The sequence below is a fragment of the Nicotiana tomentosiformis genome, chromosome 1 (assembly GCF_000390325.3).
Source record: "Nicotiana tomentosiformis chromosome 1, ASM39032v3, whole genome shotgun sequence".
NCBI classification, from domain to species: domain Eukaryota; kingdom Viridiplantae; phylum Streptophyta; class Magnoliopsida; order Solanales; family Solanaceae; genus Nicotiana; species Nicotiana tomentosiformis.
The window spans coordinates 58,157,727-58,229,815 of NC_090812.1; the positions used below are offsets into that span (position 1 = coordinate 58,157,727).

The 72,089-nt window shown below is 38.6% G+C and overlaps 2 protein-coding genes across 2 annotated transcripts; both read left to right on the forward strand.

Annotated features, from left to right (window-relative positions):
* The first annotated feature begins 35,998 nt into the window (after positions 1-35,998).
* On the forward strand, positions 35,999-36,388 carry LOC138906606 (uncharacterized mitochondrial protein AtMg00810-like). Its single transcript, XM_070195769.1, has 2 exons — positions 35,999-36,219; positions 36,301-36,388. Exons 1-2 carry the CDS (start codon positions 35,999-36,001, stop codon positions 36,386-36,388), a joined length of 309 nt encoding a protein of 102 aa, XP_070051870.1.
* Positions 36,389-37,439: 1,051 nt separating this feature from the next.
* On the forward strand, positions 37,440-42,612 carry LOC138906607 (uncharacterized). The gene is made up of 4 exons (XM_070195770.1): positions 37,440-37,547; positions 37,653-37,908; positions 38,191-38,474; positions 42,379-42,612. The coding sequence occupies exons 1-4, from the start codon at positions 37,440-37,442 to the stop codon at positions 42,610-42,612; spliced, it is 882 nt and encodes a 293-aa protein (XP_070051871.1).
* The last annotated feature ends 29,477 nt before the right edge of the window (positions 42,613-72,089 follow it).

Here is a 72,089-nt window from a genome sequence, read left to right on the forward strand (position 1 = left end):
ACCCTCCCCGCTTCTATATAGGCAGGTATTTCTTTAGAACAGATTCATTCCAGAACAGAAAACCGAATTTAGAATCAGAATCGTGCTTGGAGCCTATCGCTAGAACGAACAATACACCAGCGACCAGACTTGCTACGCTAGTAGGGCTTGTGGGCAAAGAAAGAGATCTTATTCTATCCTTAAGGATAGGAAAATCTAACTCACCCTCAGGGGGGGATATCGGAATAAAGTACCTGCCCATGGATTCCACTATATATGTAAAGGGAGGTAGACTTGTTCAGTCCCTTTATAAGATAAGGATTCTTGTGTCTCTCTTTTAACTCCATAACAAAATCTATACATACTTGTCCTTGTTAACTCAGAGATTTGGATTGATTCATGAATTATCAGTGTAGATAGGCATGGATCTTGTATGAACTCAGAAGCCTAATAAGGGAGAGTCTGGGTCGACCAGAGGAAGAGTACTTCTAGGCTTTCCAGGAATTGGGATTTACTATTTAAAAGATGCTAAAAACTTACTTTCATTAGACCAGTCAATAAAGGTATGGTAGAGTAGTTGATCCCGACCCTTACTGGTAAAGAAGCTTCTTTAAGACACTGAGTTGCGTTAGCAAGAGTAGACTCAAAAGAAGAGCTAAAAGCTTGAGTTGAATCAGCTGAGAGTTCAAGCCCTTTTTCTTTAAAATAAGCTTCCACTTTTTGTTTCGTCAAATTTTATCATTCAAGCTCTCATCATAAAGCTGCAACAAGAATTATTCATGCGAGACTTAGAGCTCATTAAAAATGAACCTTGGCGTTGAAATTCTTTGAACTAAATCAGTTTTGTTCCTATCTCAAAGAAAATAATTTCTGACTTGCTTGCTTGCTTGATCACTGGAATCGAAGCCAACACAAGGATGGGAGGGAAAACGGAATACAATAGAGAATAAAAGCTACTCGATGGAAGCTTCAACATCTACTGGATCTGAAAGAGAAAGATAAATCTTTTTCATCTGTAACTACAAGATAGGACTTTATATCCGCCTATGATAGTGAGCCTCGAACCTTACACTATTATATTAGAATTTTATTCGACTAATTCAGATACAAATGTGGGACTAATTTGCAAAAAACCTTCCTCTGATATTGAGTCTTCAAGATCCATACAGGAAATGATAATCCCTACGGAAAGATAGTTGGCTTCCATCCTAGACACCGTCTTATTGGCCCATGGAAATGATCTAAACTGAGAGGATCAAACCTTTCTTCTTCCTACTAAAGAAGATGCCGAACCTCATTATTTAGCGGCTCTCCAAAGTTAGAGAGAAGGGTGGGGGCCTTTCTGACAGGCATGACAAAGCGCTTTCAATGGTGATGAAAGAAGGGGAAATGCCTGTACGGTTAATATATTCTTCTTGCTTACTCGCTCAGCTCTATATACTTATATATTAGTTATCTCATTTGCTTTCAGACTGCTACCCACTCAAACTATTACTATTAGTTAAACAACCCTTTCTTTGTGTTTAACCGCGGTTAAACATAACCAAAACAAAGGGAGGAAAGAGCTATAAGGAAGACAGATTCACTCGCTTTCGAGAACTAAGATTAACAGTTTATTGAACTCTTCTTTCATAGATTGGGAACATCATAAGCACCAGTATCCTATTGAGTTAGATGAGCTAGATGACTTTTATTAGATCCTAGCACAGCATATCTGAATTCACTATAGGGTTAAGAGTGACTTGCTTACACTGCTGAATAACCTTCACTTTAGCGAGCTGTAGGACAAACTACATTCAAGAGGAGAAATGGAACTTTGGATAAAAGGATCAGTGCCCGTAGCAGTCCTGGAGTTAGGTTATCATGGTCGTGATGAGCTCTACTAGAAATAAAATCTCTTCTATTCATAGATGAAGTCATATCTAATGGCCTTCGTTGCCCTTCAATTTCGTTCCCTAGTTCAATCCGGAACTCCAGATGTGTAAGTAGCGGCCAAGCGGCTCTGTCCTTTTCAAAGAGGTTATCCTTCTCTCTCCCTGCTTCTTAGTCTTATAGGATAGCTCACCATTCAAGTAAGTCACTTTACCCGACGGTTACTGTCTTCTTTTTAGCCTAATTGGTAGCAGTCCGTTTTTAGTACCACCTTTCCTTTTCTTCTCTTTCAGCAGCCTCGTAGGCCAACTGAAGACCGAATAAAGAAGTTCAAGCCCGCTTGAGATCTTTCCAAGACCTGGTCGATGGCTACTTCCAATTCAAGTTCCACTTATCTTAACACAACTCGGGCTAATTGACTCCCAGCCTAGCTAGAACTTGTGAAAGCAATCAAGACAAAGCAATACTTATTCCTTCAATGGTAAGAGCTGCAGATGAAATAGTAGTGGTTATGCCGACATCTACTCAAAGAAGAATATAATTAGAGTCAATACCGGTGTTATCCCCTTCCTCTACTACGCTTCCTTACTCAACAATCAAAGAAGCATTTTGGATTCCCCGATCCACTCTCGTACTAGTATGCTAACAACAGTTTAGGTAATACAGGGGCTAAGTGGTAATGTCCTATCTAAGAACCTACTTCCTTCTGATTTTTCTTCTCTTGGGGATTCATCTCTATCTTTTTCATAAAATGTAGTGGCCAAACCAGATAGTCTGTTTCCTCTCTTTTCTCGCTCCTCAAGAAACACGACTAGAAACTTCCTATTAGGAATGGATTCATTTTAGGTTGTGTTGTTACAGACTAGACTATTCTAACAAGGCAGGGGAGACGGATAACTAATCTAATACAGTACAGCTATGATCGGTAAATAGCGCAGATAAGATCAGATTGAATATGTGAAAGATATGGTTTTGGTTCTCTTCTGTCCCGTTCCTTAAATCAAAGAAGAATCCATGCCCAGGACTAGTGCCAGTGCATAGTCAAAGTCTTCCCTGTATGCCTAACATCCACTCCTTCTAGTCGAGTGCCTAGCAGTGCCTTTAACAATGAGAGAAGGCGATACCGAAGAGAATAACTCAAGGGCACTGGCTACTCCATCAACTCAATTTTGTTGCATAAGTGAGGATACAGTCATCATAGTCTGAACATTAAATCTTTCGTAGGCTCATCTCGTCGATTTGCATTCAAATCCTGGTCATTCATATATAGTCGGTGCTTTTAGTCATAGGCTATCGCCCATTCCTGATAGTCGCAGCTCTGACTGTTCCCTATTCCATTAAAGAATGAATGGGATGATATGAAAACAGTTGGGAAAAATTCATCTCTTTCCATCTCTATGTTCGCTAAACTTGCTTCCTTTCTTGATTTCATGAAGCCGACCTTAATAGACATCTCTTCCATTTTCGTAGATGGAAGATCCGGTGAATCAATTCAATTAGATACCGCTTACCTAGATGCGGTGCTTGTCCCTCGAAGCAAAGGTAAAGACCAAGACATTGGGGATTCTGAATCTTACCACACTTTCCTTAGGTCGAACGACTATTGATCCTGCCCCGATGAGAAAAGGGTTGAACTCATACTTGCCTTAACCTAATCTACTTGGATCCCGGATTTCATTCCATTTCCATTAAGGCATTCATTCCCTTCATGTAAAGGAAGAGTTCAACATAAGTCATTTCTCTGACACTGGCTGTTCTTTCTACCTAAACTTGCGACTTCTTTCATCAAAGATAGGTATGAGCTAGTTTTCTTGCTAAATCCGTCTCTGATCTTCTCTACTATTTTCGCTACTTTCTTGGGTGTAAGGTTCCTAATGTCCTAACTCAAAAAGTATATTTGTTCTTTCTTCCTGACCCTTCGGCCAAGCCGTTTTGTCTGTTCATTGGATTGATGTCCGATAGCTTTTCCTTCTCCCCAACTGCCGTCTGTCCCGCTACGCTAGTTCTACTGTGCTTTTCTTCCTTGGCTTAATAAAGAAGGCTAGTCACTTCCCTTATTCATAGGGGCAGCCCCTTTTCTATCGAGTAGTCACTCTTGGACTCTTTTTGTCCACAATGAAGTAGCTACTCAAGATATTAATATTTTAATTAACCATCAATGGATAAGGTCCAAGTTCATTATTTACCAATTTACCTGTAAGTTGTGTTGGAGAAGAAAGTGAATATATATTTAACCAATGACGGACTCTTTTCTACTGAGATAAAGGGAATAAGTGTTAGTTTTCGTAAATGGGCCTGAATGGGAAATGGAAGAGACACCTTTTGAATTGCACCTTTTCATCTCACTCTTTTAATTGTCTATAAATTTAGAGACTTAGCCTCATTTTTCAAATATGGAAAATCTGAAAACTTCTCCCATCTTTTCTACATTGTTGCATTATTTTTTAAATAAATAAAGTGTCAAGTGTGATTTGCTCCGTTTGTTGAGTTCGTTGAAGTTCTGTAATTTCGATTGCCAGTATTACAAAATAATTTTTTCGTTCTATCCTGGGAGGAAGTAATCCATAACCTTAGGCAATAGTGAGGGGATTAAATTCCTTAAGGATACACAATCAACTTGTGAGCTCGGAATTAATTTACGATTTGTTTATTGAACTAATGTTTCCTTTTCCTATGATTGTTTTATGAACTCAACAAAATGATGCCTTGATTAAACTTCCAAATAAACTGATTATAATAGAAATGCAAAGGATATTGTCATAAACTAAGTAAATAGTAACAGAAAGAAAGGAGATGAGGAGACAAAGCCACCGAGAGAAACATACGAGGGAGAGAGAGACCGGGGAAGTTTCTATAAAATTCAACCTATCGCACTATCATAGAATCGTGCTATTTAATTAACCAAACTCTATTTCGCATTTCAAGGTCCCAAATATAACTTTCCAGCCCATGTGATGGTTTCTTCAATCATTTTATTTTGTTTAGTGGCTTTTAATCAAACCCAACTTGCCTGCTACTTTCATTTGGTCCAAGCCCAATATCATTCGTGACAATACCCCCATTCTCAATGAGAACCTTGTCCTCAAGGTTCAAGGGTGGAATTCCAGTCAATAGGAAGTTAAATTTAGAGCATGAGGTGACAACCAATTGTTGGATATGATGTACATGCTGCTGCAAAAATGAAGAACTAGATGACTCATATGTTCCTAGTTTAGTAAGAGCATATAAGTCGTTGGGCTAGAAATATTTTTGACGCGAACACTACAATCTTCCCTTGAAGCAGTTGCATCATCAAAATGAATCCTCCAAATGTCAACGCATTAATAAAATTAATAGCAATACTATCACACTCATACATGGGAAACAAATTAACAATATCCTGCTAAGAGTATGTCACGACCCAAAATCCCACCACAAGAGTCGTGATGGCACCTAGTCTCTAAGACTAGGTAAGTCGATTTCCATTCTATTTTTTAAGCCATTTTAAAATAAAAATAAATAAGTAATCAAAACTAACAGCGGAACGAATAAAAATATACAACCTCCCAAGACTGGTAGTATTGAGTCACGAACTCTAACTGAATACATAGAATGATCACGAGGACCGAATATACAATATTGTTTGATTACAAGTTAACAGTACAATGAAATGAAAAGACTCCAAGGGACTGCGACGACCAAGCAGCTCTACCCTGAATCCTTATGATCCCGCTTTAACTCTGCTCAAGTCTGTTATCTTCAATATCTGGCTCTGCACAAAAATGTGCAGAAGTGTAGTATGAATACACTATGGTCGGTACCCAGTAAGTATCAAGACTAACCTCAGTAGAGTAGAGGCGATATACAGTCAAGAAACTCACTAGTCTAATAACCTGTACAATATAATATATAAAATAATGGAAAACAAATAACAATAGGGCAACATAAAATAACCAGTGGTATGCAAAACAGACAACAAGAATACCATTAATATCACTCAATAATTAATAAGTACAATTACACCCAATTAAATCAAGTCCTTCAAATAAATGTCTTTCACATATAATTCTTCCAAATAATTTTTTTTTCAAATATAATTTCCTCAGATAAATATCTTTCAAATACAATTCTTTCATATAATACTTTCTAAGTAAAAATCCTTCAAAATAAATATTTTTAATATATAATCTTTTCAATTAAGAAGTCACCTTGTGACACCTCAGGTCATAATCTTAAAATTACGGGTCTCCGCCCATTTTCATATCTTTCCATGGCACTTCGTGCCCAAAATTAAATTATTATATTTCCATGGCACCTTGTGCCCACTTTTCATATCACAGCTGCATGAACAGTTCACGTGCCAATAATATTATCATTAATCACAACATCTCGTGCTCACATTCCATATCACAACTGCACGTACAATTCACGTGCCAATATCACCATTATTTACTCATGGCACCTCGTACCCACATTTCATTTTATAATCCACCTGGCAATAGCCACAGGCTCTCAATTTCAACATAAATCATATTGTTATCAATTTACCAACAATAAGACAAAACACATAAGGTATAAAAATAAACACAAAAAAATCACAACATCATATGAAAATCACCAACACGACACTCCACATCATCACATTTCGTCCCTGACAATAGCCACTTGTATCGCTCCTATTGCCTCCATTATCACTCTTATAGCCACCCTTATCACTCCGCCCAGACAATATCAATAGCCACCCTTATCGTTCATATTGCCACCCTTATCGCTCCTATAGCCACCCTTATCGCTACGCCCAGACAATATTCCAACAAACACAACCACAGTGAAATGCCACCCTTATACCCACATAATATCAACGATAAAATGCCACCCTTATATCCTCAAAATAATAGTTAACACAACACAGCAATTTACACGGGAAATTATCACGGCAACATAACAAAATCAATTCATATCACAATTTGCCCAATGGTCACAACCAAATTCCAAAGCTACAACCAAGTTAATTAATTTCAGGACAATAGCCAAAGGCTCCACACAATGTGTACAACACCCAAAAATAATCAATAGAGATAGAAATTACTCAACAAAAAGCAAAGTCTTCATTAAATCCAAATTTTCAATAATTATATAAAACACCTCTTCGTAAGATCATTTAATTAACTATTTACAGAGGGAGAATCCATAATGAAATTAAATTCCAATAATTATCTAACCAACAAATTCACGGAATTACATAAATAATCAAGTAACAATCACATCAAATTGTCATATAACAACAGATTCAACAACAAGGATTTAGGCATGACAAATAGATTATTAAATAAATGCCAACAATTATCCAATTTACTACACAATATGCTCAAGACTATAACTCAATAAAATTTGCATATATAAGTCTGAGTACGTACTCGTCACCTCACGTACTAGGCTATTCACATATCACAAATGGCACATAAGACTCAATGCCTAAGGGGTAATTCCCCCACTCGAGGTTAAGTAAGACACTTACCTTTTTGAAGTTAGGCCGATATTCCAAAATAGACTTCTTGCTTGAATTGACCTCTAGACAGCTCAAATCTATCCAAATTAATTATATAACTTCACTAAAATTCATCGGAAACAATTCCGGATAATAATGCGTCGACTTAAAAATTTATTCCAAAAAGTCAACAAAAGTCAACGCGCGGCCCGTCCCTCGGAACCTGACATAATTTTCATGAAATTCGAACACCCATTATGATACGAGTTCAACCATAGCAATTTTATCGAATTCCAATAACAACTCTACCTCCAAATCTTAAATTTATATTTTTGGAAGATTTTACAAAAATCTTGATTTTTCCTCCATTAAATCTGAATTAAATGATGGATTCAAAAGCATAATCATGGAAATTAATCAAAACTGGATAAGAATAACTTACCCCAAACACCCACGCAATAATCTCTCCAAACATCGCCTTCTATCGAACTCCAATGTTGGGACTTTTAATTATGCCCGGATAGGCCTTCTTCGCATTCGCGACCAATGCTCCGCGTTCGCGAAGGCCAACTGTGTCTGCCACAACATTTCCTCTTCGCGTTTGCGATCTCCTTGTCTCGTTCGCGAAGGCCAACTGTTCTTGCCCCAACATTTCCTCCTCGCGTTCGCGATGACCAGCTGACCTGCTCCTTCGCGTTCGCATTCTACACTTCGCGTTCGCGAAGGCCTAACGACCTCAGGCCTAACTCTTCCTTACTTCTTCGCATTTGCATTGCCTTGGCCGCGTTCGCGAAGGCTTGCCCAGCTCCTTCTCGTTCTTCACATTCGTGTCCACTACTTCGCGTTCGCGAAGGCCAAACCAACAGCCCCTCAAATTCCTCTTCGCGTTTGCGTGGCTCTCTTCGCGTTCGCGAAGAAGGAAGTCAGATACCAGATACAGCAGTTCTGAAACAGTCCGAAATGATCCGAAACCACCCCAAAACACACCCGAGCCCCCCCGGGACTTCAACCAAATACACCAACAAGTCCTAAAATATCATACGAACTTAGTCGAATTCTCAAATCACCTCAAACAACATCGAAACAACGAATCGCACCCCAACCTAATATCTATGAACTTTAAACTTTCAAATTCTATATCTTGTCCCAAAACACATCAAATCAATCCGAAATGACTTCAAATTTTACACACAAGTCCTAATTGACATAACGAATCTGTTCAAATTTCCAGAATCAGATTTCGGACCCGATATCAAAAAGTCAACCCCCCTGTCAAACTTCCCAAAAATTCAACTTTCGGCATTTCAATCCTAATTCCACTACGGACCTCCAAATGAGTTTCTGGACACGCTCTTAAGTCCAAAATCACCCAACGGAGCTAACAGAACCGACAGAACTCTATTACAGAATTGTTTTCACATAATTCTGACTACGGTCAAAATTCTAAGACTTAAGCTTCCATTTTAGGGACTAAGTGTCTCAAATCACACCGGATCATCCGTAAATCAAACTCGACCACACTCGCGGTTCATAATATATATTGCGAAGCTGCTCGAGACCTTAAGTGTGATGACCCAAAATGTCATCTTTAAATTTAATAAGTAATTTTGTGTTCTAAGACCTCGAAAAGCACCATTTATCAATCCTTGACTTGCATGCGCAATCCAAAAACTTTTTCGGAAAATTTTCATGTGAAAAATAGATTAAAATGTGGAATAGAGCTTCAAAACTCAAGTGAATTGACTTTGGTCAAAACTTTTAGAAAACAGACCCAGATTAGTGTTTTGACAGTTCCGGTAGCTCGGTATCGTGATTTGGGACTTGAGCGAATGCCGGAATTTAATTCGGAGGTCCTTAGCTCAAGTTATGATCATTTAACAGAACTAGCAATTTAAAGGCTAAAGATTCCAAGTTTGACCACGGGATTGACTTTTTGATATTGGAGCTGGAATCCGGTTCTGGAAATTTGAACAGCTCTGTTATGTCATTTATGACTTGTGTGCCAAATTTGAAGTCATTCCGGATTCATTTCATATGTTTTGGCACGAGATTTGCAAATTGAAAAGTTTAAAACCCAAAGTTCGAATCGGGGTGTGAATTGTAATTCCAGCGTTGTTTGACGTGATACGAGACCCCGAGTAAGTCCATATTATGTTATTGGACTTGTTGGTATATTCGTACGGGGTCCCGAGTACCCCGAGAGTGATACGGATTAAAATCGGATCAAGAATTGGACTTAAGCAAAATCTGTATTTTTCCTTCTACTGTAATCGCATCTGCGGATGTTTCTCGCCGGTGCAAGCTTGCATAAGCGAGCCTTCAATCACTGATGCACCCGAGCGTGGCTGGGCAACAGTCCACAGGTGCGGAAACCTGCACGCACACGAGCGTCCGCAGAAGCGGACCAAATGATCGTAGAAGTGAATGCAGCGCAGGTGCGCATTTCTCCTCCGCAGGTATGAGGCCTCGCCTGGCAGCACCTTTGGCAGATGTGAGATTTTTCTCACAGGTGCGAGCCCAGGCACCGCAGGTGCGGAAATGCCTGGGCAGTGTATATATCAAAGAGTCCGACATTTTTACTCATTTTGGTCATTTTGAGCTCGGTTAAGGCAAATATTTTGTCGATTTTCACGGAAAACATTGGGGTAAGTGTTCTTATATCATGAATCCGTAAATATATGGAAGAAAAATCAGATTTTTCTAAAATCTTCCAAAAACGAAAATTTTTGATTTGAAGGTCAATTTGATATCGGAATTGGACAATTTTTGTATGGTTGAACTCGTATCGGAATGGGTGTTCGGATTTCGTGAGTGTTTCTGGGATTTGAGACGTGGGTCCCACTGCCGAATATTTTAATGAATTTCGGATTTTTATCCGGAAAATTTGTAAATTCATATGGGATTAATTCCTATGATTCGTATAGAGTATATTGAATTGTTTGTGAATAGATTTGAAGCTTTCGGAGACAAATTTAAAAGGAAAAGCTGTGGTTAAATAATTGATTGGAATTTGCAAAGCGAGGTAAGTGTCGTGGTTAACCTTGACTTGAGTGAATAGAAACCTTAAATTATTTGCTATGTGAACTGCATGTGAACGACGTATAGGTGAGGTGACGAGTGTCTATACGTTGTCAAATTAATTGTTTGCCTCATTACTTGAAAAATCATAAATTATTTTAAATCATAAATTAATTATTATAATAATTGTTTCTCTCCTATTCTTTGTCAAATATTAATTCTTGAATTCCTGCATTCATTGTTACATGCTATTTGAATTATGTGTTTTAATTGTTATTCGACATTTAGCATATTAAATATTAAACTACCTAATTTCTCTATGATTTTCATAATAAGTTGTTAATTGTCATTGTTTGGTTCATAAATAAATTATAATTATTGTGTTCCTTGATGCTTAATAATTTCTCATTGGACGTGGTATTCATTGGAGTAAGTTTTATTACATTTATGGGTTGTTTAAAATTATATTGGGGGAACGGGTTGCATGCCGCAACGGAAGTAAAAGTGTATGTGTGTGTGTGTATATATATATATATATATATATATATATATATATATATATATATATATATATATATATATATATATATATGGGGGATCCGATTGCACGCCGCAACAGACTTATTAAAAAGTCTATATATACTTGATTGAAATAATAAAATAGACTTATTTAATAGTCAATATTGGGGGATCGGATTGTACGCCGCAACAGACTTATTTAAAAGTCTATATATATACTTGATTGAAATAAATATATGACAGACTTGATTAAAAGGAATATATTGGGAGAACGGGTTGCACGCTGCAACAGAATTGAATATGAATATATTGTGAGAACGGGTTGCACGCTACAACAGAATTGGTTGAGATAATAATGGATTATGACTGCTGAGTTGGCTTCAATTATTATAAATGAATTACCTGATTTATTTCTATTATATTTTGTTATTAATATTGCGTACAGGCTAATGTAAGTGAACCGCCTTAGCTTCGTCACTATTTCGTCGAGGTTAGGCTCAGCACTTACCAGTACATGGGGTCGGTTGTACTGATAATGCACTCTGTACTTCTTATGCAGATTTCGGAGTTGGTCTCAGCGGCGTACCATCGACTTGCTCGGATTTCAGCTACCAGAGGAGACTTGAGGTATAACTGCATGGCGTCCGTAGTTCTGAAGTCCCCGTCTATTTTACTTTAGCTGAAATTTTATTTCCAGACAGCTTTATTTTATTCAGACCTTTATTTGTATTTATTTTAGAAGCTCGTGCACTTGTGACACCAATTTTGGGATGGTATTTAGACACCGTTGTTTTTACGGGTTATTTCTCTATATTTCAAACTTTGCTTCTGCATTTGTTTCTTGGATTATTAATAATTTAAAAATTGTTTAAAAATTGGTTAATATTATTCTAATGTTGGCTTGCCTAGCAAGTGAAATGTTAGGCGTCATCGCGGTCCGAAGGTGGGAATTTCGGGTCGTGACAGTTGGTATTAGAGCACTAGATTACATATGTCTTACGAGTCACGAGAAAGCTTAGCAGAGTCTGAAGGATCGGTACGGAGACGTCTGTATTTATCTCTCAGAGGCTATGAAGTTTAGGAACAATATCACTTCTTTCTTATTCTGTTGTGCGACTTTATTCTATCATCGATGATTGAATCATTCTAATTTTATTCTCTCGCAGATGGTGAGAACACGTAATACCTCTACCGATGGACAGGGACCAGAACCCCTGGTGGCAACTGTGGCCAGGGGTAGAAGTCGAGGTCAAGGTCAAGGTCGTGCTAGAGGCCGAGGCAGAGGCCGAGGTAGAGCTCAGTCCAGAGCTCGAGCAGCTGCACCTGTTATAGAACCTCAGGTGGATCTTCAGGAGGAAGTTCCAGTTCAGAATGTACCAGCTGGTCCAGTTCAGGTCCCGAAGGGATTCATAGCCACTCCAGTACTTCAGGACGCTCTAGTCTATTTGGTAAGTCTTATGGAGGGCGTGGCCCAGAATGGTACATTTCCAGTGGCACCAGCTGTCTCATAGGCTGGGGGAGGAGCACAAACTCCCACTACTCCCGCTCTGGAGCAGATGGCTCCCCAGAATCAGGCTCCAGCAGCCTCGCCAGTTGGGGTAGTTCAGCCAGTTATTGCGGCACAGATCGGTGATAGGCCTGCCATGTCTTTTGAGGACTTATTGAGACTCGATAAGTTCACTAAGCTCTTTCCAGTTCACTTCAGTTGTACACCTTCTGAGGACCCACAGGATTATCTTGAACGCTGCCATGAGGTGCTGCAAAACATGGGTATAGTTGAGACCAATGGGGTTGATTTTGTTGTATTTCAGATGACGGCTTCCGCCAAGAGGTGGTGGAGAGATTATACATTGACCCGACCAGTTGGATCGCCTGCACTTATATGGGAGCATTTCTCTTAGCTATTTCTGGAAAAGTTCCTCCCTGTCACACTAAGAGAGGAATTCCACAAGTGATTTGAGCGTCTACAGCAGGGTAGTATGGCTGTTACTCAGTATGAGTCCCGTTTTATGGATTTGGCTCATCATGCTCTCCTTTTACTACCTACGGAAGGAGAGAGAGTGAGGAGGTTTATTGAAGGACTCACTCACCCTATCAGACTTCAGATGGCCAAGGAGACCGGAAGTGAGATTTCTTTTCAGGCAGCTGCTAATGTCGCTAGGAGGATCGAGATGGTTCTTGCACAGGAGAGAGAGAAGAGGTCCGATAAGAGGCCTCGTCAGTTCTGTCGTTTCAATGGTGCCTCGTCTGGAGGCAGAGGTAATTTTGGTAGGGGTCATCCTCCCAGACCATTTCATTCAGCACTACATGCATCTCCCGGTGCTTCAAGGAGTCACGGCCCTATTATGCCTTACTTTGGGCAGCTAGTATTCAGTGCACACTCAACTCTTATCAGTGCACCACCACTCCAGAGTTACTATAGTGGTTATCCGGGCCATCTCGGTCAATTTCAGCTTCAGTAGCCACGGCATCAGGATAGGTGTTATGAGTGTGGGAACATTGGTCACGTCAGGAGGTATTGCCCTAGATTGACGAGTAACAGATCTTGGCAAGATTCTCGTGTCATCATACCGGCACCGGTTGCTTCACCGCCTGCTCAGCCAGCTAGAGGTAGGGGTCAGGAAGCTAGAGGTAGAGGTCGGGCCTTTAGAGGTGGAGGTCAGGCCGATAGTGGTGGAGCCCAACCCCGATTTTATGCTTTTCAAGCTAGGCCTGAGGCCGAGTCATCTGATGTTGTGATCATTGGTATTTTTCAGTTTGCCATAGACATGCTTCGGTTCTATTTGATCCAGGATCTACTTATTCCTATGTGTCCTCCTATTTTGCTTCATATTTGGTTATGCCTTGTGATTCTCTGAGTGCTTCTGTGTGTATCTACACCGGTGGGAGACTCTGTTGTAGTAGATCATGTCTATCGTTCGTGTGTGGTTACTATTGGTATTCTTGAGACTAGTGTGGATCTTTTACTTCTTGATATGGTAGATTTTGATGTCATCTTGGGTATGGATTGGCTGTCTCCTTATCATGTTGTATTGGATTGTGATGCCAAGACAGTGACCCTAGCCATGCCGGGTTTACCTCGGTTAGAGTGGAAAGGAACTCATGTTCATTCTGCCAGCAGGGTTATTTCTTATATGAAAGCTCGGCATATGGTAGAGAAAGGGTGTCTAACCTATTTAGCTTATATTCGCGATCCCAGTGCGGAAGTTCCTTCTATGGACTCAGTACCAGTTGTTTCTGACTTTCCAGAAGTATTTCCTCAATATTTTCTAGGGATGCCACCCGATAGAGATATTGACTTCTGTATTGATTTGGCTCCGAGCACTCACCCAATTTCTATTCCACCATACCGTATGGCCCCGCTAGAGTTGAAAGAATTGAAAGAGCACTTACAAGATTTGCTTGATCAGGGATTCATTAGACCCAGTGTCTCGCCCTGTGGTGCACCAGTATTATTTGTAAAGAAGAAAGATGGCTCTATGCGGATGTATATAGATTATCGGTAGTTGAACAAGGCCACTGTCAAAAATAAATATTCGCTGCCAAGAATTGATGACTTATTTGATCATCTTCAGGGTGCCAAGTTATTTTTGAAAATTGATTTGAGATATGGTTACCATCAGTTGAAGATTAAGGCATCTGATGTCCCTAAGACAGCTTTTCGGACTCGGTATGGGCATTACGAGTCCTAGTGATGTCATTTGGGTTGACAAATGCCCCGACAGCATTTATGGATTTGATGAATCGGGTGTTCAAGCCTTATTTGGATTCTTTTGTGGTTGTATTCATTGATGATATCTTGATTTACTCCAACAGTCGAGAGGAGCATGAGCAGCATCTTCGAAATGTGCTTCACACTTTGAAGAATAATCAGTTATATGCCAAGTTTTCAAAATGTGAGTTTTGGTTAGACTCAGTTGCCTTTTTGGGGCATGTGGTATCGGTAGAAGGCATAAAGGTGGATCCCAAGTAGAATGAGGCTGTACAGAATTGGCCTAGACCTACTTCAGTTACGGAGATCCGGAGTTTCCTGGGTTCAGCAAGTTATTATCGTCGGTTCGTGGAAGGGTTTTCATCTATAGCAAGCCCATTGACCAGATTGACCCAGAAAGGTGTCGCATTTAGATGGTCAGATGAGTGTGAGTTGAGATTTTAGAAGCTCAAGACCGCTTTGACTACAGCGCCAGTGTTGGTAATACCCACAGGTTCAGGATCGTATACGGTATATTGTGACACATCTCACATTGGTCTTGGTGCAGTATTAATGCAAGATGGCAAGGTAATTGCATATGTGTCGCGGCAGTTCAAAGTTCACGAGAAGAATTATCCTCTTCATGGCTTAGAATTGGCATCCATTGTTCATGCGCTGAAGATTTGGAGGCATTACCAATACGGTGTCTCGTGTGAGGTATTTACTGATCATTGTAGCCTTCAGTATCTATTCAAACAAAAGGATCTTAATTTGAGGCAGAGAAGATGGTTGGAGTTGTTGAAAGACTATGATATCACCATTTTGTATCACCCCGAAAAGGACAATGTGGTAGCCGATGCTTTGACTAGAAAGGCTGTGAGTATGGGCAGTCTTGAATATATTCCGGTTAGGGATAGGCCATTAGCTACAGATGTTCAGACTTTGGCTAATTAGTTCGTGAGGTTAGATATTTCAGAACCCAGTCGGGTTCTAGCTTGCATAGTCGCTCAATCTTCTTTATATGAGCGCATCAGAGAGAGGCAGTATGATGATCCTCATTTACTTATCCTTAAGGACACGGTGCGGCACGGTGATGCCAAACAGGTTACTGTAGGGGAAGATGGAGTTCTGCGAATGCAGGGCCATATTTGTGTGCCTAATGTGTATGGGCTTCGTGAATTAATTCTTGAAGAGGCACACAGTTCTAGGTATTCTATTCATCCAAGTACCGCTAAAATGTATCAAGATTTGCGGCAATATTATTGGTGGAGGAGAATGAAAAGGGATATAGTTGCATATGTAGCTCAGTGTCTGAATTGTCAGCAAGTTAAGTATGAGCATAAGAGACCTGGTGGTTTGCTTCAGAAGTTAGAAATTCCTAAGTGGAAGTGGGAGCGTATCACTATAGATTTTATTGTTGTGCTCCCAAGGACTCAAAGAAAATTTGACGCAGTTTGGGTTATTATGGACAGGTTGACCAAGTCAGCACAATTCATTCTAGTGGCAGTTACCTATTCTTCAGAGAGGTTAACTGAAATTTACATTCGTGAGATTGTCTGCCTTCACGGTGTGGTCGTGTCTATTATTTCAGATCATGGTACGCAGTTTACCTCACATTTCTGGAGGGCTGTACAGCGTGAGTTAGGCACGCGGGTGGAGTTGAGTACAATATTTCATCCACAGATAGACGGACAGTCAGAGCACACTATTCAGATATTGGAAGACATGCTCTACTCTTGCGTTATAGACTTTGGAGGTTCTTGGAATCATTTCTTGCCACTTGCGGAGTTTGCTTATAATAATAGCTACCAGTCGAGCATTTAGATAGCTCCATATGAGGCATTATACGGAAGGCGATGCCGATCGCCAGTTGGTTGGTTTGAACCGGGAGAGGCTCGGTTGTTAGGTACCGATTTGGTACAGGATGCCTTGGATAAGGTCAAGATTATTCAGGATCGACTTCGCACAGCTCAGTCTAGGCAAAAGAGTTATGCCGACCGTAAAGTTCGTGATATTGTATTCTTGGTTGGAGAAAGAAAATTTCTATGAGTTTCACCTATGAAAGGTGTAATGAGGTTCGGAAACAATGGCAAGTTGAGCCCTAGGTATATCGGACCCTTTGAAATTCTTGAAAGGGTGGGTGAAGTAGCCTACAAGCTTGCATTACCACCTAGTTTATCAGCGGTTCATCCGGTGTTCCATGTGTCTATTCTCCAGAAATATCATGGTGAACCGTCCCATGTGTTAGATTTCAGCTTAGTCCAATTGGACAAAGATTTGACTTACGAGGAGGAGCCAGTGGCTATTCTAGCCCGGCAGGTCCGACAGTTGAGGTCTAAGAGTTATCCTTTAGTTCGGGTACAATGGAGAGGTCAGCTGGTAGAGGCATCAACCTGAGAGTCCGAGTCGTACATGCGGATTAAATATCCACACTTATTCACCAGCTCAGGTATTTTGTTTCTAACTCCGTTCGAGGACGAACATTTATTTTAGAGGTGGAGAATGTGATGACCCAAAATGTCATCTTTAAATTTAATAAGTAATTCTGTGTTCTAAGACCTTGAAAAGCACCATTTATCATTCATCGACTTGCGTGCGCAGTCCAAAAAATTTTCCGAAAAGTTTTCATGTGAAAAATAGATTAAAATGTGGAATAGAGCTTTATAACTCAAGTGAGTTGACTTTGGTCAACATTTTTAGTAAACGGACCAAGATTATTGTTTTGACTGTTCCGGTAGATCCCTATCGTGATTTGGGACTTGGGCGTATGCCCGGAATTTAATCCGGAGGTCCCTAGCTCAAGTTATGACCATTTAACGGAACTAGCAATTTAAAGGCTAAAGATTCTAAGTTTGACCACGCGGTTGACTTTTTGATATCGAAGCCGGAATCTGATTGTAAAAATTTGAACAGCTCCGTTATGTCATTAATGACTTGTGTGCCAAATTTGAAGTCATTCCGGATTCATTTAATATGCTTGGCACGAGATCTGCAAATTGAAAAGTTTAAAACTCAATATTCGAATCGGGGTGTGAATTGTAATTCCAGCGTTGTTTGACGTGATACGAGACCCCGAGTAAGTCCGTATTATGTTATTGGACTTGTTGGTATATTCGTACAGGGTCTCGAGTACCCCGAGAGTGATACAGATTGAAATCGGATCAAGAATTGGACTTAAGGAAAATCTGTATTTTTCCTTCTACTGTAATCACATCTGCGGATTTTACTCGCAGGTGCGAGTTCGCATAAGCGAGCCTTCGATCACAGATGCGCCTGGGAGTGGCTGGGCAACAGTCCGTAGGTGCGGAAACCTACATACAGCCGCGCGTCCGCAGAAGCGGACCAAATGATCGCAGAAGCGAAGGCAGCGCAGGTGCGCATTTCTCCTCCGCAGGTGCGAGGCCTCGCCTGGCAGCACCTTTGGCAGATGCGAGATTTTTCTCGCAGGTGCGAGCCCAGGCACCGCAGGTGCGGAAATGCCTGGGCAGTGTATATATCGAAGAGTCCGACATTTTTACTCATTTTGGTCATTTTGAGCTCGGTTAAGGCGAATGTTTAGGCGATTTTCACGGAAAATATTGGGGTAAGTGTTCCTTATCCTATATTGATTATATTTCATGATTCCATACTCGTTTATATCATGAATTCGTTAATTTGTAGAAGAAAAATCAGATTTTTCTAAAATCTTCCAAAAACGAAAAATTTAGATTTGAAGGTCCATTTGATATCGGAATTGGACAATTTTTGTATGGTTCAACTTGTATCGGAACGGGTGTTCGGATTTCGCAATTTTTCTGGGATTTGAGATGTGGGTCCCACTGCCGAATATTTTAATGAATTTCAGAGTTTTATCTGGAACATTTGTAAATTCATATGGAATTAATTCCTATGATTCGTATAGAGTATATTGAATTGTTTGTGAATATATTTGAAACTTTCGGAGACAAATTTAAAAGGAAAAGATGTGGTTGAATAATTGATTGGAATTTGCAAACCGAGGTAAGTGTCGTGGTTAACCTTGACTTGAGAGAATAGAACCCTTAAATTATTTGTTATGTGAATTGCATGTGAACGACGTATAGGCGAATTGAATGTGAATATATTGTGAGAGCGGGTTGCACGCTGCAACAAAATTGGTTGAAATAATAATGGATTATGACTGGTGAGTTGGCTTAAATTATTATAAATGAATTACCTGATTTATTTCTATTACTTGTTGTTGTTATTAATATTGCGCACATGCAAATGTAAGTGAACCGCCTTAGCCTCGTTACTACTTCATCAATGTTAGGCTCAATATTTACCAGTACATGGGGTCGGTTGTACTGATACTACACTCTGCACTTCTTGTACAGATTTCGGAGTTGGTCCCAGCGGCGTAACATAGACTTTCTCGGATTTCAGCTACCAGAGAAGACTTGAGGTATAACTGCATGGCGTCCGCAGTTCTGAAGTCCCCGTCTATTTTACTTTAGTTGTGTGTTTATTTTCAAACAACTTTATTTTATTCAGACCCTTATTTGTATTTATTTTAGATGCTCATGCACTTGTGACACCAATTCTGGGATGGTACTTAGACACTGTTGTTTATATGGGTTATTTCACTATATTTTAAACTTTGGTTCCGCATTTGTTTCTTGGATTATTAATAATTTAAAAATTATTTAAAAATTGGTTACTATTATTCTAACGTTGGCTTGCCTAGCAAGTAAAATGTTAGGCGTCATCACGGTCTGAAGGTGGGAATTTCGGATTGTGACATTAAGCCACTGAACAGGGCGCTAATTCTTAAAACGACAAGTCGGGTCGTTACATTCTCCACCTCTTAAACAAACGTTCGTCCTTGAACGTGCTAAGAATTATTCTGCGGGTACCAAATTGATGATTTTACTTTTACACGTATACTCACGGTTGATCCCGCGTTACCTCATTTAAGATAAGACCAACAACACTATCTCATTTGAGATTATTGCTTTTATCCATATTTGTAAACTTTAAGGCCAATTTCTTACACTTCAAACTATTCAAAAGGCCTGATTTTCACAACAACGCACGGTATTAGCCTCAACTGGCTATAGCAACTCGTGCCTACGCACATATCAACTTTCTTGATAGCGTTGAAGTACTTCAAAAACATTTCTGGGGAGTTGCATTCTTCCCCGCTTAGGATCATTCGTCCTTAAACACATAACATAACTTATCTCTTCCTTTGCAAATCTCAATCCTCCAAATTTTACTAACTCCCAAATTTTTCAGACATTTCGGCAGAGTCTCCCCTGTAAACGAACCTATCCACCTGCCAGAGTAACACCAAAATAACTCCTAACAACACATCCACAACCCAACAAAATACCACAAGGTATATATCAATAATGCCAATTTCAGCATTACAAGCACTGTATTATCATTATGATATCAGGACATGAAGCACCTAATATGTATGCTCATCACTATATCTCAGATCTTAAAAGTTATTTATAATTAATTCCACCACCATCAATTAATCTCATATTAACCACCACCTCATTTCGAATTTTCACAACTCTGACAACAAAATATGAGGCGTGAAGACCTCATGTTTACTTACTCGGATTAATGAGTCACATTTAACGCCATTGGAGTAGAGACGAGGTACAGTCAAGACACTCACTAGTCTAATAACATGTGCAATATAATATACAAAATATAAGGAAACAAATAACAATAGGGCAACATGAAACAACCAGTGGTATGCACAGCAGACAACAAGAATACCATTAATATCACTCAATAATTAATAAGTACAATTACACCCAATTAAATCAAGTCCTTCAAATAAATGTCTTTCACATATAATTCTTCCAAATAATTCTTTTTTCAAATATAATTCTTTCAATAAATCTTTTCAAATATAATTTCCTCAAATAAATATCTTTCAAATACAATTCTTTCATATAATACGTTCTAAGTAAAAATCCTTCCAAATAAATATTTTGAATATATAATCTTTTCAATTAAGAAGTCACCATGTGACACCTCAGGTCATAATCTAAAAAATACAGGTCTCCGCCCATTTTCATATATTTCCATAGCACTTTGTGCCCATAATTAAATCATTATATTTTTCTGGCACCTCGTGCCCACTTTTTATATCACACCTGCACGGACAGTTCACGTGCCAATAATATTATCATTAATCACAGCACCTTTTGCTCACATTCCATATCACAACTACACGGACAATTCACGTGCCAATATCACCATTATTTACTCACGGCACCTCGTGCCCACATTTTATTTTATAATCCGCCTGGCAATAGCCACATGCTCTCAATTTTAACATAATTCAAATTGTTATCAATATACCAACAACAAGACAAATCACACAAGGTATAAAAATAAACACAAAAAAATCACAACATCACATGAAAATCACCAATACCACACTCCACATCATCACATTTCGCCCTTGGCAATAGCCACCCTTATCGCTCCTATTGCCGCCCTTATCACTCCTATAGTCGCCCTTATCACTCCGCCCAGACAATATCAATAGCCACCCTTATCGCTCCGTCCAAACAGTATTCAAACAAACACAACCACAGTGAAATGCCACCCTTATACCCACATAATATCAATGGTGAAATTCCACCCTTATATCCTCAAAATAATCGTTAACACAACACAACAATTTACACGGAAAATTATCATGTCAACATAACAAAAACAATTCATATCACAATTTGCTCAATAGCCACAACCAAATTCCAAAGCTACAACCAAGTCAATTAATTTTACAACAATAGCCAAAGGCTCCACACAATGTGTATAACACCCAAAAACAATCAATAGAGATAGAAATTACTCAACATAAAGCAAAGTCTTCATTAAATCCAAATTTTCAATAATTATATAAAACACCTCTTCTTAAGCTCATTTAATTAATTATTTGCAGAGGGAGAATCCATAATGAAATTAAATTCCAATAATTATCAAACCAACAAATTCAGGGAATTATATAAATAATCAAATAACAATCACATCAAATTGTTACCTCGCGTACTCGGTTTTTCACATATCAGAAATGGCACATAAGACTCAATGCCTAAGGGGTAATTCCCCCACTCGAGGTTAAGCAAGACACTTACCTTTTTGAAGTTAGGCCGATATTCAAAAATAGCCTTCTTGCTTGAATTGACCTCCTGACAACTCAAATCTATCCAAATTAATTGTATAACTTCATTAAAATTAATCGGAAACAATTCCGGATAATAATGCGTCGACTTAAAAATTTATTCCAAAAAGTCAACAAAAGTCAACGCACGACCCGCCCCACGGAACCCGAAATTTTATCGAATTCCATCATTCCGATACGAGTTCAACCGTACCAATTTTATCGAATTCCAATAACAACTTGACCTCTAAATCTTAAATTTTTATTTTTGGAAGATTTTTCAAAAAAACTGATTTTTCCTCCATTTAATTAGAATTAAATGATGGATTCAAAGGTATAATCATGGAAATTAATCAAAACTGAATAAGAATCACTTACCCCAAACACCCACGCAAGAATCTCTCCAAAAATCGCCTTCTACCGAGCTCCAAATTTGATTTTGAGTTATGAACTCAAACCCCCATTTTTGGGACTTTTAATTCTGCCTAGATAGGCCTTCTACACGTTCGCGACCAATGCTTCGCATTCGCGAAGGTCAACTGTTCCTGCCCCAACATTTCCTCTTCACGTTCGCGACCTCCTCGTCGCGTTCGCGAAGGCCAACTGTTCCTACCCCAACATTTCCTCTTCGCATTCGCGACCTCCTCGTAGCATTCGCGATGACCAATTGACATGCTCCTTCACGTTCGCGTTCTACACTTCGTGTTCGCGAAGGCCAAACAACCTCAGTCTCAACTCTTCCTTCCTTCTTCGCGTTCACGTTGCCTTAGTCGTGTTCGCAAAGGCTTGCCCAGCTCCTTTTTCGCAATCGCATCCACTGCTTCGCGTTTGCGAAGGACAAACCAACAGCCCCTCAAATTCCTCTTCGCGTTCGCGTGGCTATCTTCGCGTTCGCGAAGAAGGAAGTCAGATACAAGATACAGCAGTTCCAAAACAGCCCAAAATGATCTGAAACCACCCTGAAACACACCCGAGGCCCCCGGGACTTCAAACAAATATACCAACAAGTCCGAAAACATCATACAAACTTAGTCGAATTCTCAAATCACCTCAAACAACATCAAAACGATGAATCGCACCCCAAATCAAAATCTATGAAGTTTGAACTTTCAAATTCTATATCTTGTGCCGAAACACATCAAATCAATCCGGAATGACTTCAAATTTTGCACACAAGTCATAATTGACATAACAAAGCTATTCAAATTTCCAGAATCGGATTCCGGACCGGATATCAAAAAGTCAACCCCCCGATCAAACTTCTCAAAAATACAACTTTCGTCATTTCAAGCCTAATTCCACTACGGACCTCCAAATGAGTTTCCGGACATGCTCCTAAGTCCAAAATCACCCAACGGAGCTAACGAAATCGACAAAACTCCATTCCAGAGTCATCTTCATACAGTTCCGATTACGGTCAAAACTCTAAGACTTAAGCTTCCGTTTTAGGGACTAAGTGTCTCAAATAATTCCGAATCATCCGTAAATCAAACTCGATCACACCCACGGGTCATAATACATATTTGCGAAGATGCTCGAGACATTAAGTTACTGAACATGGCGCTAATTCTTAAAACGATAAGTCGGGTCGTTACAGAGTAAGAGCCACCAAAACCAACATCAACATTAAGAAACAAGGAACCATTCCTTGAGTCTTGATCGGAAGCATATGATACCTTATTAATTGACTGAAAATAATGCCAAAAAGATATCCAATAATTCCCATATAGCAATATCTCAGCAACTTTGCATAAGCTTGAGTTGCGACTTCCTGAAAATTTATTGGTTTTCTGCACGAGTACTGCAACCTCATTTAACAGTGTTATCTAGAAGCCACCAAGAGCTATAGGTGAAGGATGAAATCCACACATTTTAGTTCTTGACCATACAATCTCAAAATCAAGCGTGTATAAGTCATGTAATGTTTTAGACTTTGATGATCCCCCAATGATCAGAAGCAATTTAACATCAAAAAGGACAGTCACATGGTGTAATCTTGGTGATGGACCTGTTCTCGTGCAATGAAGTGGCTTCCTTCTAAAGGATTTAACTGCAAGCATATGTAGATCATTTAAATTGCCCCTCTTTGCATCTTCAACCCCAAGGTATGAAGTAAGGAAATGTGAAGCAGGATCATAAGGAATGTCTAATCCAATATCTACTCTGCTCCATTCACATGCCACTATAAATGAAGGGTCTTTGTCAACAATATCAATCCATAGAAGAACATTTTTTCCCACACAGCTTGTTGTTACCCATTTGTATGCATCAACCGTATTTCGTAAGTTAAGTTTCAAGGGTTCAATACAAGAATTCCTTAAGGTTGACATTATGAACTAATCGGGACCCAAGTCGCTCGAAGCAGAACATAATATATAATTTCTTGCAACACTAAGGATTATGGAAAGAAAACTAGAGACATGATCAAATGGAAACTCCAATCCAAATGGATCAAATATAATTTGATGCAAGAATAAATTAAGTTTAGCATGATCAATACCACTTAAGTAATCAAATATACCTCTATCGAGACGTTGGTTGAAACTGCAAGCAGAAAGCACACAAGGCAATGCTAGTTGATTATCAAACATGACAAAGTCACTGTAATTACACTTAACTGCAGAAATTGTATGAATCATTACGTCAAACACCTGGGTTTCATGCTTGACTGAATGATTCTTCACCGAATCTTCCACTTTCATGTCAAGTTTCCTACTGGGCATTTCAGCGGATACCTGGCAGGCATAGCTTTTTAAATGTTCCTCCTCATTATTTTTAGTTTCCACCATCTCAATAAGTACCGCAGGGCTGGAGCGTCCATTATCCAAATCAGAGTCAACCTCTACTGCTGATATCTCCTCTGGTTCACACTTATTGTCTAAAGACACAACCACATCGGGATGTGCAGAAGCTTCGGGGATCTTCTTGGAAGAGGCAGACAACTTGTTCTCAATGTTGCCGAGAATTCTCAGCATATGATTGTTATTTTCCATCATCGCCATCATCAGACCATGGATGGCATCAAGGTGATAATTGATAATAGTAGAAGAGTAGAGATCCATGGAGTTCCTCTCAATGAAAGTACCAATGTTATGAAATAAACAAAACGATGCCTTGATTAAACTTTCAAATAAACTGATTACAATAGAAATACAAAGGATATAGTCATAAACTAAGTAAATAGTAACAGAAGGAAAGGAGATGAGGAGAGAGAGCCACATAGAGAAACATAGAGGGAGAGAAAGACCGGGGAAGTTTCTACAAAATTCAACCTATCGCACTATCATAGAATCATGCTATTTAACTAACCAAACTCTGTTTCACATTTCAGGGTCCCAAATATAACTTTCCAGCCCATATGATGGTTTCTTCAATCCTTTTCTTTTGTTTAGTGGCTTTTAAGCCCACTAACGTCAAACACAACTTGCCTGCTACTTTCATTTGGCCGAAGTCCAATATCATTCATGACAGATTTTCTGATTTCGAACACAGTAATACTAACAATCTTAAGGAATTTAAAAGAATTGTCGTTGACAATTGAAGTGGAATCTGATTGTTTGCTATGGCAAAACAATGAATCGAATTGATTAAGGGGTCGACGGCGGATTATGTTCTGCTAAAAGAAAAACGTATCTTTCATTCCATGCGGGAAGTAATTATTTTGTTTAGAAACATAGCATTATAGTCTAAAGCTTTCTCAATATCGTGCTTGGTGACGCACTCATGGAATCGACAAAACTAATTTGATTACCAAGATTATGATGCTTTTCATATGTCTGGACATAGAAGACAAAGCAAAAGTGTTCTTTGTGAATAATGGACTTCATCAGATAGTTAATTGGCATGGTGTGAAACAAATGGAGGTTTTGAAGAACCTTTGTCCGTTTCAAACAGTTACGTGATTTTTTCAACAAGTTCCGCTAGATGTTTGTTTTACCAGTGATACAACAGTGATTCCCGTTCAGCCGTTCGGTGCTTCTTTTTATTTAAATCGACACCTTTTCATCTTGTTGGAAATAGGGATATGTATACTGGGCACAATGTGAAGGCGATGGCTTGAACTTGGTAGAAAATCAAGAAAACAGAAAAGCCAACAATTCTTTAATAGTGGAATCTCGAATTGCAACTCTGAGGCAATAAGGAAGAAAGTGGTAAAAGATCCGGTTCTATTATTTATTTATGAATTTCTATCCTTTGCATGATTTCTGTGTAAGACATGAATTAGGCTTACACTAAATACTTGAAAGTATTCTTGAGATCATGAAAAGTGTTATAATGGTTTAGTTGGAAAGCCATTTAAAAGAAAAGTTAAAATCATCGTGATTTTGTACTGCCGTTATGGATATTAAATCTTCGTGATTTTCCACTCCTGCTTTGAGATTAAAATTTTCGTAACTTTCTATTAGTTTTCAGATTAAAGTCTTTGTGACTTTCTACTCATTTGACGGAGATTGAAGTCTACATGACTTTTTATTCATTTTAGAGATTAAAGTCTAAGTAACTTTCTACTCAGTTTGAAGATTAAAACCTTCGACCTTAGTTAGATCCGGTTGTATCATTTATTACTCGGTTGGAAGATTAAAAACTTCACCGTTTGTTGATTTTGATTGTGTCAGATTGGTTTGAAGATTAAATACTTCACCATTTATTCTGGCTCTGTCGTGATATATATATATATATATATATATATATATATATATATATATATATATATATATAAAAGTTCATGTGGTTGGCTGTATATATATATATATAAAAGTTCATGTGGTTGGCTGTACAAAGTAATAGGGGCGGTGAATGTGAATCTCCTTTTGAAGAAATATGTTTGGAATATGGTATTATTCATCAAAAAATAGCCCCTTAGTCACGGCAATCTAATGAAAATGTGGAAAGAAAGAATAGAACGTCAAAAGAGATGATGAATGCATAATTGATAAGTTCTGGTTTATCCAAAACTTGTTGGGGGGGGGAGTTATTCTTACAGATAACGGAATACTCGGTCGAGTTCCCCATACCAAGACGCAATCCATTCCATATGAAAAATGAAATGGAAGTAAGCCCAACTTGAAATATATTCAAGTGTGGGTATTTGGGTAAAGCGCATGTTCCTAAATCCAAAAGGATTAAAAATAGATCAAAAACCATTGATTGCGTTTTCATAGGATATGCAACAAATAGTAAGGCATATCGCTTTCTGTTTCATAAATAAGAAAATCCAGACATTCATATTAATCCGGTAATTGAATCAGATAATGCTGAATTCTTTGAGAATATTTATCCGTATAAAATGAAATGTGAGTCGTCTAGTGAAAAATCTAAGCGACCTCAGGAAGAAGCAAAGGAAATACACCTGATGAGGTGAATCCAAGACGTAGTAAACGTCAAAGGACATATACTTCCTTTGGACCAGATTTTCTAGCATTTTTGTTGGAAAATGAGCATCAAACATTTAAATAAGTAATGTCTTGCTCAAAAGCACAATGTTAGAAAGAGGTAGTCAATAGTGAGAAAGAATTCATATTAAGTAATCATACTTGGGAATTCGTTTATCTTCCTCCAGGAAATAAACCTTTGGGTTCTAAGTGGATTTTCAGAAGAAAAATGAAAGTTGATGGTACTATTGACTAATATAAGGCAAGACTGATTGTCAAAGGATTAAGACAATGAGAAGGTCTTGATTACTTTGATACATACTCACCGGAATGAGAATTACATCTAATCGGATGGTAAGAGTATTAGCCACTGTGTATGGCCTTGAAATCCATCAGATGGACGTAAAGACAACCTTATTAAATGAAGATTTGGAGGAAGAAATTTATATAGAACAACCTGAAGGGTTCGTGGTTCCTGAAAAAGAAAGAAGGTGTGTCGACTTGTTAAGTCACTATACGGACTAAAGCAAATATCCAAACAATGGCATGCAAAATTTGACTAGAAAATGTTGTCAAATGGTTTCAAACTAGTGTATTTACATTAAAAATACTCTAAATTATGTAGTCATTGTTTGTTTATATATGGATTATATGTTGATAGAAAAGGCACATGAAACATGTGAAATATGGGGGCATTTAGCTTATGCATAACAAAATCTAATGTTAGACGTGATGTATATATTATCTAGAAGAACTAGATGATATGATACCCCACGAATCGTTAGGGATATTGATATGGTAGTCGGTGAATTCATTACTTGTTCAGTCTTAGTGATGAACAGTGATGAAACTACAAATTCAAAAGTTTTTTACGTGACTTTCATAAATGATTTGTTCTTTCTTGAACATTTATAATGTTTATCTCTTTTATGAAAGGGTGTCATCTCGAAGGCTGTGACTTTTCATGTAAAGTGCGTTTGTATATTTTGTATAAACTTGACCGTTCATATACGAATGTATTAATACGTTGGTCTATAATGAGGTGAACCAACCGATGAACATTACCAAAATTCATTGCAAGTTAGATTATTTCATGAATGGAGGTGCTATAATTTGCATATCGTTTAGACGTATGAATAAATAGCATACAAATGCTTGAAAATGGCGGAGTTATTGCGAAATGTGTTATATATTAAAAGGTTGTGGCCACAGCTGATACCAATCATTCCAGTTGTTGTTATAATATACTATTGATACATTATGCGTAGTCAATAATCTGATATGCAATAAAAATCGAGACGTATTACTCTAAGACATACGGAAGTTCGCTTTGAACTGTCATGACAATAAAATGAGTTTTGAAATATATCCATGACTATGCATTATACTATAATAAGTATCATGCTGTTATTAAATGGTATAGTGATGCAATTGGATCACTGGATCAACCTAAACTAAATCCACAAGTGGATATATTTTTACATCAATGGAGGAGCAGTGTCATGAAAATCGTCCAAAAAAATGTGCATTGCCGCTCTACAATGGAGGTTGAGTTTATAGCCTTAGCCAAGGACGGTGAAGAAGTTGAATTTCTCCGGAATTTCTTGAAGAAATTCCATCTTAGCCCAAAATATTAGCACCTATGTGCATACATTACGATGGTTAAGCGGCAATAGGAAGGGCTGGGAGCGTTATGTATAACGAAAACTCTTGTCATATAAGACGAAGACATATAACTGTTAGACAACTACTCTCTAGGAGAATTATCATAATTGACTATGTGAAGTCAAGCGATACTATGTCGGATCTATTTATAATTGGCCTAACTAGGGAGGTAGTTGAAAGATCATCGAGGAGAATGGGACTATGGTCGAGGAAAAGTCATTGTGGTGGTAACTCTACCTAGAAGACTGGATATCGCAAGATCTAGGTTCAAGGAGCTCAAATAAAGTCATTAATAACGGTTTAACATTGTCAAATTAAATTTATTTCTTGTCCATTCTCGTGATGAGATAATGTTCAGTACCAAGGATAAAGCCTTAAGGCTTTTTAATGGTTTCTAAGTTTGATACGGAGTATATCAAATAGTTTATCTACGGGATAACACGTTTAGGAATCATCTATGCAAGTGTGAAGTATTAACCGCTTCAAGGAGAGTTCTGTAAGGACAATTCTCTTTGCAATTATGAAACCGGGCGGTGTTCATAGCTAAAACGAACACAACAATGAGAACCAAATACGGTTAAGGGTTGACTGTGTGACTTATGGTTGTCTAGGTATACACAAAAGCTCGACGGTTTAAATATATCAAATCTACCGATTGACCGAGTATATCCAACATATGTTCACTACGGAAAGTTCAAAGGGAAACCTACTTATCCAAATGCGATTAATTCTTACTTGCAAATCACACAAGTTTTTTGCATGTTTTTTTAAAACATATTGTCATTCCCCATTCATGTGGGGGATTGTTAGGTTTTGTGAATGGGCGTGAATGGAAAATGGAAGATTTCGTGAATGACAAGTTTTTTGCATGTCTTTGAATTGCACCTCTTCATCTCACCCTTTCATTGTCTATAAATTTAGAGGCTTAGCCTCATTTTTTAAAGATGAAAATTTTGAAAACTTCTCCCCTCTTTTCTACATTGTTGCATTATTTTTCAAATAAATAAAGTGTCAAGTGTGACTTGCTCCATTTGTTGAGTTCACTAAAGTTCTGTAATTTCGATTGCCAATATTACAGAATAGTTTTTCCGTTCTATCTTGGGAGGAAGTAATCCATAACCTTGGGCAATAATGAAGGGATTAAATTCCTTAAGAACACACAAGCAACATGTGGGATTAGAATTATTTTACGATTTGTTTATTGAACTAACATTTCCTTTTCCTCTGATTTTCTATTTTCGAACACAGTAATCCTGACAATAACTTCATCTTCTTCCACTTCAAAAGACGTTAATCTTTTAATGATCTAAAGAATAAAGAGTGGAGTTCGGGAACTTGAGAATTGGGTTGATAGAGTTTTGCAAAGCAAAAATAATCCATGAACAAATCCAATTTTTAACATTACAAGAGTTATATCGCAGTTGGACGCACAAGACAGAACAGATCAGTCATAAAAATAATTGGGCAAGAGAGGTTTTGTTGGCCCAAGTGAAGATTTATCTTGATGATTGATGAAGGAACTTGTGCATGAACCACGTCCATACACAGTATACACATACACGGGCAGATTCGATCATAAGGGATATCGTGAATGAGATAAGCTTAAGTTTTATATCTGATATCTCCTGATCGAAAAGGTTGCATAAATGATAAGGATAAGGAATCCTTACTTGAAGAGAACTTTATCCAAGATAAGGGAGGAGTTAGAAGTTGAAGATCACTAAAACTCTTCCACCAAGGAAGTGTAGCATTAGAACTCTAGTTATATCATATTTTATTAACTCTATAAATTGCAGGAAGTTCTCATTCTACAGGGACGCACAAAGGCTGAAGTTAAACGTGAATTGAGAGCAAAATAGCAAGGCATTTTGCAAACGATTCTTGTGTGATTCAAGTGTTCGAACCTGAAGCTACATGCACCAAACAGAAGAACCAATTCCAAGCGTTTGTCTTTTATTCTAGTTCAATTGTAGTATGTGTTTTCAATTTGTACCTTTCAGCTTTATCTAAAAGAAATTGTATCCAAGCAACCATCATGTAGTATTTTTTACTTTTCGCATTTACTATTTCCGCAACAGTAGTATAAGGAACACTTAGAGGAACCAGATCCTTCTACAATTAGTGCACGCGAAAATTGGACACCACACAAATTACCCCCCTCCCCCCTGTGTGTCATTGAAGTATAAAATATCAATTGGTATCAGAGCAGGTTATCCTTAAAGAGGTTAACACCTTAGGAGAAGATTAAGATGAGTGCACCACCTGAAAACTGGGAAGGGCAATCCACTGCTAGGCCACCACTCTTAAATGGCCAGTACTACTCTTGGTGGAAAAACAAGATGAGAGATCACATTATAGGATAGGACTATGAGCTATGGGACATTGTCACCGATGGTCCACTGGCTACATTAAATATAAATGCTAAAGGAGGAGAGGTACCAAAGACAAGAGCGGATTGCACTGCTGAGGACTTGAAGAAATGGGAGAAGAATGCTAAAGACAAGAAATGGCTTGTTTGTGGACTTGGTCCAAATGCGTACAGCATAATCCAAAGTTGTACCACTGCTAAGCAAATTTGGGACACATTGCAAGTGGCTCATAAAGAAACACCTCAGAGGAACTCAATTGTATTCTTTGTATGAGAACTTATCTATGAAGGAAGGATAAACCATTCAATAGATGTACACAAGGTTCACTACACTGACAAATGAACTAAAATCTCTTAGAAGGATTATTCCTGAAGAAGATAGAGTCGAGAAGATACCGACTAGGGTTTTGCCTATCACTTGGGAGAGCAAAATCATTGCCATTGAGGAATCAAAGAATATTGCCACTCTCCCACTAGATGAATTAATTGGAAATCTCACTGCCTATGAACTTAGGAGACAAACCATAAAAATGGATGTACTTAAGAAGGAAAGGAGCTTGTCACTCAAAATCACTGAAGGTTCTGATCTAGAAGATGATGAAATGGCTATGATCACCAAGGACTTCAAGAAGTACCCGAGGAGAGGAAAAGGCTCTTTAAGAAGTGGAAACTATATCAAGTCAAAAGCTCCTGATAAGCAAACGAATGATCTGCTACAAGTGTGGAAATACGGATCACCACATCAAGAACTATCCTTTATGGAAAACTGAATGGAAGAAGGAAAGAGTTGAACGAAGGAACAGGAAAAAGGAACAAGTTCAACCCAAGAAAAGCAACAACAAAGGATCGACCAAGGCTATGGTCGCTGCTTGGGGAGAAAGCTCAGACGATAATGAGGATGAACAAGCACTTATGGCAATCGAAGAATTTGATGAAGAAACTGAGGTAAGTGTAATTCATCTCAAAGGAAAAATTAAATTGTTGTCTAAAGAAAGATTGACTAAGTTAATTCTAGAACTAATTGATGAATCTGACGATGTAAATAATGAAAAAGGAACAGTTGTCTAAAGAATGTGTGATTTTGAAGGATAAGTGCAAAAACCTGGAACTTAGGGTTAGTAAAACTGTAAGTGAAAACATTGTGTTGAAGAACCAAGTTCTTGCACTTGACTCAACTATCCTAGAGCTTAGATCTGAAAATCTAAAACTGAAATTATAAATAGGTAAAAATATAGTTAATCACACACAACTCACTCTAGAATAAAACGTATGGAAAATGAAAGATGAGTTGTATAAAAGGGATGAGCAGGTAGGAATCCTAAAGGAATATCTAAGAAAGGTCAAGCATGAGCTAGACAGAACTTGTAAATAGAACAGGTCCTCCAATGCACTTACATGGCTACAAGAACACCATAATAGCAACAGAAAGGGACTTGGCTTTGGGAACCTGGCACCTAAGTGGGATCCCAAAAGCAAGTACCTCACACTTCTTGAGAAAAATATTTGCACACACTGTGGTAAAACATGTCACTATAAAAGTGAATGCATTGCAAAAGAAAAGGCTAGTCAAAAAGAACAAAAAATTTGTTCAAGGGAAGAATAGGCTACCAAGTTGGGCTAAAAAGAATTTGATTCATCCTTTTGTCTGTAGAAAGGGACCCAAACTAATTTGGGTTCCTAAGACTAACCCCCTATTTCCTTTTGCAGGTCCAAGTGAAGGGGAGCAGTCAAATATGGTACATGGATAGTGGTTGCTCAAAGCACATGACATGAAGCAAAAATCAGTTCCTTTCACTTGAGGACCTTAAAGGAGGTAATGTCTCCTCTGGAAATAGGATGAAAGGTGAGATAATTGGGGCTGGAAAGGTAGGTAAGATTGATTCTCACTCTGTTGAGAACATCTACTTGATAGATGGACTGAAGTACAGTTTAATAAGTGTATCACAATTGTGTGATAGAGGTAACATGGTAGCATTAACCTCTACAAAATGCTTTGTGATTAATCGTACCACTGACAAGATAGTTTTGCAAAGAAAAAGAGTTAACAACATATATGTTATAGAACTGTCCACACTTTTAGATAATGAACTCACTTGCTTAAGTGTGTTGGATAACGATCCCCTCCGTTGGCACAAGCGACTTGGACATGCCAGTCTAAGTCAACTCAACAAACTAGTCTCCAAGGACTTGGTGATAGGTCTGCCTAACATTAAATTCAAGGAAGATAAAGTGTGTGAGGCTTTTGCAAGGGGGAAGCAGGTAAGATCCTCTTTCAAAAGCAAGAAAGTGGTAAGCACCACCAGAACAATGGAACTGGTCCATATGGATCTTTGTGGACCAATGAGAACAATGAGCAAATGTGGTATAAGTTATATGATGGTGCTTGTTGATTATTACTCTAGGTTTACTTGGACATTATTTTTAACATCTAAAGATGAAGCATTTGACATGTTCACTTCTTTTGTTAGAAAAACTCATAAACAACTAGGTAATCAGCAGGGGTTGGCACCCTGTATTATTGAAAAGGAAACGTAACCAGGGATTGACGCCCTGTATTACTGAATAAGGAAATGTAACCAGGGGTTGGCGCCTGTATTATTGGAAAGGAAATGTAACAAGAGGTTGACGCCCTATATTAATGAAAAAGGAAATGTAACCAGGGGTTGGCGCCCTGTATTATAGAAAAAGGAAATGTAACCAGGGGTTGACGCCTGTATTACTGGAAAGGAAATGTAACAAGGGGTTGGCGCCCTGTATTACTGAAAAATGATATGTAACTAAGGGTTGGCGCCCTGTATTACAGAAAAAGGAGATGTAACCTGGGGCTGGCGCCCTGTATTACTAAAAATTAAAGGTAACCAGGGGTTGGCTCCCTGTATTACTAAAAAGGAAATGTAGCAGGGGTTGGCGCCCTGTATTACTGCAAATGAAAGGTAACCAGGGGATGGCGCGCTGTTACTGAAAAGGAAAGGTAACCAGGGGTTGGCGCCTTGTATTATAGAAAAGGAAAGGTAAACGGGGGTTGGCGCCCTGTATTACTAAAAAGGAAATGTAACTAGCTGATGTCACCCTGTATTATTGAAAAGGAAATGTAACCAGGGGTTGGCGCCCTGTATTACTGAAAAGGAAAGGTAACCAGGGGATGGAGCCCTGTATTATTGAAAAGGAAATGTAACCAGTGGTTGGCGTTTTGTATTACTGAAAAGGAAATATAATCAGGGGATGACGCCATGTATTACTGAAAAGGAAATGTAACCAGGGGATGACACCCTGTATTACTGAAAAGGAAATGTAAACAGGGGTTGGCGCCCTATATTACTGAAAAGGAAAGGTAACTAGAGGATGGAGCCCTGTTTTACTGAAAAAGAAAGGTAACTAGGGGTTGACGCACTGTATAATAGGTTTGATCATGGTACTGAATTTGAGAATGCTAAATTTGCTGAATTTTGTGATGAGCATGGCATAAATCATAATTTTCTGCTCCTAGGACTCCACAACAAAATGGAGTAGTTGAAAGAAAGAATAAGGCATTGGAAGAAATGGCTAGGACTCTTCTTCTTTCTAGTAAACTGCCTCATAGTGTTTGGGAAGAAGTTGTGAACAATGCATGTTATATCATAAATAGGTGAATGACTTGACCTCTTGTTGAAAAGACTCCTTATAGGTTACTTAAAGGGATAAAGCCAAACATATCCCATCTTAGGGCATTTGGATGCATGTGATTTGTGCATAATAATGGTAAAGACTCCCTAGGTAACTTTTATCCCAGAAGTGATGAGGGAGTATTCTTGGGATATTCTTCATATAGTAAAGTTTATAAGTTCTATAACAAAATAACTATGTGTGTTGAAGAAACTATACATATGATTTTTTATGAAACTAGCATTCTTTCTGAGAGGAAGGAACATGATGATGAAGCAATTGGGCCGGTAAGAAACTCAAATGAAACCACATCCCAGACGGAAGCTGCACCAGAGGAAGGAACAGGTCCCTCCACCCAGGGCAACTTGACATGGGGATTGAATAAAGAGGAAGTGATCCTCAAATCTCGAGGAAACCTGTCCATCAACCTGTTTTTTCAGCAACAAAACATTGAAGGAACATTTAGGGTAAACCCGTTGGTTGTGAAACCATAAAGTATCAAAGTTCTCATCCCATTGAGAACATAATTTATGATCCAACCTCTGGAATCAAAACCATATCTTCATTGAAGAATATTTGTGCTTTTGATGCTTTTCTATCTCTTATTGAACCTAAATATTATGTTGAAGATTTGCAGGATGCAGACTGGGTGAATGCAATGCAAGATGAACTCAACTAATTTGAGAGAAGTCAAGTTTGGCATTTGGTACCAAGACCCAAGGACAGATCAGTAATTGGCACAAATTGGGTCTTCGAAAACAAACTTGATGAATATGGAACAGTTATAAGGAACAAGGCAAGATTGGTGGTTCAAGGATATAGTCAAGAGGAGGGCATAGAATATGATGAGACTTTTTCTCCAGTTGCAAGATTGGAGGCAATTAGACTCCTTATAGCCTTTGCTGCCTATATGGAATTCACTCTCCATCAGATGGATGTCACGAGTGCCTTCCTCAATGGCTATCTAAAGGAAGAAGTGTTTGTCAAGCAACCTCCGGGCTTTGAAAGCAAGGAATGTCCTGATCATGTGTACAAGCTTGACAGGGCACTTTATGGGCTCAAGCAGGCTCCAAGAGCATGGTATGAAAGATTATCAAAATAATTTCTTGAGAATGGCTACAATAAAGGTAAAATTGATAATACTTTACTCCTGAAATAAAAAGGTAAAGATCTCTTGGTAGTTCAAATATATGTCAATGATATAATTTTTGAAGCAACTACGGATGAGTTAAGTAAAGAATTTGCTAAACTAATGGGGAGTGAATTTGAAATGAGTATGATGGGTGAGCTTAATTTCTTTTTAGGCTTACAAATTAAACAAAATTCAAATGGAAATATGATCCATCAGAAAAAGTATGTGAAAGAGTTGCTTAAAAGGTTTAAAATAGAAGATTCCAAAGAAATTGACACTCATATAACAACAACCACAAAATTGGATATAGATGAACCTGGTTCATCTGTTGATCAGAAGTTGTATAGATGAATGATTGGCACTTTGTTATATCTCACTTCTAGCAGACCTGCATTGTTTTCACTGTATGCCTTTGTGCTTAGATTTCAGGCAAGTCCAAAGGAGTCTCACTTGACTGTTGTCAAGGGGATCTTGAGATACCTAAAAGGCACCACTGACTTTTATCTATGATATCCAAAAGGTAGTAATTTCAATTTAGTAGGATATCCCGATGCTGATTATACATGTTTTCTTGTGGATAGAAAGAGCATCTCAGGTATGGCAGACTTTCTTGGCTCATGTCTTGTGTCTTGTGCCACCAAAAAGCAAAATTTTGTGGCCTTATCTAATGCTGAAGCTGAGTATGTTGTTGCTGCCTCAAGTTGTGCTTAGTTGTTGTGGATCAAACAATAAATAATGGACTTTAGAATTTATGTAGGTTGTATCCCCATCTTTTGCGAAAATACTAGTGCAATTAGTATGAGCAAGAACTCTGTTCATCATAAGAGAACTAAGCTCTAAGTGTTTAATCGCTTAGGAATTTTGTGCTACTGACAAGCAAATAGCTGACATCTTCACAAAAGCTCTAAATAGAGATCACTTTGAAAGGAACAAGTTAGAATTAGGGATGATTAAAATCACCTAAAAGGAACCAGTTTTAGCTCAAAAAATTGGTTAGAGAAATTGTGAATTTTCTGTACATAATTAGATTAGATTTTGCTCAGTCTGTACTTTCATCAGTATACTCTTGTTCCATGTGCTAAAAATGACCATTAATCTCTAATGATATTATCTCTATTTTCTTGGAAAATTAAGACTTACATAAGAGATTCCTCAGTGAAGAACCTAGTTCATCAAGATTACTTGGTACGTATTCTCCACTCTGCATATTTTGAAATAATTATATTTGGATTATGATCAAGAGGAGAGTCCCATTTAATCCTAACCTCCTTAAGCTTATCCATTATGAAATGAAGCAGTTTCATTCAAAAGAGTCCGAAAATGCAATAAGTGCCTAGATTCTAGGGAAAGTCACAAACGTCTCCTCAAACTGATTCCAGGTTGATTAGACCTCTGAACTTCTGAAAAGGTAGTTATTACCCAATTAAACTCCACCTCTCTAAATTGATTAGGACTTAATTTTTTATTTAATTCTTAATTCCCAAACCATCAAAACTCTCTCTATTTTCTCTAATCTTCCAAACACATAAATCCTCATCTTCTCTCATACCCAAAAACAATGATGGCAACCCCTTCTGAGAATCCTTCATCACCACCCAAGGAAACAACACCCACACCATCCATCACACCCACATTTAAGAAAGGAAGGGTCAAGATGCTGGCTCGCAAGGTTGGTGCTGGAAAAGAACAAATCAAGAAAATCAATAAGCACTTGAGGGCAAGTCAGGGAGTTGAACCCCAAAAATCTTAAGACTCGTTCAAATTTGCAACCGAGGGGGAAGAAATTGTTTCAGCTGAAACAGAGCAAGTAAAATCTTGTCCTAAAGTTACGTCTAAAGTCACCTCTAAGGCTACTGAAAATATGGAAACCATATTGGTTATGGTAGGAAATATGGTTGGAATAGAGACTGCTGAGTCTGAGAAAATGGTTGGGAAAAATAAAAGGAGAAAAGAAAAGGAGAGTGAGGGAGCTCAAGGTGATGTAAGGGGAATGGGACAAGGAGTGGCTGAATCTTCACCCACTTTTGTTGGTCAGACTGAATAAATTGGAGTTGAGGAGGGACTGAGGAATTGGCTGAAAAAGAAGAAAGTGTGAAAGAAAAAGAGGGAAGTGGTCTAGAGAAGCTGCTGAGGGGTTAATTAGATTGGGGAAGAAGGTTCAGGAACCTGTTCCATCTAAGCAGAAACCTCTTGAAGACTTACTGAAAAAGGTGCCTGACAGTTACAATCCTAAAAGGAAAAGGAGTTCAGGAGCTAGAATCCCTAGTACTTCTGGGCAAACAAGAAAAAAAAAGTTGTCTCGTGTATCCCAGTAGAGACTCCTCCTACAAGAGGAAGAGCTACAAGAAGTCAGAAGAAGCAGAGCGAAGCTGAACTGGAAAAGGCCTTACAAGAAAGTAAGAAAAAAGCTATTGCTAAGGGAAAGAGAAAGGTGGTTGAGCCTGTTGAGGCAATTGAAATTGATGAGATGGACCTGGTTCATCAGAATGAACATGAGGCAGAAGAAATGGAGGTTGTGACTCCAAAGGCAAAGAAGATCAAGACTTCTACAACGAAGTTTGTTTCCAAGAAAAAGTCTGCAGGGCCATCTTCCTTGGTCAAAAGAACCAGGTCTTCCTTGAAGTCCAGAAACCACAGGCGTCGTGATGGCACTTAGTCTCTAACACTAAGTAAGCCAACTATAATTACAATTCAAGCCAATTTGTTTTTTTTAAAACATATAATTAAATACTAGTGTCAAAACCAATAGCGGAAATAATTACTAACAATCTCCTAAGACTGGTAATACTGAGTCACGAACTCTAATTGAATACATGGAATGATCTCGAGGACCGAATGCACAATACTATTCGAATAGGAAATTAACAGTACAATTAAAATGGAAAGACTTCAAGGAACTGCGATGACCAAGCAGCTCTATCTTGAATCCTTGCGATCATACTCTAACTCTATCCAAGTCTGATATCTCCAATACCTAGCTATGTACAAAAATGTGTAGAAGTATAGTATAAGTACACCACGGTCGGTACCCATTAAGTATCAAGACCAACCTTAGTGGAGTAGTGACGAGGTACAGTCGAGACACTCACTAGTCTAATAACCAGTGCAATATAGTATACAAAATAATAGAAAACAAATAGCAGTGATAGCAACACCAATCAATTAGTGATTTAAACAGCAAGTAATATCTTCCCAACAGGAACACCATTAATATTGCTCAACAAATAATGAGTACATGTACAACTAATTAATCAAGTCCTTCAAATAAAAATCTTTCGCCTATATGCTTTTCAAATAATAATCTTCAGGATATAATACTTTTCAATAAATATACTTCGAATATACTCCCTTCAAATAAATATCTTTGAAGTATAATTCTTTCAAATAAATCTTTTTCAAATATAATTCCTTCAAATAAATATCTTCAAATATAATTCTTTCAAATAAATCTCTTTAAAATATAATTCCTTCAAATAAATATCTTTCGAATATAATTCTTTCAAATAAATCTCTTTCAAATAAATATCTTTCGAATATAATTCTTTCAAGTAAAAGTCACCACGTTACACCTCATTTAACTTTTCTGGTGTGAGAGAAATACTCAATATATCACATCAAATGGCATGCCAATACCTTCGTGCTATTGTCTCATTCTCATCCAATGTATATATGTAGATCAAATCAATTGGAACGGCAACACCCTTCGTAATGTATTTCTTTCTCACTGTACTTACATATAACAGTACCAACTAGCTGGGAGAAATGCCAATAACAATAAAAGAAATAAAGTGGAGGCACACAAGATGCAATAACGACTACAAGTCACATAGAAAACATAGGTGCACAATAACATCTCAAGATAAAGTCATGAATGTATACACAACAAAACGATATCACAATGTAATGTATGTCGCTCGTCCTCGCCTCCACGAAAACACCCTTCGTGCCATGAATATATGATAATATAAAAATAATTGTACGGCATCACCCTTCGTGCTTTTACTCTCATCCTCACCTGATAATATAAATGAAATGGCACGGCATCACCCTTCGTGCTTTACACTCTCAATGGCACGGCATCATCCTTAGTGCTTTACACTCTCAAATGGCACGGCATCGCCCTTCGTGCTTTATACTCTCCCTCACATGATAATATAATTCAAATGGCATGGCATCACCCTTAGTGCTTTACACTCTTCCTTACCAAGCACATGTATATCATTAACAAGCAGGGTAGGAAGCATAAATAACATCAAGGAGAGTGCTTAAACCACAACACAATACAACAATTCATATCACAATTTACCACTAACCACAACAAAATTCCAAATATGTAGCAGAATCAATAAATTTCTCAGTAAATTTCTCAACAAATAGCCCAAGGCTCCACACAACGTATATAAAATCTCAAAACAATCAACAGAGGTGAAAAATACTCAGTATAGGGCAACGCCTTCATTAATCCAAATTTTTGATAATTATATTAACTCCTCAATTTAAACTTATTTAATAAATATTTCCAGGTAAGGATTCCATCATGAATTTAATTTCAAGAAAATATCAAATCAACAAACACACAAAATTCACATAAAATCCAAGTGATAATAACACCAAATTATTATATAAAATACAAACTTGATAAATAAGGAATAAGGCGTGATAATTCAAGGATTTACTAATGCCAGCAATTATCCAATTTAATACATAAAAATGCCTAGCACTTTAAACCAATAAATTTTGCACATATAAGCCTGAGTACGTACTCGTCACCTCGCGTACACGGCTTCCAATCATACAATTTCCACATAAGACTCAATGCCTAAGGGGTAATTCCCCCACTCGAGGTTAGGCAAGATACTTACCTTTTTTTGAAGTTATGCCGATATTCCAAAATCGCCTTCTTGCTTGAATTGACCTCCGGACAGCTTAAATCTATCCAAATTAATTGTATAACTCATTAAAATTCATCGAAAACAATTCCGAATAATAATACACCGACTTAAAAATTTATTCCAAAATGTCAACAAAAGTCAACGTGGGGCTCGCCTTTCGGAACTCGACATAGTTTTTACAAAATCTGAACATCCATTCCGATACGAGTTCAACCATACCAATTTTATCAAATTCCAACAACAAATCGTCCTCCAAATCTTGAATTTTCGTTTTTGAAAGATTTTTCAAAAATCTTAATTTTTTCCATTAAATCTGAATTAATCAATGAATATAACCATAGATTCATGAAATATAATTACTTTCGGATATAGAACACTTACCCCAGTCGAAGACGTGAAAAAATTCTCAAAATCGCCCAAAGCCGAGCTCCAAAAATCCCAATCGAAAATGAAGAAATGACAGATTTTCAATCCTTAAGTTTCTGTCCAGGTTCGCATTTGCGAATGAACAGTGTTTTCGCATTTGCGGACAAAAACTTAGCATTTTTGAATGAATGGTGTTTTCACCTTTTGCGAATGAACAGCGTTTTCACATTTGCGGACAAAGACTTCGCATTTGCGAATGTATAGTATTTTCGCATTTGCGGACAAAACTTCGCATTTGCAAATGAACAGTGTTTTCACATTTTGCGAATGAACAATATTTTCGCATTTGCGGATAAAGACTTCACATTTGCAAATGAACAGTATTTTCGCAATTGCGAATGAATAGTGCCACACCAGAAACCAACAAAACCAAAACATCTCTGAAATAATCTGAAATCACCCCGAAACTCATCCGGAACCTCCCGGACACAAAACATATATGAATTTCAATCGTAAAACATGCTATGGACCTGCTCGCACACTCAAAACACTGAAAAGAGGTCGTCTTGACCCGATATTGACCATGGTCAAACTCCCAAATTTTTTAACTTTACTAGTCTCTCAACTAATGATCCAAAAACACACCTAAGTCCCTCGGGACCCGTCAAATCATACCAACGAGTCCTAAAATATCATACGATCTTAGTTAAAACTTCAAATTAAATCGAACAATGCTAGAACCACGAATCATACCCCAATTCAATCATAATGAAACTAAGTAATTCCAACTTCTACATTTAATACCGAAACCTATCGAATCACGTTCGATAGACCTCAAATTTTGCACACAAGTCATAAATGACAGAACGGAAATATACAAATTTTCAGAACTGGATTACGATCCCGATATCAAAAAGTCAACTCCCCGGTCAAACTTCCCAAAAATTCTATTTTCATCATTTCAAGTCAAATTCCACTACTGACTTCCAAATAATTTTCTGGACACGCTCTTACGTCTAAAATCACCATACGGAGCTATTGGAATTATCAGAATTTGAATCCAAGGTCGTTTACACATAAGTCAAATCTACGGTCAACTCTTTCCATTTAAACTTTAAAAATGAGAATTGTTCTTTTAATTAAATTCCGAATCTTTCGAAAACCAAACTCGATCGCACATGCAAGTCATAATACGTATTACGAAGTTGCTCGAGATATTAAGTCGTTGGACGGGGCGTAAAGAAGAAGAAGAAGAAGAAGAAGAAGAAGAAGAAGAAGAAGAAGAAGAAGAAGAAGAAGAAGAAGAAGAAGAAGAAGAAGAAGAAGAAGAAGAAGGAGGAGGAGGAGGAGGAGGAGGAGGAGGAGGACAAGATGGTTAAGTTTGGGAAGAGAATCATCTTGAAAGGTAAACTCCTCAAGGATTTGGAAGAGGAAGCCATGTTGATGTTGTTGGAGAAGCTACAATTGCAGGGTTAGAAGGACATGGTCCTTCAGTTGGATGGAAAGCTTGCCACAACTGAGATAGTAGAGTTTATGGCAAATTGTGAGATCAAAGATGGTATGGTCAGCAGTGTGGTAAAGGGGGTGACAGTGAGTTTTGATGACAAAGAACTGGGAGAGTTTTAGCTGTACATGCTGCAGGGTACAATGACTACAAGAAACTCAAATAGCCGAGCCTAGAGAATCTCCCTACTGCCCTTGCCATTACAAGAAAGTTTTGTGACAACAAAGAAGAGCTTGAGCCCAAGGTTGTGTACAAAAGGAGGCACATTGCTACATTCATGGACCTGGTCCTTATGGAATGTCTGGATAGTGGAAGTCAAATCAATTGGCCTAGATTTATCATCCAGCTTCTTGATAAGGTTCTGACTGGCACCAAAACTCATGTCATACCCTATGATTTCATTATCATGGTTATACTCACACATTTTAAGGTACCCATCAAGAAATGGGAGATTGGTACAAGCAAGGATCACTTTTGGGCAAATACTTTGACTGCTTATTACTATGAAGTCCACACCACTCCCAAAGAACCTGGTTCATCCAAAAAGATACCTGTGGACATCAAAGTGTGAGCCTTGGTGCAAGAGAGTGGGATTAAGGATGTTGAAATTGAAAGGCTGAAGAAGAGGTTGGCAGAAGTAGAAGCTGAGAGAGATGCTCTCAGAGCTGAGCTTGCAAAAGAGAAGGAGAAGAATAATGGCATTCTTCAGGATATGCTGAAACTGCTTCAAGTCAAGAACCAAGAACGTGGTCCTTCCCAGCCTTAAGACCTTCTTAGCCTAGTTAGACTAACCAGTGACCGGGATGGGATTTTTTTCTTGTTTCTTTTGCTCATGATCCTGTGTTTTTATTTCTCTTATGCTTGTGGATGACTAAGTATCAATGATAATTAACTGTTTTTGTGCTCTAACTGTTTGTTGATGCTTCTTAGATAGCTAATATCATTAGATTGGTAAATGATGCTTGATTCCATGATTGCATTTGTAGTAGCCCTAGTGGCTATGAGTAATTTCTATTAAAATCTGGTTATCTAACATAATTTCTATGCAACTTTTTGATGCTGCCAAAAGGGGGAAGATAGGTTGTGCTTTTATTTTGGACTGTGATGTTTATAACCTAATGAATATGGTCCTTGATGAATAATGACTTTAAAATGAAAAGTGTTCTAACCTTGTGTTGGTATTGAGTTGAGTTTCTATAAGGCCTATGCTTATGAAAAGTACAGAGTTTGTCATCATCAGAAAGGGTGAATTTGTTAGCCCAAGTGAAGTTTTGTTTTGATGATTGACAAAGGAACTTGTGCATGAACCAGGTCCATACACAGTATACATAGACACGGGCAGATTCGAGCATAAGGGATGCACGTGAAGGAGATAAGCTTAAGTTGTTATATCTGATATCTTCTAATCGAAAAGGTTGCATAAATGATAAGGAGAAGGACTCCTTACTTGAAGAGAACTTTATCTAAGATAAGGGAGGAGTTAGAAGTTGAAGATAATTAGAACTCTTCCACCAAGGAAGAGTAGTATTAGAACTATAGTTATTTCTTATTCTACTAACTCTATAAATTGCAGGAATTTCTCATTCTATAGAGACGCACAAACGCTGAAGTTAAACGTGAGTTGAGAGTAAAATAGCAAGGCATTTGCAAACAATTATGGTGTGATTCAAGTGTACAAATCTGAAGCTACATGAATCAGATATAAGAACCAGTTCCTACGTCATTGGGACCAACTCCAAAATCTGTACGAGAAGTGCAGAGTGTAGTATCAGTACAACCGACCCCATGTACTGGTAAGTGCTGAGCCTAACCTCGACGAAGTAGTGACGAGGCTAAGGCGGTTCACTTACATTACCGGTATGCAGTATTAGTAACAACATCAATAATAGAAATAAATCAGGTAATTCATTTATAATAATTGAAGCCAACTCAGCAGTCATAACCAATTGTCATTTCCATCAATTATGTTGTAGCGTGCAACCCGCTCTCTCAATATATTCACATTCAATTCTGTTGTACCGTGCAACCCGCTCTCACACTATATTCATTTTAATCAAGTCTGTTGCGGCGTGCAACCCGATCCTCCAATATGCACTCTTAATAAGGTTGTTGCGGCGTGCAACCCAATCTTCCAATATAGACTTTTAATAAGTCTGTTGCGGTGTGTAACCTGATCCTCCAATATATACTTTTAATAAGTCTATTGCGGCGTGCAACCCGATCCTCCAATATAGACTTTTAATAAGTCTGTTGCGGCGTGCAACCCGATCCTCCAATATATTCATTATAATCCATTCTGTTGCAGCGTACAACCCGCTCCTCCAGTATATTAATTTATCAATTCTTATAGAAAAAATTTCTCCAATAAATGCAACAGTTAATATTAAATTGTAAGACAACAAGCGTACAATAATTATGATTTATTCATGAAACAAACAATGTCAAATAGAAAATTATCAAAGAAATCAAGGAGAAAATAGGCAGTTTAATATTTAATATGCTAAATGTCAAATAACAATTAAGACACATAATTCAAGTAGCATGTAATAATTAATGCAGGAATTCAAGAATTAATATTTCGCAAAGAATAGGAGAGAAACAATTATTATAATAATTAATTCATGATTTAAAATAATTTATGATTTTTCAAGTAATTATGCAAATAATTAATTTGACGACGTATAGACACTCGTCACCTCGCATATACGTCGTTCACATGCATTTTACATAACAAATAATTTAAGGGTTATATTCCATCAAGTCAAGGTTAACCACGACACTTACCTCGCTTTGCAAATTCCAATCAATTACTCAACCACAACTTTTCCTTTTAAATTTGTCTCTGAAAGCTTCAAATCTATTCACAAACAATTCGATATATTCAATGCTAATCATAGGAATTAATTCCATATGAATTTACACATTTTCCGGATAAAAATTTAAAATTCAATAAAATATTCGACAGTGGGACCCATGTCTCAAATCCCGGAAAAACTCACAAAATCCGAACACCCATTCCAATACGAGTTCAACCATACAAAATTTGTCCAATTCCGATATTAAATGGACCTTCAAATCTTAATTTTTTATTTTTGGAAGATTTTATAAAAATCTGATTTTTCTTCCATAAATTCACGGATTCATGATATAAATGAGTATGAAATTATGAAATATAATCAATATAGGATAAGGAACACTTACCCCAATATTTTTCTGTGAAAATCGCCCAACAATCGCCTTACCCGAGCTCAAAAATGGGAAGGAGTTGAAAATGGGTCGAAACCCCATTTCCAGAACTTAAGTTCTGTTTCTGAGATTTTTACCCTTCGCGTTCGCGAAGGTACTCTCGCGAACACGAAGCACAACTTTGTGCTGTCCAACTTTTACTCTTCACGAACGCGAGGGCTACTTCGTGAACACGAAGCTTGCCTGGCTTGGCCTTCGCGAACGCGATATGCCCTTCACGAACGCGATATGCCCTTCGCGAACGCGAAGGCAATTGACCTGGCCAGTCTCTTTCGCTTCGCGAATGCGAGGCTTCGATCGCGAACGCGAAGCTTCGCATCCCAAGCCTTGGCGAACGCGTTCTCTCTATCGCGAAAGCGAAGCACAAAATATGCCAGCCCCAATTTGCTCTTCACGAATGCGAGACTCCTCACGCGAACGCGAAGAAGGAAACCGGAAGAAGGTTTCTGCAGTTTCCTCAAATTCCAAAATGATACGTTAACCACCCGAAACCAACCTGAGCCCTCGGGGCTCCAAACCAAACATGCACCCAAGTTCTAAAACATCATACGAACTTGCTCGCATGATCAAATCACCAAAATAACACTTAGAACTATGAATCGGACACCAAATAAAAGGAAGTTTTCAAGAAAACTTTAAAACTTATATTTTTTTATAACCGGACGTCCGAATCACGTCAAAACAACTCCGATTCTCACCAAATTCGGTAGACAAGTCATAAATATTATAGTGGACCTACACCGGGCTTCGGAATCAAAATATGGACCCGAGTTCAATGAATCCAATATCAGTAATTTCTTAAAAATCATTAAGCTTTCAAGCTTTTAATATTTCTTCAAAATTCCATATCTCGATCTAGGGACCTCGGAATTCGATTCCGGGCATACGCCCAAGTCCCAAATCACGATACGGACCTATCGAAATCGTCAAAATACTGATCCGGGTCCGTTTGCTCAAAATATTGACCAAAGTCAACTCAATTGAGTTTTAAAGCTCTATTTCACATTTTAATCCATTTGTCACATAAAAACTTTCCGGAAAATTTTACGGACTGTGCACGCAAGTCGAGGAATGATAAATAGTGCTTTTCGGGGTCTTAGAACATAGAATTACTTATTAAATTTAAAGATGATATTTTGGGTCATCACACTATCGCCCTAGGGCCATAAGTTTTTAGTATCAAAGCACAATAAATAACTTATCAATTACTATGACGATCTCAGGTCAAAAAAAAATCTTATATCACATTCTTCAAGAGAATATCCTACTGACAGTTTATGATAATTCTAACAGTTAGGAATTATCCAATGAGTTGGTTTAATGATCATATCTCTATATGCATCTTCTATCTATGTGATTTAGTTAATGAGATCAACTAATCTTTATCCAATAAAGACGATCACATAAATATTGATCTAACCAGATTACTAATGTTCAAATTAATAATCTTATGATCAAAAACAAATTTAGATTAAATTATAAGAAACTTCACTCTCATTATCACGATCTCCATCACAATGTTAAGTCACAAAATTTAATCAAGGACCTTATCAAGTTAATCAAACAATTGATAATAACTATGATAAAAGAATATCATATGTCATATATTTTTATATCAAATAACGTTCACAAAAATATGTTCAAATCATCAAATGTGAGATTGGATCTAGGGCATATCTACTATATCCCTAACACTATTTTATGCTTATTTATGTCTTAAGATATAATCTCTCTTCATTGAATATTTATTAGCTATTTTCATCTTCAAGAACAATTATTATAAAGGGTAAAATGAGATAAAAATATAATTTATTTTTTCTTGAACTTCTAAAATTATAAATAATTTGAGACAACTATTTCTAGAAAGCACGACATATAATTTGAGATGTAGGGAGTAACTATATGTGTTTGAAATAGTAAGTCAAATTTTTTATCATCTTCAGATTTAATTGAGAATAATCTTTCGATTTTTTTGCACAAAACTTACTAATATTAGTCCGGATCTTATCATTCTCGAACCAGTCGAATTAGTGAACAGTTTATTACTAGTTTCCAACTATATCATTTCCACCAAAAGTTACCGAATTTCTTATCATATTGAATGAAGTGTGGCAAGAATATAAAACTTAAACAAATTAGATAGAGAAAGTACGGAGCCAGTGACTTTTAGAGGCCCATTAACTCTAACTCAAACTCAAACGACGATGCCACAATAAAACCGTTATATTGTCTTACTGGTTCATTGATAAGTAATGATTTCATGTAGAAATGACACCATGTAGCCACTTGCTAATTAATAAGCCACAATAAAACCGTTATATTTAAAAATTAGTCAATGCGTCTTCAATTTCAGTATTTTAGTATTATTTTTCAGGATAAAATACCCTGAATTGTCCTGAAGTTATGATTTTTAGTTTCTAATTTAAAATAAATACTGGTTAATCTCTAAATAGCATCCCTGAGAATGGCTATCCGTGAATTTGCCCCATGATTCATTGGAATAATACAGATATAACTTTCCCTGCATTTCGAGGCATTCGCACAAATGGCCTTTTTCTTAATTTATTGAAATTTTGTCCCAGTTAGTCATTGGGTTACATTGTGTGCAAAAAGAAGAAGAAAATCCAACTTCTTCTAAAGACAAATTTAATCACTAAACGAATGGAGGTATCTAAATTTAAGGAGTGGCCTTAAAAAAGCCTTATTGGCAAAATCCAACCAATTCCTGATCATCTAGCAAAGAACCCCAAGAAATTGAATTGCCTTCTGTCTCCCTAAGTGCTCTCCCTTAATGGCTACATTAACATTTGACATCTCCCAACCAAAAAATAGAAAAGTTTCTTCTCTATACTAAGCAAATTTTCATTCGCCCCTCTTTCAATTAATTAGTTCAAGATTTATTTGGAAGTCTCTCAAACAGCATACTCCCTTATTTATTTGAAAAATGACATTGAACAGCTGCTCTCAAAATAATAATTGAATTTATTTTTTGTATATATATATATACATTTTGTATATTATATACAAAAATAATATAAATTTTATATACTTTTTAGGCTACCAAAGATAAATAATTTGATAAAATAAAGTAACTTTTAAATGATTAAAAAAAAACATAAATAACTTTGATGTCCAATTATCCAAAATTAAGCGACCATCTATATTAAGCTGCATGCAGCCAACACAAACTAGTGTCGATAGGTAATACTAAATTTGCTTGGAAGAGAAGGGCATTATGTGTTAGGTTTGTTCTCCACCCTACTTTTTTTTTTTTTTGCAGGTATTTTAACAAAAGAAGTTTGATACAAAATACAATAAATTGAGAAATAATCCTTCAATTCTAATATATGAAGTATGTCCCTTAATTTACCACTTCGCACTTGTTCTATATTGAGATACTATTAAATTATGTTTTAGGCCATGGTATATATAAAAGGAATTATAATGCGAGCTCGAGTCTCTCTTTTTCCCTCAACAGAAACGTCTAGCTAGTTTTTTAATTTACTGTAAAGAATGGTTAGTGATTGATTAGTATTAGCGAGAATAACACTTGACATCAAGATTTGCAATTTAGAGGGTGAATTGGTAAATCAAGTTGCACTTTTCTGATCAGTCTAAACCTTTACAACGAAAATTGGAAAATCTTGTGCAAGAAATATCTACGGATTGGCCGGCCTCAACAGTAGTATCTTGGGCAGCTACTATAGGATGATAATTGTTTTTAGGGGTGTACAAACAAAATCGATAAATCGCATTAAATCGATACTCCGAATTAAATCAGAAAACAAAAATTGATGTGGTTTGGTATTGAAAAATAAAACCCGACCATAATTGGTTTGGTTTGGTTTTAACTAAAAAAGTCAAACCGAAACCAAACCAACCCGATAATATATTTATATAATTTTTAAAAATATTTTATATATATAAATATTTATTGTAATGTAATTTATAAATATTTCTTAAACTTTTTTACAGTTTTATCTTTTAAGGTATTATTTCATGTTTAGACTTAACATTCTTGAATGGTAAATAAATTTTATAACCCATAAATGTAGTAACTCAAACAAAGTTCAAATCAATACTAATGCTAACAAAAGAATTCAATTCAATACTAGGAATGACGAAAGTGTTGGATAATTATTTTAGTTTTACATTGTTTATAAAAAAAATGCATAACGTAGTTTATCTTTTTCTTTAGTTCTTGGTTATGTAATTAATATTAGTACTTATTAGCTATACTTATTTTAGCATGACCTATATAGTATTTTTAGATTATGTTAATTTTCATTATGGCTTATTAATTAGCAATATTTATTTTATGTATTTTTGTTATTTTATCTTTGTTATTGAATATTTTAGTATAATGCTATGACTTATCTTATATTATTGTGTTAGTTTCTTGGAAAACACATTATATAATTATATTTTTATTTACCCGAAAAATCGGATAACATTAAATTTATGTATGGTTCTAAGGATACATAATATCCTTTGATACAAAGATCACAATACAGATATTTTGACTATGAGGATAGGAATGATGAACAGGGAAATTGAATAAGATGAAATAAAACAAGCACAAAGAGATGTCTTTGTATATGAGAAAAAGATCTATTTATTGTAGTCTATGTTCTGTTTTTATAGCTTACAAGGATCATCCCTTTTATAATAGAGGGTCATTGCTTTATCTATAATAAAATAATAAAATAATACATATAATGGAGGACCCATGATGATTTGCCTCTTCCTCGGTTCTCGTCAAAATTCTCTCTCTTGGTGCGGTTGTAACGGCTCTTGTCTGCGAGCTTGATACTGGCTCGAGATCGGTATTGGATCGAGCCCCCAGTTTTGGTTCGAGCTCGATTCTGCATTGGGGTATCAATATTCGGGGTGAGTGTTGGTCGGTCTAGGCATCTTCGATAATCAACGCCTTGCCTCGTAGTTCGATTTGGATATGAGCTCGATAATGATACCGAGCTTGTCATTGATCGATCCTATAGATCGTAGCTCGACGCCCTTACTCCGGACCTCGACCGAGCTTGTCATGCAGATACCCTTTGATCGAAACATCATCGTCTCGACCAGTCCGTATGACTGAGTCAATCGATTTTGACCGTACACAGATAGTCCCCTCGTTTCTCGGAAAAGGATGTGGCGAGAAACGATATGATTTTCCAACAGCTCGATCAAATATATGTTGACATTTACATCGATCCCGACCATGACGTATATGATAGATGTCCCATCGGCTCGGTTTTACTGAGGCATTTAATGTGTGTCAGGCGGTGGTCGGCCACCACTGATATTGAACCGTCATTGCTTCAGTCTATAAATAGCCTTTCCTTCCACCATTCATCACTTTAACGTCTTCAATCCTCTAAATTTTCTAAGTTCCTTTTTGTCTTTTCTGAGTTTTATGCCTGCAAATCTGTGAATTTTACTGCAAATTCGTTCTTAAAACACCAAATACTCAAGTTCTTTGTTCACCAAATTTTAAATGGAAAAAACGTCTAAAAATGTTCCACAAAAACAGACCGCATCTTCATCTCGACCTACTGGTGACGAGGATGTGGAAGATCCCCACCCTGAGGAGTTCGTTCCGGTAGGATGTTCGACTGTATGTGATTTTAAAATTGAAAAGCGTTCTCCGATACCGGGTCGGTGTGAGCCGATATCGAGGTACCAATGTTCAATTACCGAAAATGTTCTCGCTAAAGTCATACAATAATGCAATTGGGATAATAAACTCGTAGTAATTCCATCGCCTGAAGAATCAATTACTACCCATGTCGAAGGGTTCTTAAGTGTTTACACTTATCCTTTCACGTTGGGACCTCTAGACCCTGTCATTGTCGCCTTTTGTAAGAGGTACAATGTGACCCTCGACCAAAACCATCCTTCCTTTTGGAGGATAGTGATTCTTCTTCGATATTTCTCGAGCAAGGTCGACGGGCGTATCTTCACCCTCGATCATCTTATGCGCCTTTACAGTCCCCGACTATATCGAGGAGGGTTGATCAAGCTTGCTCGCCGACCAACCAAAGCGCCATTCTCGAGCATAGACGAGACTCGGGATCGGGGTTGGATCGGCCATTTTGTTCGAATAAAAACCTCTGACCTGATCCCTGCCGATGACTTGCCATTTCCCGAGAAATGGAATATGAGTCGTGAGTAAACGTTTCTCTTTGCTCGTTTTGATCTTGTGATTGCCTTTTATTTTGTTGATCCATTTTCCTTTTTTATCACAGCCGTAGCTCGAATGCCAGAACCGATCCCGGATATAAAACAATGGGTCGAAAGTCAGGTGTTGCAGAGACCATACGCCGAGCGTTTTTGGGTCGAATTATCAAAGGGTCGATGGGAGGCCTGCAGTCATGGTAAATATTTTTGTCGATTTATCTCTTCATCGGTTTTTATGGTAAGTATCCTTTTTTCCCTTTTGTAGGACTCGGGAAAGATGTAGTCTTGAGGCCCCTATCTGGTGGCGAAGAAGTTCCTGTCCTGAAGCAGGTAAAAGAAAGGAAGAGAAAAGATGTATCGGGCTCCCCGAGCTCGGAAAAGAAGAAACCGGCTAAGAGATCTCGCAAGCCAAAAGGGGATCCTGGTGTTATGTCTTCAGAAGTGGCCCGCCATTTAAGGGACGAGCCCAAAGAAGGAGAGGAGAATTTAGTCTGCGTATGGGCTAATGTTGTGATTCAACAATCTCCCAATTTGGTGGAAGCAAATTAGGGAACCTTGGCCATAATCCCGGAACAAGAAGAAGCCGAGATTATCCCTCCTCGAGCTAAGATGATTGAAAGGGATACTGAGGGTGGATCTTCTCGGGTAGTAAAAGATATTTCAAGGGATGAGTTCGGGATAGTTGATATTGGCGGATCCCCTCAGATTTCAGATGCCATGATTCGAGAGGCCGTCATGTTGGAGGATCAGTCCTATGAGGGTATTCAGGGGTCAGCCGATATCCACGATTTTCTGGAGGGGCTCGAGTCAGGTGCCTCGGAGGAGATTACCGATTTTGGTAAAATGCCGGTACCCAAAAATGCGTCGTGGTCGGGTTCTACCGAGCCTTCATCGATTCATAAACTAGTGGACCGATTTCCGGCCCCGAGTATCGATCCCGATCGAAGGCTGAAGATAGTGCTCTCCGTACCTGCGGAGACCCGAATTTTTTCTTCCCCTGTGGGGATTGCCAGTTACCTTCAGTCCTTGGTGACTGAAGAAGATCAATCAGTGATGAATGCGGTGGGGCTCACCTGTCTCTTCAACGAGGCCCAACATGCTTTGAATCGGGTAACTCTGATGGTGTTTTTGCTGCTTCTTTTATACATAGATTTGTAGGTAATTCTAATGTTTCTCCTTTCGTTTGTAGGCTTCAGTGTTGCATCACGAGGCCTTTCTTCAAATCCGGGAGGAGCATGATGCCGAGGTTCGGAGCCTCACTGAGAAGAGCGACTCGTACAAGCTCCTTAGTGAAAAACTTAGAGCAGATTTGACAGCAGCTCGGGAAGAGCATGAGGAGATGGCTGAGCAGATATTCCGAATGTTCCATGATAGTGAAGATGAAAAAGAGATAACCACTAACGATCCGATTCTACAGGTTCGGCAGAGGATCGAGCAGATTGGACGGCTTAACTCACAGGTAGAAGCGCTAATGGCCGAGGCAGAATAATTTAAAAAGTGTATGGATATCCTTGCCTCACAAAAGGAAGCCGTTAAAGCTCAGTTGGATCTGTATGATGCCCAGCTTCGATCTGCGAAAGAAAATGCTTTGGAGTAGATCGAGAAGATGAAAGAGCTTCAGCATCGGTTGGATTTGGCCACTTCAGATAAAGCATATTTGGCTAAAGAACTTGAAGTGGCCAGATATGAGGTGATCGAAGCCAATAAAAGAGCTGATGCCAAAGTGGCTCAGTTCAGGATCGATGTCGAAGTTAACCAAGCCAAAGCTGAAAGCATGGTCGAACATGCAAAATGGCAAGCTCGGAGAGAAGCTCTCGAGGAGGTCAGAGCTCAGGGCTTTGATATTGGGACTGAGATTGTAGTTGCCAGGGCAGAGGAGAACAAAGCTCGAAGGTTGGCCTTTCCTGAGGAGGACTCAGATGACTCGGGGGAATCTGAAGATGAGGACGATGCCGAGAATACGACCTCCGATGAAGATTGAGTCATTTAGGGCCTTAGGTCATTTTGCTGCATTCTTTGGATACCACTTTCGGTTTTTGTATAAAGAACTTCCTTTTGGCAGAGTAGCTGCCTCTGTAAAAACAAAATTGGTAAATATAAATCTTTCTTCCTTTTGAAGCAAAATGACCTTTCAAGCTAAATAGATAGTTTGAATTTTAATCTCTGTTGCCTTCGGGCCTTGTGGGTAGTCCCTTTTGCTTTATCGGGCTCGAACATCCTTCATCCTTAAATAGTCAAGTGTTCATTTGAATTCGAAGAAATGAGTAATTTTACTCGAAGTAAAGTAGCCTGTAGGTTTGTGAATAATTTGAACTCAAAGTAAAGTAGCCCGCAGGCGTAATGGTCGAGTGAGTGCTTGCTCGAACTTGAAATAACAGTAGATCGTAGGCTTAATAGATGAGTGAATGTTTTGAACTCGAGATAATGTAGCCCTTAGGTATAATGATCGAGTGAGTGCTAGCTCGAACTCGTAACAAAAGTAGCTCGTAGGCTTAATAGTCGAATGAATGTTTCAAACTCGAGATAATGTAGCCCGTAGGCTTAATGGTCGAGTGCCTGCTTGCTCGAACTCGAAAAACATAGCCCATAGGCTTAATAATCGAGTGAATGTTTCGAACTCGAGATAATGTAGCCCGTAGGCATAATGGTCTAGTGAGTGCTTGCTCGAACTCAAAATAAAAGTATCTCGTAGGCTTAATAGTCGAGTGAATGTTTCGAACTCGAAATAATATAGCCCGTAGGCGTAATGGTCGAGTGAGTGATTGCTCGAACTAGGAAAAAAAGTAGCCCGTAGGCTTAATAGTAGAGTGAATGTTTCGAACTTGAAATAATGTAGCCCATAGGCGTAATGGTCGAGTGAGTGCTTGCTCGAACTCAGAATAAAAGTAGCCCGTAGGCTTAATAGTCGAGTGAATGTTTTGAACTAGAAGTAATGTAGCCCGTTGGCGTAATGGTCAAGTGAGTGCTTGCTCGAACTCGGAATAAAAGTAGCCCGTAGGCTTAATAGTCGAGTGAATGTTTTGAACTCGAAATAATGTAGCCCGTAGGCGTAATGGTCGAGTGAGTGCTTTCTTAAACTCGAAAACAAAGTAGCCCGTAGTCTTAATAGTCGAGTGAATGTTTCAAACTCGAAATAATGTAGCCCGTAGGCGTAATGGTCGAGTGAGTACTTTCTCGAACTCTGAAAAAAAGCAGCCCGTAGGCTTAATAGTCGAGTGAATGTTTCGAACTCGAAATAATGTAGTCCATAGGCGTAATGGTCGAGTGAGTTCTTGCTCGAACTCGGAAAAAAGTAGCCCGTAGGCTTAATAGTCGAGTGAATGTTTCGAACTCGAAATAATGTAGCCCGTAGGCGTAATAGTCGAGTGAGTGCTTGCTCGGACTCGGAAAAAGTAGCCCATAGGCTTAATGGTGGAGTTTTTCTTAACTCTGTTTGCAAAATAAATCTCAAGTCATTATACATGTGTTCATGTTTTGCGCCTGGGTTCGGGCCAGTCTACATGAGCATGGTTCGTTTTGACCATTTGGCTCTTACAATTTTTCCTATTGGAACCCTATTGTTGTGAAATGACTTTCTTGTATCTGAGGGCCCCCCAACTATTCGAGGTCAATTGGAAAAAGCCTCGGATATTGTTGAAAGTCCAGCACGATCAATGGTTGCCTCATTAAAAACCTTGTCAAAACACCTTAGCAGTAGTACCGTTTTAGATGTGATACATTCCAACTGCTTGATAGCTGTTTGCCGTTTATAATGTCGAGCATGTACAATCCCTTTCCGACGTTCTCGAGCACCTGATATGGTCCTTCCCAATTTTGTCCTAGTTTTCCTTTGCTCGGATTTCGAGTATTGACGGTGACGTTTCTTAACACTAAGTCCCCGGGCTTGAAATGGCGAAGCTTGGTTCTTCGATTAAAATATCTTTCGATTCGTTGCTTTTGGGCAGCCAATTGGACGAGAGTAGATTCTCGTCATTCGTCCGATAATTCAAGGTTGGTATTCATAGCCTCGTTATTTGATTCTTCCGTCATGAATCGAAATCTGGGACTAGGTTCACCGACTTTGACTGGTATCAATGCTTAGAAACCATATACTAAGGAGAATGGGGTCGCCCCCATACTGGATTTTGACGTTGTCCGGTATGCCCAAAGGAATTCGGGCAGGATTTCTCTCTATTTTCCTTTAGCGTCATTCAACCTCTTCTTCAGGTTTTGAAGAATAGTTTTGTTCGTTGATTCGGCCTGTCCGTTCCCACTAGGGCGGTATGGTATTGATAGTATCCTTCTTATTTTGTGATCTTCGAAGAATTTTGTTACTTTGCTGCCAACGAATTGCTTCTCATTGTCACATACTATTTTGACAGGTATCCCGAACCGGCATATGATATGATCCCAAATAAAGTCTATAACTTCTTTCTCTCTTAATTTCTCAAACGCCTGCGCTTCAACCCATTTAAAAAAATAGTCAGTCATAAATAAAATGAATTTGGCTTTACCTGGGGTCGATGGCATAGGGTCGACGATGTCCATTCCTCATTGCATGAACGGCCATGGGGATAGGACTGAGTGAAGTTGCTCTCCGGGTTGATGGATCATTGGAGCAAACCTTTGACATTTGTCACATTTACGAACAAATTCCTTCGCATCTTTGCCCATATCGATCCAATAATACCCTGCTCTGATTACTTTTTGAACTAATGTGTCGGCACCAGAGTGATTCCCACAAGTGCCCTCGTGTACTTCACGTAGGATGTAATTGGTATCTCCCGGACCCAAGCATACTACCAACGGTCCATCGAATGTCTTTCGATATAGTGTTCCGTCCGCAGCCACCATAAATCGAGCAACTTTAGTCCGTAGGGTCCTGGAATCTTTATGGTCTGATGGGAGCTTTCCGTTCTTTAAGTATTCAATATACTTGTTTCTCCAATCTCAGGTTAAGCTAGTAGAATTTATCTCAGCATTACCATCTTCGATTACCGATCTCGAAAGTTGAACGACAGTCCCCGAGCTCAAATCATCTACCTCGACCGACGATCCCAAATTTGCAAGCGCATCGGCCTCATTATTCCGTTCTCATGGAACATGTCGTAGCGTCCATTGTTTGAAATGGTGCAAAGTGACAAGCACTTTGTCTAAATACCTTTGTATTCTACCTTCTCATACTTCGAAGGTTTTGTTTACTTGACTCACCACCAGCAAAGAGTCACAATTATCCTCAATGACTTCTGCTCCCAAGTTTCTAGCTAGCTCGAAACCTGCAATCATGGCTTCATACTCGGCCTTGTTGTTAGTTAACCTGATAGTTTTAATAGCTTGCCTAATAATGTTACCCGTGGGTGGTTTCAAAACTATGCCTAGCCCGGACCCCTTCACTTTCAAAGCCCCGTCTGTAAAAAGGATCCATACCCCCGACGATGTACCCGATTTCAACAAGAGTTCTTTTTCGACTTCTGGTATAAGGGTTGGCGTGAAGTCAGCCATGGAGTCTGCTAAAATTTGAGACTTGATGGTCGTACGGGGTTGATATTCAATATCGTACCCACTGAGTTCAACGGCCAATTTGGCCAATCGGCCTGATAGTTCGGGCCTATGAAAATTATTACGAAGTGGGTAGGTGGTTAATACGCCTATTGGGTGACATTGAAAGTACGACCTTAACTTTCTAGTGGCGCTTATCAGCGCAAGTGCCAATTTTTCTATGTATGGAAACCTAGTTTCTGCTTCTCCTAAGATCCGACTTATGTAATAAATGGGAAATTGCGTACCTTTCTCTTCTCGAATAGGACACTGCTTACGGCGACTTCCGATACCGCCAAGTACAAGTAAAGTTTTTCGTCTGTTTTTGGAGTGTGAAGTAGTGGTGGGCTCGATAGATATCATTTCAATTCCTGTAATGTTTGTTGGCATTCCGGTGTCCAAGCAAAGTCGTTCTTCTTTTTGAGTAGAGAGAAAAATTTGTGACTTCGATATGATGATCTCGAAATGAATCGGCCTAAGGCTGCAATCCTTCCTGTTAACCTTTGTACAACTTTCACACTGTCCATGATGGTGATGTCTTCGATGGCCTTGATTTTGTCGGGGTTAATCTCGATTCCCCTATTTGACACCATGAAGCTGAGGAACTTGCCCGAACCGACCCCGAAAGCACATTTTTCGGGGTTAAGCTTCATGTTGTATTTCCTCAAAATCTCGAACGTTTTCTGCAAATGGGCCAAATAGTCCTCTGCGCGCAGGGACTTAACTAGCATGTCATCAATATAGACTTCCATTGATTTACCAATTTGTTCTTCGAACATTTTATTTACTAGATGTTGATAAGTAGCCCCTGCATTGTTTAGCCCGAAGGGCATTACATTATAACAATATGTTCTATATTTGGTGACAAATGAAGTCTTTTCCTGGTCCTCCGGGTTCATCTGAATTTGATTATACCCGGAATAGGCATTGAGAAAGGTGAGGATCTTGTGACCGGCCATGGCATCGATCATGCAATCGATGTTGGGTAGCGGAAAGAAATCTTTGGGGCATGCTTTGTTCAAATCCTTATAGTCCACACACATTCTAAGTTTGTTCCCTTTTTTAGGCACTACAACCACATTGACTAACCATTTGGGGTATTTCACCTCCCGAATTGACCCTATCTTGAGAAGTTTGGTTACATCATCCTTTATGAATGCGTGCTTTACCTCCGACTAGGGTCTTCATTTTTTCTTCACCGGTCTGAACCTAGGGTCCAAGCTTAGACGATGCGTCGTTATGTCCGGTGGGATCCCTGTTATATCTAAATGGGACCAGGCAAAACAATCAATATTATCGATAAGAAATTGAATAAGTTTCTTCCTGAGTTTGGGGCTCAAACCCGTTCCCAGGTATACCTTTCGTTCGGGCTAGTGTTCGATTAGTATGATTTGCCCCAGTTCCTCAATTGTTGATTTGGTGGCGTCAAAATCATCGGGTGTCACGAAGGATCGAGGGATCCATTGATCATCATCTTCTTCGATGTTCTGGCTACTTGGCTGGGTCAAAGCCGATGTCTGTGATTGCTATTTGGTTTTTTTCTCCTTCTGAACTGATCCTTTTATCGGTGAAGGCGAAGATATTGATTTTTCTTCCTCGACGGCGAACATTTCCTTTGTGGCCGGTTGTTCTCCGTACACTATTTTGACACCTCTCGATGTTGGGAATTTGAGGACCTGGTGTAGGGTCGAAGGTACAGCTCTCATGTTGTGGATCCATAGCCTTCCGAAAATGGCATTATATCTCATATCGCCTTCGTTCACGTGAAACTTTATTTCCTGGATGGTTCCAGCCATGTTTATCGGCAGGATTATCTCGCCTTTGGTGGTTTCACATGCCATATTGAATCCGTTTAGAACCAGAGTTGCTGGTATGACCTGGTCCTGCAGGCCGAGCTGTTCTACGACCCTTGATCTGATGATATTGGCCGAGCTACATGGATCAATTAACACATGCTTAATTTTAATTTTATTCATGAGTACGGATATTGCCAGTGCATTGTTATGGGGTTGGATAACTCCCTCTTCATCTTCATCATTGAAAGACAAAGTCCCTATGGGTGTGTAATCTTGAGTCCGAGATCGTTTTTCCCTCACAATTGATGTTTTAGTGCGTTTAAGCACCAGTCCCTGAGGGGTATCGACGCCGCTGATGATCATGGAATGACGTGCTGCGGTTCTTCTAGATTGTTTTGCTTGCCGAAATCCTTGTTCTTAAAATGATTCTTCGCCCTATGACTCATAAATTCCCGAAGGTTCCCTTTGTTAAATAAGCAGGCCACTTCCTCTCTTAATTGCCTGCAATCTTCCGTTCTGTGGCCATGGGTGCCATGATATTTGCACATATGTTTGGGATTCCTTTGGGCAAGATCGGTCCGCATGGGTCGAGGCCATCTGGTGTCTTGGACGCGTCCGATAGCCGACACGATGGCGGATGCATCAATGTTAAAGTTATACTCTGATAATCGAGGAACTTCTATAGGATCGGCATATTTATCAAAGCCACTCTTGCTCATAAGTCCCCGAGAATTTTGCCCTCGATCAGTACTTTGATTGTTCCAAACTATATTGCGTGCTGAACCGTTGTTCATCCGATTTGTGACGTACGGTTGATATCGGTCTCTGTTCGACCTTTGTTCTCTGTCGATCTCCCTCTGGTTTTTAGTGGCTGTCCTATTCTGATGCACAGGTCCATACGGAGCTCCCAACTGATCGTCCTCGACCCTGATTTTTGATTGATACCGGTTATGTATATCTGCCCAAGTTATTGCTGGATACTCGATCAAATTTTATTTCAGCCAACGTGATGCTATCAAACTTAGATCGTTCAACCCTTGGGTGAAAGCTTGTACGGCCCAATCGTCTGTGACCGGTGGCAATTCCATGAGTTCCGTTTGAAATCGGGATACTAATTCCCTCAGCATTTCATTACCTCTTTGCTTTACTTTGAAGAGGTCTGATTTCCTTGTTGCAACCTTTATGGCACCAGCATGTGCCTTTACGAATGAATCTGCTAACATGGCAAAAGAATCAATGAAATTTGGTGGTAAATTGTGATACCAGATCATTACTCCCTTTGCGAGGGTCTCCCCGAACTTTTTCAACAACACGGATTTGATCTCATCGCCCTCCAAATAATTGCCTTTGATGGCACATGTGTAAGAGGTGACATGTTCGTTAGGATCGGTCGTACCGTTATACTTTGGGAATTTCGGGCATACAGAATCTTTTGGGGATTGGTTTTGGGGCCGCACTCGAGGGAAAAGGTTTTTGTATGAATTTTTTCGAATCAAGCCCTTTTATCATCGGCGGATCCTCCGAGATTTGATCGACCCTGGCATTATATGTTTCCACTTTCTTGTCGTTGGCTTCGACTCGTTTTGTGAGTTCCTCGAGCAATCTAGTAATTTCGAGAGTGGTCCTTGATTCTTGCTCGTTTGATTTCACTATGGCGGGCTCCGTTCTGGGGGTGACTTCTCGAAGCGGATTGGAGTTCGGCCTTCTTTGTATAGGAGTTTGGCTCTGCAACTGAGCTATCACTGCTTGCTGGGCTTGTAGCATTTTGAAGATCATACGCAAGCTGACCCCGATTTCTCCCGTGTTGTGGGTGTCTCGGGCTACGGGTCGAGCACCGCCCTGAATGCTTCTTTCCGGTTTGGAACGCTGATTCGCCTCCAAAGCTATTTGTGAATTGACATCCAATGGTACTTTGGCTTGAATTTTAGGTACTTTGATTCGAGCCTCGTTGCCATCGTCAGGTAGACTTCCGGCCCCGGGTGCCAAGTTGTTGGTTTCATCTTGAAGGCCGGCTTGGAGGTAGATAGGTAAAGCCATTGCTGACTTGAAATTGTAAGTTGGAGTGTACTGTAGATTTATATCAAACAATCACTATTATCCTTAACCCCACGGTGGGCGCCAAACTGTTTACCAGAAAAATCGGATAACATTACATTTATGTATGGTTCTAAGGATACGTAATATTCTTTGATACAAAGATAACAATACAGGTATTTTGACTATGAGGATAGGAATGATGAATAGGGAAATTGAATAAGATGAAATAAAACAAGCACAAAGAGATGTCTTTGTATATGAGAAAAAGATTTGTTTATTGCAGTCTATGTTCTGTTTTTATAGTTTACAAGGATCCTCCCTTTTATAATAGAGGGTCATTGCTTTATCTATAATAAAATAATAAAATAATGCATATAGTGGAGGTCCCATGATTATTTGCCTCTTCCTCGGTTCTCGGCAAAATTCTCTCCCTTGGTGCGGTTGTAACGGCTCTTGTCTGCGAGCTCGATACTGGCTCGAGCTCGGTATTGGATCGAGCCCCCGGTCTTGGTTCGAGCTCGATTCTGCCTTGGGGTATCGATATTCGGGGTGAGTGTTGGTCGGTCTAGGCATCTTCGATAATCTACGCCTTGCCTCGTAGTTCGATTTGGATATGAGCTCGATAATAATACCGAGCTTGTTATTGATCGGTCTTATAGATCGTAGCTCGACGCCCTTACTTCGGACCTCGACCGAGCTTGTCATGTAGATACCATTTGATCGAAACATCATCGTCTCGACCAGTCCGTACGACTGAGTCAATCGATTTTGATCGTACACAATTTTCTATGACTTAAGAAATATTTGGAGCACAAGTTACATATTTTATGCTATGAAGACTTTATCGAAAAAAACTCGAAAACCCGAAAATACCCGAAAACCCCCGAAAACTCCGAGAAAAACCGAGATTGAAAAACTCGTTTTTATTGGTTTGGTTTGGTTTATAAATTTAAAAACCCGACACCATTGTTTGGTTTGATAATTGAAAAATTCGAACCAATCCGACCTATGTACACCCCTAATTGCTTCTATTTTCTTATGAAAAACGTGACTGCAAATAGTACGATTTAATATGTATGAAGCATAATTATCGTCAAGTTGTTATCGGACAAGATTTTCGAACATCTTCGTTTCCCTCCGTTACACTCCTTCGTTTGGCATTATTTTATCATCAATTGTGTTGAAAACAATGACACGTCTATATATATAATCTTAAGAAGAAATTGAGTTCATTACTCAAATGGTCACTCAACTATCCAAAACTATCTATTAAAATCATTTTTTGGTCGTTTGTAACATCAAAGTCATTTAACTATGCGTATAACACTCAAAATGTCACTCAACTAGATTTCTCAAACTTATGATTGCCAAATACCTATTTTACCCTCTAAGTTATCAACGTTTTTCTTCTTTTTATTTTTATTTTTAAATTTTTAATATTATAATTTTTTCTATTTTTAATTTATATTATGGACTTACCTATATAATACATAAATTTTATTTATAAATTTAAAAATAAAAATAGTATTTAAGCATATATAATGTTGGAATAATAAAATACTGAGCATAGTAGAAAAAATTGATTAGAACAATTTGCTCGTAATAATAATTTAAATATTAACAACAAAATCTAAAAACTTTATTTACATAATTCAAAATGAAATAAAATAAAAGTTTTAAAATAGATATTCCATGCACGTAATATAAAAACTAACTATTTAAAATAAAGGTATTTTATATTAATACATTATATATTCTTGAGTATTATGCTCAATTATATTATTATTTTAATATTATATATTCTAAAAATTAATTTTGTATTATTTATTATACAAATAAAAAATTATTCTATAGGTAAGTCCATAATATAGATTAAAGAGAGAAAAAATAATAATATTAAAAAAGTTTAAAAAAAATAGAAGAAGATAAAAGTTAATAATTTAAAGGGTAAAATAGGTATTTGACAATGAAAAGTTTGAGAAATTTAGTTGAGTGACCTTCAACATGATTTTCATATCTCTCAAGGTAATGTTTGTGCCAAACCAATTTCCTTCTTCTTTCATGCATCTGATATTTGGTCATTTTATTTAATTTCTTCCTTGTGTTTTAGATATACTGTACGATTCCAAGGATGAGCAGGTAACCTCAAGCAGAATCTCTGTAAAGATACAAAAGAATTGTTACAATTATATGAAGCTTCGTTCCTCTCTTCCGAAACTGAAAGCACTTTTCTGGAGTCTGCAAATAGATTCGCAATGTCACATCTACAGAATTATTATCTCAAGAATGAATATAATAGGAGTAATCAAGACAATCCAACAGTCGCATTAGTGGGCCATGCACTGAAACTTCCTTTGTATTGGATGATGTTGAGAGTTTAGACAAGTTGGTACCTTAACATTTATGAGAATATTTCAAATGCTAATCCTCTTCTGCTGGAGCTGGCCAAGCCTTCGTGAAAACACACGCCGGGGTCATCAAGGTCGAGACTAGGAAGTTGGGCCTTTTCAAAGTGAAGCAAAGAGATAACGCGATACTCAGGGAATTCGTGTCCCGGTTTCAAATTGAACGAATGGACCTGCCTCCAGTCGCGGACGATTGGGCCGTTCAGGCCTTCACCCAAGGACTCAATACTCAAAGCTCATTGGCTTCACAACAGTTGAAGAAAAATATAATAGAATACTCGGCGGTAACTTGGGCCAACGTTCATAACCGGTACCAATCAAAAATCAGGGTCGAAGATGATCAGCTCAGGGCCCCGGGCCCCTTCCGGATCCGTTTATCCCGCTAGAGCTAGTGACAGATCCAAAAGAGACATTAATCGTAAACCAAGATCGAATAGAGACCAGTATCAACCATACAATGGAGATCGAAAGGGTAATGGGTCTGGAGGAAACCCTATGAGAAGTAAAGGAAGAAGCGACCGAGGTCAAAATAACCGGGGGCTCATGAGCTAAAGAGCTTTTGACAAGCCCATCGGGCCTAAGGAAGCACTGAGGTTATTGGAGTACAACTTCAACGTCGATGCTGCTGCCATCCTATCTACCATCGGATGCATCAAAGACACCAAGTGGCCTCGACCTTTACAGTCCGACCCTGCCCAAAGGGACCCCAACCTAATGTGTAAATATCATGGCACTCACGGCCATAGAACTGAAGACTACCGACAATTGAGAGAGGAAGTAGCCCGGTTATTCAACAACGGACACCTCCAAGATTTCCTGAGCGATCAAGCCAAAAATCACTTCAGGAATAGGGACTCCAATAAGCAGATCAAGCTAGAGGAACCTCATCACGTCATTAACATGATCATTGGTGAGGTCGATGTCCCCCAGGGGGCCGATGTTAAAGCGGACCAAAGTGTCCATCAAAAGGGAAAAACTGACTCGTGATTACGTGGCAAAAGGAACCATATCTTTCAACGACAAAGACGTTAAAGGCATCGTGCAACCACACAATGATGCACTGGTAATATCTGTACTCATAAATAAATCTCGAGTTAAGCGTGCTGATAAGTGGGGATTTTGACTACTTATTAGCGCCTTTTAGCTTTTGTTTTAGTCTAAAAGCATTGAATTGTGTTCTCGAAACTAATGAAATATGCAAAATTACAGGAATGTTGGAAGTTGGACTACCGCTATGAAATCCGGCTCAAAGAGGAGTAGTCCGAGCACAAGACAAAAAAATGGCACAGAAGCATATAAAGTGCGGTCAACAGAAGAAATTGCGATCGGCAGAATTCCATCTGCGGCCGCAACCAAAGAAGGAAAACCCAGCATACTTTCATGCAAATTGCGGACCGCACATGAATTGTGCGGCCGCAAAAGAAGGGCTCAAGACCAAAATGAGAGAGATCACCAAACTGCCAAGTCCAGAGCTTCATTCAATTGCGGTCCGCATAAGATTTGTGCGGCCACAGAAGATTATCTTGCGGCCGCAATAATACTATTGTGGACCGCAAAAGAGGGCCTTGCGGCCGCAGTGCTAAATCTACGCACCACAGAAATATTGTCTCGCAACCGTATTTCAGAATTGTGCAGCCGTAGAATACCAGTTTCTGCCAAATGAAGAATTTTGCGAACCGCACATGGAATTGTGCTGCCGGAGAACCTCCCGAATGGCATTTTGCTCCGAAATTTCCAGCCTTGTATAAATAGACGAGTTTCATAAAATTAGGTTAAGTTTTGATATCAGCAAGTACTGCAGCCATTTTTCTTTGCCTCTTTTGGAAGTTTACTATATTTTGGTGTATTTTACAATAGATTTTATTATTTTAAGCTTACATTATGATTTTATTAGTGTTTCTTCTTCTTCTTCTTCAAACCCAAGCATGAGTAGCTAGATTTTTACTAGGTTTGTGACCCAACCCTAGTATGTTAACCTTATGGGTAATTAAATTAGTGCTTGTTTATGATTGAGTGAATGTTATTTAGCCTAGTTAATGCTTTAATTTGTGAAATTAATGGTTCCAAATATTGGTTCATGCCTATTTGACTTAGTCTCTACTTGAGAAAGAGATGCTTAGTCTAGGAAAACTTGGCTAACAAGGAATTGGTTCAATCGAGAGATTGATTAACACAATTAAAGGGTTCAACCTAGAGTTAGTAATAACCCAACTTGAGTTTTTATCAACTGTTTTGTATGATACCCATTTGGTCTTGAAAAAGCCAAATTGGATAAAATCACTCTCTGACCGAGAGATATTGAGTGGGTAATTGAGATTTGATAGCTATAATACACCCCGATCAATAAAATAAGTATTAGGGTCTTTATCCCATTAGGCAAACACCTAGATCATGGTCACAGCACTAGGCTTTTTACCAATTTGAAAAACATAAAAAAAATAACTATCCTAGTCTTATTTATTTATTCTGCAAACTTTAGTGTAAACTTAGAAATAGAAACAAAGCCAAATTTGTGGAAGTGCAAATTAAGATAATTCAATTTCACGTATTAGAAAATATACCCCTAACTCCCATCTAGATCCCTATAGATTTGATCCCGACTCTTCGTTGGGTTACTATAATTGCAATCAACAATTTCATACCTTGTTTAGAGGAAAGCCTTTGAGCGCGATTAATTTTTGGCGCCGTTGTCGGGGAGTTAAAACGGTGTTAGCTATATATTTGGGTGTGTTTTTGGAATATCTTATTTTCCTTCCGTGTTACTAACGTATTTGAGAAATCGTAGGTACAACCATGGCAAACAATGAGCTCGAAAATATTTCTTTGGGTGATGTGTACATTAAGGATGATCAAGTGGATGAGGTTCCTGTTGAACCTCAAGCCAATAGAAAAGGCTGAGTGCCTCATGACAATGTGCTCGCTCCACCCCCACCACGAGCGGCTCCACACCGGGTGTTGCCCAATGAAGGATATGCAAGTGCAATAGTCCCTCCTTGTATTAGGGTGGGAAACTTTCAAATAACCAATGTGATGCTCACTTTGCTAGAGCAACGAGACTTCTTCATCGGTGCTCCATGTCAAAATGCATGCAAACATTTGAAGTGGTTTGTAGACACGTGTTGGGGGAGTAAGCAAACAAATGTCTCCGAGGATGCTTTGAGGCTAAGGCTTTTTCCCTTCTCTCTACAGGGGAAAGCTTTAGATTGGTTGGAATATTTGCCGAACCATTCCATTCACACTTGGGATTAATTGGTGGAAAGTTTTATTTATAATTACTTCTCTCTGTGGCACATGGCTACACTTAGGGATGAGATTCTAGCATTCAAGCAAGAGCCAAGTGAACCACTACACGAGATATGGGAGTGATATAGAACAATGGTTAAAGAATGTCCCAACAACGATATGACGGAGAACATGATTCAACAAACTTTCTATTATGGGATCAACACAACCAACCAATGTGTAGTGAATCAAATTGCCGGTGGGAACTTCATGACTATGCCTTATGCGGAGGCGTGTGAGATCTTAGATGAAATGGCGGACACATCATCGGCTTGGAAATCTCTGGCTAATATTCCACAAGGTGATCCCAATGTGATTCACCTCCACAAAGAGTTGCATGACCATGGGCAAGCCATAGCCAAATTGACTACCACCATGAATCAACTAGCAAAGGCTCAACTTCAATAAGTGCAAAATCCTAGGCAAGTCAATGCCATGGAGGGAGTAAACATGATGGTGAACAAACAGAAAAGCAAGGGCCCACAAGTGCAACAACGAGTGGACAATTTTGTGCAAGAAGCTAGTGGGTTTGATCAAGATGATTCTTACAATGACCAAGAAGAGGAGGTGCAATATGTGAACAACTTTCAAGGGCAACAAAAAAATTTCCAAGGCCCAAATCAACAACAATGGCAACCTCAAAACAATCAAGGCGATGGGATTTCTAATAACTAAGGTAATTGGAGTGGTGGAAAAAATCAAGGGAATTGTCATAACAACAACAATCAAGGAAATTGGAATGGAAATAATCAAGGTAATTAGGGAGGTAACAATCATGGTGGATAGAACAATAATCAAGGAAACCAGGGGTCGGGTTTTCAAAGGCCCCCAATGTATCAACAACCGAGCAATCTACCTACTTATCCTTCCCATGGTCCTAGTTCTTCAACCAATGAGATGGGGCATATTGAAAACATGTTCAAGCAAATGATGGAAAAGAATGCCGATTCTGATGCCCAACTTGCCTTACACAACACATCGATCCGCAACTTAGAAGTTCAAATGGGGCAAATCTCTTAAGCTCTAAATTATCATCCTAAGGGGGCACTACCAAGTGACACAGTGGTGAACCCAAAGGGTGGGAACAACACGGGGCATGCCATGGCCGTTACTACAAGAAGTGGAAGAGGTGGGAATGCACCCACCTCAAATCAAAGGCAACTTTTGAATGATTCCTCTTTAACAATCCAGTTGCGTGAGGGGTGAGATGCTTTGTTTTTAGTCCAAGTACCCGTGTAAAAGGTCTAAAACTTTTCCCGAATATGTTTCAAGGTGAAATCCTAAGTTTTTCTTGGCTTGAGAAGTGATTGTAGGCTTTCCTTGGCCCGTTTGAATTCTCTATTGCCTACCAATGATGTCACCTTTGTCAACCTCTTAGAGCCTTTAGCCTTTCTCATTTGAAAATCATGTTACAAGCCTTTACCCATTCTATTGTGACCCTCTCTTGGCACCCGAGCTTTCCTTAACACTCATGTGAAAAAAAATGGCTAAAAACGTAAGTTTGGGGGAGAGACGAGGAAATTGAAAAAAGGTATCAAGGCACAAAAAGAGAAAAGGAAATGATGAGTAGAAAAGGCAAAGAAAAGAAAATAACAAAAAGAAAATTACAACAAAAATGAATAAGTAGAAGAGTTGAAGGGATTCAAAGAAAGACAATGAGCCCAAACATGGAGAAATATGAGTGTAATGATCAAGAAAGAGTGATGTTAAGCCTGTTTAGTTCCCCGAAGAAAAAAAAATGCCTCAAAGAATTGGCAAGGTATGAGCCGAGAATAAAAAGATGTAGTGCTTAAGGAAAGGTGTAACCACTCAACCATAATGTATCCAACCCTAACCTAAAAGCCTTCATTACACCCTAAAAGAAGTCCTACCTGATTTCAAGCCGAGTAAGCTTACATTAGTGGCGATCTACATGAGGGGCAAGCCTATGGGAGGAGGTGTTTGGGATCCACAATGACCTACATGAGAGAGCGAGCTTCCTTGATGAGTAAAGTCAACTCTTGATGCTCAAGTGTCACACTATAACTATATGTGCATAAACGTTTAACTTGTCACCTTGTTGATAATACATGTGGGTAATTGTTGGTCCCAACTTATGTGTGAATGGCTCACCTTTGTCTGGCTGAAATGACCCTTAACTTGTGGAGGTGGGCACTATTTTATTTGCTTGAGGACAAGCAAAAACTTAAGTTTGGGAGAATTAATAAGTGGGGATTTTGACTACTTATTAGCGCCTTTTAGCTTTTGTTTTAGTCTAAATGCATTGAATTACGTTCCTGAAACTAATGAAATGTGAAAAATTACAGGAACATTGGAAGTTGGACTCTCGATATGAAATTCGGCTCAAAGAGGAGTAGTCCGAGCACAAGGAAAATAAAGGGCACAAAAGTATACAAAGTGCGGTCCGCAGAAGAAATTACGGTCCGCAGAATTCCATCTGCGGCCGCAACCAAAAAAGGAAAATCCAGTAGATTTTTGTGCAAATTGCAGACCTCACATGAATTGTGCGGCCACAAAATAAGGGCTCAAGACCAAGATCAGAGAGATGACAAAACAACCAAGTCCAGAGCTTCATTGAATTGCGATCCGCATAAGATTTGTGCGGCCACAAACGATTATCTTGCGGCCGCAATCATACAACTGCGGACTGAAGAAGAGGGCCCTGCGACCGCAGTGCTAAATCTGCTGACCGTAGAAATATTATCTCGGGGCCGCAGTTCAGAATTGTGCGGCCGTAGAATACCCGCTCCTTCCAGATAAAGAATTCTGCGGACCGTACATGGAATTGTGCAGCCGAAGAACCTCACGAAGAGCATTTTTGTTCGAAATTTCCAGCCTTGTATAAATAGACAAGTTTCACAAAATTAGGTTACGTCTAACATCAACAAGTATTGTAGCCATTTTTCTTTGCCTCTTTTGGAAGTTTACTATATTTTGGTGTATTTTATAATAGATTTTATTATTTTAAGCTTACATTATGAGTTTAATTAGTGTTTCTTCTTTTTCTTCTTCTTCTTCTTCTTCTTCTTCAAATCCAAGCACGAGTAGCTAGATTTTTACTAGGGTTGTGACCCAATCCTAGTGTGTTGACCTTATGGGTAATTAAATTAGTGCTTGTTTATGATTGGGTGATTGTTATTTAGCCTAGTTCATGCTTTAATTTGTGGAATCAATGGTTGCAAACATTGGTTCATGCCTATTTGACTTAGTCTATATTTGAGAAAGGGAGACTTAGTCTAGGAAAACTTGGCTAACAAGGAATTGGGTCGATCGAAAGATTGATTAACCCAATTAAAGGGTTCAACCTAGAGATAGTAATAACCTAACTTGAGCTTTTATCAACTGCTTTGTGTGATACCCATTTGGTCTTGAGAAAGCCAAATTGGGCAAAACCACTCTCTGATCGAGAGGTATTGAGTAGGTAATTGAGAGTTGATAGCTATAACACACCCCGATCAACAAAATAAGCATTAAGGTCTTTATCCCATTAGGCAAACACCTAGATCATGGTCACAACCCTAGGCTTTTTACCAATTTGATAAACATGAAAAACAACTATCCTACTCATATTTCTTTATTCTCCAAACTTTAGTGTAAATTTAGAAATATAAACAAAGCCAAATTTGTGGAAAATCAAATTAAGATAATTCAATTTCATGCATTAGAATATATACCCCTAACTCCCATCTAACTCCTTGTAGATTCGACCTCGACTCTTCGTTGGGTTACTATAATTGCAATCGACCGTTTCATACCTTGTTTAGAGGTGCGCATTTGAGCGCAATCACGTGTGCTAATTGATCTAGGTAGCTTAGCAAATATCATTAGATCGAGGGTCATGGAGCAGCTGGGTCTACTAGACCAAATTGTGCCTGCAGTCCGAGTTCTAAACGGATTCAACATGGCATGTGAGACCCCTAAGGGAGAGATAACCCTACCGGTGAACACGATCGAAACTGTTCAGGAAACAAAGTTATACGTGATCGAAGGATATATGAGAAACAATTATCTATTTGGGAGGCCATGGATTCACAACACGAGGGCGGTACCCTCGACACTTCACCAAGTGTTGAAATTCCCAACACCAAGAAGGATTAAAATAATTTACGGAGAGCAACCAGCCACAAAAGAGATGTTCACGAATGATGAGGTGGTCCCGATATCCACACTCTTGACATCAAAGAACCCGAGTTTAGTCAGCAAGGAAGAAACCAAATAGCAATCACCGATACCGGCCCCGACCGATCCAGAAAAGCAGGGGACGAGCGAGGATGGCGACTACGGAGTACCCAGGTCTTTCATAACCCCTGACGATTCCGATGCCACCAAGTCAACGATCGAGGAGCTGGAGCAAGTCATATTGATCGAGCACCTTCCCGATCGGAGGTTACACCTGGGCGCGGGGTTAAGTCTCGAGCTCAAGACAAAGCTCATTGAATTCCTTATAACGAACATAGATTGTTTCGCCTGGTCTCGCCTTGACATGACAGGGATCCCGCTAGAAATAACTACTCACACGTTGAGCCTGGATCCGAAATTTCACCCGGTCAAATAGAAAATGAGGCCTCAGTTCGAAGTCAAGCATGCATTCATCAAATACGAGGTATCTAAACTCCTTAACATAGGCTCCATTCGGGAAGTTAAGTACCCGGATTGGTTATAAAACGTAGTTGTAATCCCTAAAGAGGGAAATAAATTAATTATGTGTGTAGATTACAAAGACTTGAACAAGGCATGCCCCAATGACTCTTTTTCTCTACCTAACATCACGAGGATTATTACTACCTAAAAAACAAAAAGACATACTTTTTTTGCTAGACTTTAATCCCTCAAGAAAACTATCTAGGAGATCCATTGTCAGGAAAAGTCCAATTGTTTTTGATTTTTTTCCGTTTTTTTAAAAATTAATCACCTAAAATACTACACTACTATAAAAAAAACAAAAATACGAAAGTGAAAAAAATAAGAAATTAACATACTAATATA

Coding starts and splice junctions, on each gene's coding strand:
- LOC138906606 (XM_070195769.1), top strand. CDS start 35,999: ATGGGGAGTGAATTTGAAATGAGTATGATGGGTGAGCTTAATTTCTTT. Junction 36,220..36,300: donor TCATCTGTTGATCAGAAGTT/GTATAGATGAAT, acceptor CTTTGTGCTTAG/ATTTCAGGCAAGTCCAAAGG.
- LOC138906607 (XM_070195770.1), top strand. CDS start 37,440: ATGGCAACCCCTTCTGAGAATCCTTCATCACCACCCAAGGAAACAACA. Junction 37,548..37,652: donor TCAAGATGCTGGCTCGCAAG/GTTGGTGCTGGA, acceptor TTTGCAACCGAG/GGGGAAGAAATTGTTTCAGC. Junction 37,909..38,190: donor ATCTTCACCCACTTTTGTTG/GTCAGACTGAAT, acceptor CGTGTATCCCAG/TAGAGACTCCTCCTACAAGA.